The sequence below is a fragment of the Vigna unguiculata genome, chromosome 5 (assembly GCF_037176805.1).
Source record: "Vigna unguiculata cultivar grain cowpea cultivar isolate G323 ecotype 2 chromosome 5, ASM3717680v1, whole genome shotgun sequence".
Classification (NCBI taxonomy): Eukaryota; Viridiplantae; Streptophyta; class Magnoliopsida; order Fabales; family Fabaceae; genus Vigna; species Vigna unguiculata.
The window spans coordinates 16,490,987-16,563,075 of NC_140796.1; the positions used below are offsets into that span (position 1 = coordinate 16,490,987).

Below are 72,089 nucleotides of genomic sequence, written 5' to 3' on the forward strand. Positions count from 1 at the left end.
CACCATAAAAACAATAATAATAATCATCGTCATAATAAATAAAAATAATAAGACGAAGATGAGAATTGATAAAGTCAAAGAATTCTTATCATAAGAGAAAGAATATAAGGTAAAATTGAAAATAGAGAAAGGATTAGGAAAAGTCTAGATTGAGACACGCAAAGCACTATCGTTAGAGAGAAAAAGCTTCCACTAGTCCTTAGAGTCCTCAGTTGGTTGGAGCATCGTGCTGATAACATGTTATAAAATAAAGCTAATAATAAAGGAGAGAAGAAAAGAGAATAGAAGGAAGAATAAATAATGAGAGAATAGGGAGCAACTTTTCTGTGTATTATTAGTAATAGGAAGAGTCCTTTTTATAGATACATGTAATCCATAAAGGAAACAAATTAACTAATTAATACAAATATTTTCATAAAAAGCAATGAATCATATGAGTATCGGTCATATCAATCATACGAGTAGATTTATCAAATCAATGGACAATCATTAATTCATAACATTTGATAAATAATTAGAGAATGATTTTATAATATCTAACAAATATAGATATACCTAGAGCATAAAAAAGCCACATATAAGAGAAAAACATATTGTTTCAGAAAAAGAAAGAGTAAATATGAACTTACTGAAAAGAAAAAATTATTTAGTCCAAAATATTTCTTAACTCCTCAATTTTGTCATTGTAGTGCAATTTATTTTTAAAAATAATAAGAGATTGATGATGAAAATTGAGATAAAAAGAAGAGAAGAGTAGGATATGGAGGCACAGAAGAAAGAGAAATCAAATAAAAAAGTAAAAATAGTACAAAAGAGAAGAAAAATATGATTTTTAAATTTAAAAAAAAAGATTAAACTAAATTACTATAAATAATATAATAATATAAAAACATATTTTTTAAAACATATATAAAAAATAAAAAATAAATAAATAAACGTTGGGAGAACCGTGAAAAAACAAAGGTGGTGGTGTCTTTGATGTGTCAAGAAAACACCTGATAGAGAAAAGGGACTATGCTAAACAAATTCTTAAGGCAGCCATGGCAATAAACAACAATGTTCTTGCAGAAATAGATATCCCAGAAAACATATATAGATAATATTCCCAAGGTTGGTCCTCATTGGTAATTATGAGACCCATTTTCTTTTTACACCTTGTTCTGTAAGGGGGTTGGGCCTAGCCTTTTCGAGGGCCCAAGGATCAGCCCACTTTGGACCCCCAAGACCCCTCTCACAGCCACTTACTCTTCATTCTGTCACCTTTACAGAAAAATAGTTCCCTCTTCTCCCTCCAACTCTTGAGTAGCAGCTCTGCTAGGGCTTGCACAAGTTCCTCGATTCTAACAGTTGAAGCCTCCTACTACCACGTAAGTTGATCCCTCCTTTTCTTTCCTTTCTTTTTCAGCTCCTAAACTTTGGTCCTACCATAATCTCTATCAAAGTCTTAGTTCTTTTTTGCGCTCATACGTTTGTTTTCAACTCATTAAGATGTTCCTGGTCCTGGTTCTCCTCCACCAAGAGTCCCTTAAATACATTTAGCTCCATTCGAGGTAAGGGAAGCCAGGGTTTAAAGTTTTTTTATGATTATTGCATGTTTTCCTAGTTTTAAATCATGTTTATGATGTTTGCTCGTTGTTGGGGTTATCTAGAAAGGGTTGAAATGTTGTTTGGTACTCCTATTTTGGTTTGCATGCGTGAGCAGGGGAGAGCTTTGTTGTTTTCGCCCAAGCGAGCAACCCTCGCCTAAGTGAAATTAACAAGAAGTTTACCCCTAGGTTCTGCTCGAGTCGCTCAGGCGACGAGCTCTAGTTTTGAGCGAGACTAATCTCGCTCAAGCGAGAACTCGCGAACCTTCATAATGCCTTTGATTTCAATCTCGCCTAAGCGAGAGGCTCCTATCGCCTGAGCGAGAGCTCTTTAGCTTGAACAAGATTGACAACAAAGTTGTTTGAATGCTTGTATGCTCCCATGATTGATTTGGTTATCCTTTTAAAGCATGAAGTATGATGTCAATGTTTTATACAATGTGTTTGTGCTTTCTTTAGTTTTTGTTGTTTGGGATTTTGTGTTTTTGCACGTTGAAACCAGTGAAAATCTATCAGTTTAGCTTAAGCGAGAAATTTTAGCTTAAGCGAGAATAGCAGAATTTTCACTTTGCTTTCTATTCGAATTTTAGCTTAAGCGAGACCAGTCTAGCTTAAGCAAGAATTTCTAGCTTAAGCGAGATCAGTCTAGCTTAAGCGAGATTTGCTGCAAAATTTTAATTCCTTACTTTTACTTGAACTTGTGGATTGATTCAATTACTCTTAAAAGCATGAATTTGTGATTATGTATGTTTCATGTAATATTGACTTGCTTGGTATGAAATGAAATAAGAATGGGGTGGTTGGTTGTGGTGCATTGGCATGAGATTATGATGCTTGAGATAACATGTGGAATGTTGTTGGTAAAGGAGTTTCATGGGAAACTTTTGGTGATGGTGTGGTCAGTATATACCTTGATATAGGAGATGTCTAGATAAAGGAAGGTATCATGAACTCTAATAATTATTCACACTCACATAGAGTAGAATAATTTATGTGGTGAGAGTGGTAGGAGGTCCTAGTCTTGGGACATATTGGGCCCAAGACATTAGAGGATTAACCATGTGTGTGGTTGGGTGATAAACCCTTGCGTCTAAACTCTGCAGAGTTTGGAAGCCAGCACAGGCGCATACTTCCTTTAGAATTCTATATCAAGAGTATGATCTGGATATTGAGTCATAGAGTCTTGAAATTGTTTACTTTCACATGATTTGAGTGCCTACTACTTTGACTGTGCATAATATGATCTGAATATTGATTTGCTTTATAACATGATTAAAACAATTTTTGCTCTAGCTTACCCTTTTGCTTGTGCCTGTCTATTTTGTGTGGTTTTCCTTTTTGCAATGATCACCAATGCTATTGGTGTGAGCAAATGTGGAAACCTCTGGAGGTTCTCAGGGTGGTGACAATGCTGCGATGTAGGGTGGTTTCCTTGGTTTGGGTTGTGGCTCACTGTTGAGCTCCTTTTGAAGAACTCTTAGTTTATTATAAACTCATTGCTCTATGAGCAATCTTTTGGAAAATAATAGTACTCTTGTGCTATGTTTTTATGGCATCGTGGTGTGCCTAAACTTTTAATTAAAGTATACTATGGATAATTGTAATAGTTATTACATGTATGCTTTATATCATTCGCTCTTTTATATTATAATTATGTGATGCAAAATTTTAGTAGGTTACTCTATTAGAAATGGGATGTCACAATAATTCCCATTGTTTTAAGATTAAAAACTTGTTTATATGAAGATCTGAAAGTTGAAATCTTAAAAATGATCTTGTTGTGAAACATGATTGAGAAGAAATAGGTAAAAGAAAAATAGAATTTACTGTTTGATTGAATGAGTAAATTTACATATTGAAACTTCTAGACTAGTTTTCAATAAAATATTAAAACTTCCATTTGAGAGTCTGCATATTAATTTTAATCTTATAAATATTTTCTAAACTTTTAATTATTAGTTAATATTTTTAATTAAATAAAATAAAATAATTATTACTTTTACATATTAAATTATTTATTATAATTAATAATCAAAATTAATTTGTAAGTATTAATAATTTAAATTATAATATAATTATATAGTTGCATTATAATATAATATAAAAATAGTTAACCTTTTAAATTATTTTATTTTAATCTTTAATTTAAAAAAGTATATATATAACAAATTTATCTTGACTTTGCTAGTTTGATGAACTAAACAGGACAAGTTAAAATTTTTAACCTAATCGCAAGTCAATAGAGTGCTGTAACTCATTTTACTATCCTTACTCCTATTCTAACTTTGTCCCCTAATAAATATTATTTTCTTGAAATAGTTAATTATGTATTTAAAGAAACTAAAATGGTGAACAATAATATTATACTAAAATTAGTTTTTATTAAATATAATTGTCTTAGATTAATTACTATGAATGAGAAAACCTTCAAGATAATCAATTCGAAATAAAGGATTAAGGTAACTAGTCTCCAATCATAGCAGCTGACTCTTGTAGAAAACGGGATGATCTAGTTTCAGTTAAGGTACCAATAGCAATCAAATCCAATTAGAAACCACAACTTGGTTTCATGCTAAGCTCTATCATTTAATAGAATATAGACATTGATGATTGTGTATTCAATTGTATATATATGAGTCATAGTTGCTAAATGTACTACAGACAGAAGGCAGTTTTCGCATTCTTTAAGCGTAATTTTTAGCAGTTCAACCGAACAAAATCCTAAAACTGAGGCTATAGTGAATAACATCAATGACCATATAAATTACTTTTCACAACACATTTATCACACCTTATCACATCACTTAAGGATGGTGCATTACCAAACTACTACACCAAATTGTTGATCAAAACTAAATTTAATTTTTATTAAGATAAAAGCATTTTCATAAGTGAGAAATTAAAAGGAAACAAGTTATCTTTTAGACTAAAAAAAACTGATATTTGCATGGACTAAACGAATTTATCCCCCTATTGGTAAAATTTGGTGGACTTGCAAGTAAATAGAATGCTGCATTTTCCAGATGAAAGCACATATATTTTCATATTCTGAAATATTTAAAAAGAAAAAATGAACACGTGCACTGGTGTGTGCCTATGTCCCCGGAAGATACAGGCAGTTTACACATTGAGACATGAATTAGAACAGAACAACTACAGACCACCTGAGATATATTATCAAATAAATTGGGAAAGTTGAAACAATGATCCTATATTTACAATAAACCACTGAACTGTGTGTCTGAAAGTGCACTAGTCCAGGGTGGGGTGATGAACAGGTTAGTAGTCAACCAGGCCAGAACCAACACGATGATGAGCTTCACTTTTCTTTAACGAAGAACACGTCCCTTCACCTGTTTCTCAAATTCATGTCCCCTCAACCTCCCTTCCACACGGGAACGGCGAGCACAGACAGGCATCTTCATGCCTGACTGCCATCAAAAATAGACGATGAAATAACTAATACACCTGCTGAGGGGTTTGCATACATGAAGCCAAAAAAATAATCTTGTTAATCAACTATCCTCATCCACAGCGCCAACATATGTAAGGTCTGTTCGCCGCACTCTCACTGCCCCTTTAAGCCAGCTGGCAGCGCGAATATTGACCCGATCACCACTACCGATATTAGTATTATTTGCCGACGGGCAAGATCCAGCCCCATCTTCTAAAAGCATCCAAGGGTCAATGTCCAAATCATTGTCCTGCTGCTTTGACTTCCCTGATGCTGTAGACCTTGATGATGGAACAGGGTTCCTCTGAGGGACAGTTGAAGTGCTGGGGTTAAACCCAGAATTTGTAGTGTTGGGTTGAAGAGATGCAAGAGCAGAAGTTGGAACCGTCGGCAGCTGGCATGAGAAAGTGCAGCGTGTAGTGGGAGGAAGTACAGGCATTGCAGCTTGGATACGCCACCGGATAGTGTCTGGCAGTTGCATGTTATCAAGGTGATTCTGTTTTTAGATAATAGACCATAAGAAAAGTGAGAAGCCTGCATGCTTTCATTCTAATCACCATCACCCAGATGACAATATCAAGAATAAAACGCATTCCTAAAAATAATAACAGGATCAGTCACAGAAACTAAGTTTTGCACATTAATAGGCTGAAAGATCATACCTGCAATGCCTCCAAGGGCTCGCGATCAAACCCAGAAAATTCCCTTGCAGGTTCATTAGCTGTCTTTGCAACAGGTTTCGACCTAAGCCAACATGGAAGGGAACTACTCAACAATCCATGCAAGATCAACAACAGACGATCAAACAGGCATTCAACAGAAGAATCCACAAAAGCAGCCTCAGCAGGTGATTCCGCCTCCTTTCTCAATGGAGAATATTGCATGGCATTCACCATTGCATCCTCGTGCACAACCCGGCTGCCAAGGAGACGAAGAAGTACTGATGCAAGTGTGTATCTCATACTCCGTACAGAAGACTCCCTGCAAAATCGAACATCTTAACTAAACTACCTCTGAACAGCCTACATTTGATACTCTAATAAGGCATACATTAAAACAAGCATATGCCTTCATATTATCACCAAAATCCATATTTCACTTCTGGAAAGATCAGAAGGAAATTGACTTACAACAACCACAAACATCAATGCAAGTATTATCAATGCAAATTGATAAAACAACGGACAGTAACTGTATTGGTGAAAATGTTCATATTGCAATTATCTATCTCCACTTTGATGAATTTCAACAAAACCATAAATGGTAGACTTCCCCCCCCCCCCCCCACAATATATAAACATGTTTCCAGAAAACATCATACCACTTAATCCCATGAAAAGAGACACTGCAGCAACAATCCAGAAGGAGAAAGCGTTTCAGGAAAGCACAGAAAACAATTTAAATATTAGAAGAAATACAGTCTTAATTACCCGTCTGTGCAGATAATAGGAAGAAATCTCATAAGCAGCTGCACACGTAAAGATATTGATGCTCGCAAAGCAGCAGGAGAAAGTGGAGAAGAATCCGGAGTAGGTGTTGGTCTTCTGGCTAAACCAGGGCTGCCACTTCTTATATTTTTGCGGCTATTTACTTTGTTTGTCTGACCTTCAGTTGCAGGAGTACTTACTGGCTTAGTTGGTCCTCGGGTAACTACAGCTATCTGTTGCTCAATATAATTTAATTGTTTGATCAAATCACTTGCAAAGGAATTTCTAGATTCGTCAGAACTTTGATCTATGCATGGAAGAATTAACTCAAGAAGAGCCCTCTCAGTCCCATGCTGCTGCTTACTGGTAGATCTTTCAGGGTCAAACACTAGAGAGAACCCTTTTGTGGACCTTTTCACATCCATTCCCTCTTCAACAACTTCTCCTTCTTCAAGAGGAATAGAATCAACTTTCTTTTTATCCCCCTTGAGAGTAACTGGATCTTTACGTGGGGTGCACCAACCCCAGGGTTCAGAAAACTGTGTCTTAATGGAAAATCTTTTAGACTCTGCAATGTTAATCAGTCGTTGCCTAATAGTCTTCCGACCAAAGAGGACATCTTGTCCCGCAAGGAACCATTTAGCCTGTAACAACATTGAATCCTCTAGAGACTTCCCAAAAAGATGAACCACCTCCGAGAAAAGGGGTGCAGCATCAGGTCTAACCAGCAACCTTGTCAGAATTATTTCAATGAAATTGTTCTCATTCTCAGAAGCACCACTCTTCTCTAAACTAGGTGAGGACAACTGTATAGCGTCAGCTAGAGATATATCATGCATCTTCATTTTCTCAATGAGGGCCTGTTCATTTAAAAGCAGCCTGAGTTCAACCCATTGCCAATGAAACTTGGCAGGCTGCAAAGCATCTAACACATCCACAAGCTTATCCTGTAGTGTAGATTCACTATCAGTAAAATCAACTTTAGATTCACCATGTCCAGAATTCCTGCTTCCTTCATCCTTTGTATAAATAGATTGAGGCATCTTACAATCAATCATGGCATTTAGAAAATGTCTAGCACGGAGGGGAATAAATGCCACAGATTTTGAATGAATATCAGAGCCATTCAACTCTAGCAGGGTTGCAAACTCTGCATCAGTCATGTTTGCAGCCATAAGATCATAAAGACCCTGACAATCTCTTAAGCACACATCTCGGAACGGCAAATGTTTTATTGCATCGCTTATGGCCATTGTTAAAGACTGATAAAGTTGATTCATATCTTCACGGAATGCTACATTGGCATTCATAACAAAAGGCCGCCACATAACAAACGAAAATATTGAATAGGCAGGTGGAAAGACCAATGATAGAGAAAGCATCCGCTGCATCCTTGAAAGAGCAACAATGGACGGTTCATCCAAGAGATCAACCACTAAGCCTTCACAGATGGTTCTACAGTTCCCAACAAGCAATCTAAACCAATGGACATGAACTTCAACTGAACTATCCACCTTAAAAGCCCCAACTGAACGTACACTCCCATTTGAATTGGATCTTGTGCTTCTTACAAATTGTACAACATCCAGGCCCTCCTTTAATCTGAGAATGGTTACTATTCTTTCCAGGCTCACCACACCAGATATGATTGCACCAACAACAAGTGAAGAAACAGCAGCACTAATTTTTGTTGTTCTTGCAACCACAATTTTGCTACTGTTGTTTGAAACATCACTTGGAATAGTACCAGTATCATGGGTTTCAGGTGACATTTGAAACTGGGCCCGAGAAGCTTTACTTGGAGCAAAAACTCCAGCAAGAGCAGTAGAAGCTTCCATTGCAAGAGCAATCTCAAATACACGGCTTTGGCGTTCTCCCAAGGCCTCCTTAAGCAAGCACAAACAGGTTATATGCATTCGCAAAATGCATTTAGCATAGTTCAAAGAGCTTGTAGCCAATGACATATTTGAATGGTTACTTCCAGCTGAAAAATCTGGCAATTTTGCCAAAGTTGGACCAACACTGCCAACAATGGCAGAAACAGCAGAAGTAACCAAAGATGGATCCCCTTCTTGAGCAGCACCACCAGTCTGCCGTATGCAATCTATCAGACCCACAACTATTTGTTGAGCAATTTGATACCCATTATCCCATTTTTCAAAAGCAGGACCTTTGGGTGTACCCGCAGCAAATAGCTTCCTGTCTTTTCCGAAAAGATATTGAAATGCTTCTTCCACATTACGCTGTACAACATCTCTCATTCCTGAACCTACTCTGGATGGCAACCGGCCACCACTTATCTTTTGACGGAAAAAGTCATCAGGGTCCTCAACTCCAGCAGGAACGCCAAATGGAAGCCCCAACTCTCCATCAACTGACCGTCCAGACTCAATTTCAAAAGCCAGTCTCTTATCACATGTACTCTTGAAATTTTTCTCCCACTCACTGACACTAACCACATTGCCATACTTTTTTAACAAGTGGCGAGCAAAAGCTAGAGCACCTGAACCTGAAACCCTTCCGTTAGATGCCATAATAGCGGCAGCACGCTGCATTATAGATGACAGAGTTTCAGGAATAAGATCAGCTGCAGCAAGAATGTTCTCATACCTACATCAAATACAATGGGACAGACAGACCAAACAAAATTAAATTGTATGTAAAATCCAATAAAAAAAGTTTAAACAAAAAATCCAAGTTAGCATAAAGATGAAAAGCCGACTTGCTCAGATTAAAAAATATTGAGGGAGATAGTTGGGAGATCATATGAAGTCCGAGTAAAATTACTTAATTAAACCTATAAGACAAACAAGAGAGCACAAGTAGCACCGACTTGGAAATGTTTAACAAGCATTTGTTAAAAAAAATCAAATAAACACATCTCATGGCACATTAAGAGCCACAGTTACTTAAAACACAGCGAACACCACAAGGATTAGAACTGATAAAAGAAACAAAATAACAAATTATGGCAGAATAGACCCACAAAAATACAAAATTAAGTTGAATACAACCTTCTTAACGATGATAACAGAAAAGCCTCACTAACATCACAAGCTTGGTTCTCCACATTCCTTGGTAGCATTAAAACATTCCTCCCACTATGAATAGTAGAATTAGGGCTACTATAAACCTTTGGCAGCAACCATAAGAGGAATTTGACAGCTGAGACTAAATCATCTGACACATCCATCAGGTAAAGTAAAGCAGAAAGATCATCCTCACCAAGTTTCCACCGGATTGAACTTTTATCATCCACAGTGGCAAAAGGCCTCCCAAACTGGCTAACTTTACCAACAACTTTTTCAGACTCTTCAATAAGCTGCCTAATTACAGTCATCAACCAAAGTGTTATTTCCTTTCTTTCAACAAAGCGCAGCTGTTTCACAGCCTTTCCAATTGAGACAATATCTTCACATTCACTTAATTGAATTCCATCAACAGATCTTGCAGTATCTCCATTCATAGTAGTTCTATGGTGAGGGCAGCTAACCTTATTGTCACACATATGACTGGTTGATGCCCCTTGGCTACCCTCAATTCTAGAAGCTGCCAGTTGAGCAAGACTCTGGGTTTTACGGACAGTCTTCTGCCGAGTCTTAGTAACCTGCTTGATAGGCTTAAGAGGTTGATCAACTTTGAGAGGCTCTGAGGATTTTAGACCCTTCTTTGCCCACCATGTATCTTCATCATCAGACAGTACAGGAGAAGGAACTTGAATAAACAAACTTCTTTCCTCACTCAATTTTTGTCTCTTTGCTTTTCTACATTCTTCACACCCAGGTGTGGTCTCCACTAGATCAATCTTGTTTTGAGACCCAATAGGTTTCCTGACACTGCCCTGAGATTCATCCAATCCAGTAGAGCCCAAATTAGAAAAACTTTTTGGTAGCTGTAACAGGGCTGAGATGAATGTCTTCAGATCTTCAACACCACTGTCATCCTTCCCACTTTTAGAGGATGTTTTATTCGAAGGAGCACTTTTCCATTGATCAATTGACACTGTAGAAACTTTGTCTTTTGTTGAAGATATACACTGTTTTTGCTTGAGAGATGATGTACTCACATTACTGCCATTACCATGGTTCTCCCACAAGGAACAACGTAGTATGAGACGGCGTTCATTCATGTAAATTTGTAATGCTTCAGTAAGCTGTGGCCCTTCACTAATCCCTGATTCTACCAAAGCATCACGCACAAACTTCTTAGGAAGTTGCTTCAAGATTCGGCAGTGTCTCTTCTGTCTCTCCAAGTCAACCACATTCATATCCATGATCCCACTCACTATCAGCTGGCGTACATATGCCAATGGATAAAAGATGCCTGCCTGTATGAGTTCCACTACAAGTAGATGTACACGTTTGAGTCCTTCCCCTTTATGCACCATATGTTGATCAATCCAACAAACAATAATATCATGGAGAGGACCTGGGCTTTCAAATATAGCTGAAGAGCAGATATTCTGATCCATACTTCTTGAACTAGATTTTGTTCTGGATGCATTCTTCACAAAATTCCGATTACTCTGGTGACCTGAACATTTTACTAAATAACTGACCCCATGACCACGAGTATTTCCACTCTTTTGTCTTGTAGAAATCTGCATATCCCTCAGCTTCATCTTTAAAAGTCTAATGGCAATATGCACTTGGGAAAAATCTTTCCTGCCAGTGAACTTTACATCACAGGGAGCAGTCCGAAAATCCCTAAAATCACATGTTGCCCACTCACACAGGAAAAACACTGAATAAATAAATGATGTATTTACAGTCCGAAACCACTTCAGAGATAACCTTAAGCAATGGCTAACTTTCGCAACCCAACCTTCAGATACAGTTTCATCACAAAGATCTTCAAAAAGATATTTGTATGCTCCATGTAGATCCCCAAGTACAAGGGATTTATCCAAGGCTAGTGCAGCTTTAGCTAGATATTGACCTGGATAGCCTGGCTTTACAGCCTTTGTGAGATCTTGTACTCGTTCTTGAATGCATGAAATAACGTGATCAAATGCCAATGATTGGTATTGTGTATCAAATCCTTTACTTTTAAATAAACACACATCTTCCGAACTATTTTTTATCTTTCCTGCAGCTTCAGTTGCTTTAAGTATAAAATTTCCCTCATTTATTGTATATGAAACAACAGAGGATGGCAAAGGAAAGCAATCCAAAGCAACAAAAGTTTCTGGAGCCGCAAGTATTAAAAACCGGAGCATCTCAATCAGAGCAGAAGTCGTATATGCTCTTCGGGAATTGTCTACTAGATCTGATCCACCAGGAGCAGGATCACGAATAACACGAAGAGCTACACCAGCAAGAGTGCGAACATACGTTTGAGATAGCACCACAATTTCTAAAAAACCATATACAATTGGCAATAGCAGCTGCCAAATCTCAAGCAATTGTTTTTCCTGAAAGGGGAAAAAGTGTGAAACATCAATACCACAAGTCTAAATATTGAAATCAGCAAGGCATATAAAAAGCTCAGTTTAATTTCCATGAATACACCAGACTTGTTACATGCAATCACCTGTAATTGCCGCAAAACCCAGTCAATGATAAGAGATGGAATAAGAAGCCCTTCAGCGTGATGCCATTGCAAAAGCCGAACAATATACCACCATTTAAAATGTAAAGATGGTTCTTCACCATCAGAAACAGATAACTGATCACTTCTGTGCTGAAGTGATGCAGTATAAGGTAATTGGGGTGATCGATCTCGATTATGAGTAAAATGAGAACTATTTTTTGAAAAAAATTCATCAAGAAGAGTTTGCAAGTATTCAATGACATCTTTGGTCCAAAGCTCAGAACAAGTCTGCTGAGTTTTGTCACCAATTCCAGAAGGAATACTAGCAGAACCTGGCCGAACCTGCAAAATTCAACCATAATTCATCTTAAATATTTAGAAAAAAGGGAGGGGAACTTCAGGGTATAATAAATAGGTAAATCACATTAGATTGATGCATCCATACCACATTAAGGTAAGTAACCTTAATAAACCAGGTAGCCCTCAGCAATGGAACATTATTCCTAATAAGAACCTCTAAAAGTGATTTCCTTCTAACATGAGGGACAAGATCCGCTAAAGACCGTAATCTCTTGTGCTGCTGAGATAACCCCTATAAAAAAATAATTGAATTAAAAAAAACAGTAGCAAAAAAATTCCAAGAAAGAAACTCAGTTTTAACAAAGTATTAAAGACCTAAGCAATATCATAAAGGAACGTATTTAACAATCACCCTCCTAAATTCATGAACAGGTATAATAGCATGTACAGAAGTAGCTAGTGTATAAACAACTTTTGTATCCATATTTTCACACTCCCTCCAGCTACTTATAACCATGATCAACCCAAACATACAAATGAGTGAAACCTCACGCTTCCTAAATATAGATTCAGCAAAAAAAAACTTACAAAAACTGTTAAAATACCAAGGTTATTAGTCTTCATGAACCTGGGCTTATACTAGCAGTACTACTACTTGAGTTATTAATATATATATATATATATATATATGAGAATTAGAGTATGTGTAACATCTAATATCAATCTCCATTGTAATAGCTGTCTTTCTCTCTTTTACATACTTTTTTACCTCAACCATACTATTTTAACATGCTATAACTATGTGGTTTGGGTGAAAGTGATAAAAATGACCAAAGTAAGCTGAATATTGATAAATGCGTAGCACAATATCTAATGCTCTAAATAATTTATACCATGCCTAACACCAGTACTAATACGAGGATATAAGCCCAACCAAGTTACTAACAACAAACCAATAACCCTAACATTCTAACAGAAACAGATCACCAGTAATAGTTATACAAGTTGTAAAGAGTAAAACTACAAGTGCAAGATTTTTATTAATACCTCAATCCATTTCTTCTTGAAGTCTTCGGGACATGGCCTTTGTTCAGGGAAAACACCAGGCTTAGCAAGTTGTGACCCTGAAAGAGCCACTCCGTATACCTGACCAGCCTGTCAAAATAAGCACTACAATGTAGATCAAATACCTTCATAATAAGTAGGGCCCACTATACCAAAGAAAATCCAAAACATAAATATGGAATACTTTAGAGGCATACACAATGTTCAGCAAGCGTAATGAAAAAACAGAATAAAGATAATTTGTTATCACCTTCCGCTTCTGAACACGAGATTCATTGATTGCCCTCAGACGTTTTCTGATGGCCTGGAGAGAAGACAAAAGATCAATGAATTAACCTACACGCACTTCCAGTGAATAGAAAAAAAAAACACGGAGAATGTCCAATATAGTCAAGGCATAGGCTATATTTCAGCCAAACTAACTAATAAGTTAGCTTAAAGCATATAAACCAGTTTAAGACTTATAAGTTAGTTTATTGAATTAAGAGTACAATTAAATCAGTTATTGAAGTAGCTGATGAATGAAAAATGACAAAACAGAACATATTTAATTAATTTTTATATAAATGATATTAACGTTTTTGTAGACAAAAAAACAATTTTTAAGTAATTATAGTTTTCTACTGTTAATTTCACATTCTTATTAATAATAGATTTTAAAAGATCAAATATTTCATTAAATTAAAATAAGGGAAGACATTTAAATAGTAAGGATATAAATGGAAGAAAAAAAAATCATCTACAAATCATCTAGGGAGTCACCTCTTTGCAGTTAAGTACAACTCCCTTGTTAAAATTTGGAACCTGAGTCAGGGAAATTTCTCTCGATTCCTGAAGACATAAAAGTAATACCAGTTATAATAACAACAATCAGTTTTAGAAAGCACAAGTTGATTTTCAGCAATTCATCGGGAAGCCCATCCTCTAGAATATAGAATCCCCTAAACCATAGTTTCAAACATCATGAAACAGTAGGGGATACATATATGAAATTTGAAAGAAGAAATCAAACTGTATTCAAATTGACTGAAACCAGCACAGATAGAAACACAAATTCAAATACAGCTATGACATAAGTTCATCCGGCTGCCGAGAATGAAGGAGCATCAAACCAGATCTCTATTCATCGGAAGTATTACATTGTAATCATTTTAAATAGCTAAATAGCTACTTTACATTATCCATTTGATATAAAGAAGTGTACCTCAAGACCTTCAACTGTGTCCCTGTATCCAGATTGCAAATATTCTCTGGTCAGAGTCTCTTCAGGGCAATTTGGTGTTTGAGGGTGAAAGTCAGGGGGACCAAGCCTGAGATTAAATAGAGACATTTACAATTTGCACAACTAAACAATAAGGAAATATAAGGAAAAAGGTAAACATTAATCCCCCCAGGATTAAAACATTGCAATCTTAATACCATTGATTGAATGAAACCTAGCCAAAAAAGACACTTATGATCAAGGTAATTGAGATAGTATATCAATAATATTTATGGATATTAACAGTGTACATGCAAATTTCCTCCACAAAAACTTATCATGTTTCTTATACATGAACTAACAAAAGTGAGCTACAATTTGAAAACATGTTCTGTTACAAGCAGGAACTACCTAGAGTTCAGAGGTTCTTTATCACACTTCAACTTGTATGGGGCTAATAGTGGTTGTCGCCTGCAAAACCATAAACATTGTGTTTAAAATTATTAACAGCATAAAATAACTGATTTATCATAATAAAATAAAAATATACCATTATATTTTGAAGTATCAAGAGAATATATGACTACAATTGCAAACGGCTCTATCATTTCATCTGTATATTTAAAGCTGTTGTAAATTATAGACAATAATAATATAGACTTAATAATCTTTTGAATAAAACTACTGATTCTTTTTGTACACCTAACTATGTAATTCCTGTGACATTCATTGGGGATAGGTAGATTCAATACAGATTAACATATATAACTATTGTTTGTTAAAAGTACATTTCTTTTAAATTATGACCATACTCCACTACTATAATCATTTATCAATGGGAAATTTCTAAATATTTGTTATGTACATAATAAAGTATTTTAAGAAAATAATTCATGGAATGTATCATGGAATGGCTGAAATTTATAAGAATTTTGCATATCCTCGTCTTCAAGTTACATCATACCTGTGCCATCCCAAGACTTCCAAAGGAAATGGGTTACAAAAACTTTAAAGAATTAGACTACATCTTCAATTGTTTAAAAAGTAATTTCAAAAATAGCTTCTCCACATAACACGTGTAACATATCTTGGTAGCAATGATGCCATGGTTTAGCAACATCGGCACCAAAATAATGTGATAAACGGTTTTTTATTATTTAAAAGGTAAAAGAACAGATAAATCTTGATACAAAACATGAGTAAAAGAAAACACAGAAAGATCATACCAACTTCTGCATATTTACTGTTATCATTCTCTAATTTTATATGAAATTATATGGTTATTACTCCTCCTGATTAAAAGGTTCAACAACTTTTGTGTATTTCAGTCTTAAAACTATAAAAAAAATTAAAAATAAAAAACATTACATAGTTCAGTTGTGTGCTTTAGCCGGTAGTGAGTGGCCATTTTGAGTTTTTTTTTATCCTGATAAAACAGTAAGCAGCCATCTAGCTTATGTGATGATAGTAACTTTACGTTCCCAACCTCGATGCTTTTTGGAAGCCAGGCTCAAAGATTTAGAGATGTCCCTATAATATAAAATAATCGCTTGAAGAAATATTTACCAAAATTTCAGTATAAACAACAAAGAAAACTAAATTTCATGGGTGGAAAAAATCCCTAAAACATTTACTTCACTTATTTGAACAGTTTCTACGAATTACAGTGTAACAATCTCTAGTGAATAGGTATGCCGTTTCGAAATATATTAGGATAGGAAATCAAAAGAGACTTCAAACATAAACCACACAATCAAGAAATAGAAATGTTTTTCAACCTTGCATATACCAATTTTCTTATAACAAATACTATGGCCCTCTTCAGTGGCTCATTCATACTGAGCATATGAAAACTAATAATTCTCGCTCATCTGACCACCCAACAGAAGTATCAGAAGTAGTTATATTATAGTAATAGAAAAGAACATAAATGGACAAAATATGTTTAGTTCCTTATAACAGATGAAACACCTTGCATTCCTCAAGCATTTAAATGCATAAGAACAGAAATGAAGACCAAAAACTATAATATTATGATTCCTCAAGCGTCAAAAAGATAAATGAACACTAAGTAGTTTGCCAAGTTTCAAATGACATAGAGTAAAATCAATGACTGTTGCAATAAAGAAATTTTTTACCTAGCTAACAGGGACTGAAGCAACAGAAGGTGTATTACAACCAAAATTATTTGGAATATATAGTAATATTTTGATCACAAGTGCTACAGTAACACCATAGAAGAAAAAATAGGTAAGAATATTTTGAGCAAAGAAATAAAGGCAGAAAGCAGGTTTACCTTGAACTCAAAGGAAAGTTAGCTGGCAAGGAAGATGAATCGGTCCTTCCAATGTCCCTAGTGGATTGCCCACCAACTGCAGTGTTATTAACTGCACTAGTGCAGCTGCCAGCATGATACCTTTGCATCTCCCCCAATTATAACCAGCATACTGCCCTCAGCATCAAACCACTACAAGTAGCTCTAATAGCTAAACTGCATCAGTCAAAACGAGAAAATGACCTCAAGCATCAAATCAAAGCTATGTGTTGCAGAACTGTCTTCAACCCAGGCCGTGGCGGAGCCGCCCCTAGCCTCGACGGGGCCTCCGTAGCAGCAAGGTTCAGCGTAAATGTGTCCCCTGTGCCCTCATTTGGTGCTTCTCTCTCTGACACATCTCTTCTGACCCTCTCCGGTGGTGTGTTTGTGAGGACGCGGCAGCTGGATGGTTGATGTGAGAAAGTGGCTAGGGTTTTTGCGTTTCTAAAGTCAGAGAGGGTGTTTTGGATTCACAATTCCGCGAAACTAGGGTTTTTTACTACAATTCCGCGAATCAGAACAAAAGGGGTTTCCTAAAATTAGAGGCAATAACAATAATAATAATGGGGAAATTGCGAGATAGTTGAGATTAATGGTAAGAGGAAGGTAGAGGCATACCTGAGAAGAAAAAATTGCAAACTTTGACGGAATGAGTGAGAAAGTGGGAGAAAGTAAGAGAGAGAAACGAAGAACAAGAAGACGGGTCTGAAGTGTGGTCGAGGGTTTGAATTTTTGTTTTTTATTTTTTTATTAATTTTTTTGGTAGTGACAATGATGATTGTGTTGTTGGTGCTGTTTTCTTTGAATCGCAATGAAGAATAGTGGAGATGAAGTAGCTGGTTATAATGATTTGGTAATGAAATAACGCCTCTTTTAAATTTTATTTATGCAAAAATTCATAATTATTAAATACTTTATTTCTCACACTTTTATACTTTATTGGTTTAAAAAATAGTAGAATTTAATTAGAAAGTGTGGGAAAAAATTAATAAATATTTAAATTGTCTGAATAAGTAAATAACAGTCCAAAAATATTAATTTCATTCAAATTTGAAATTTTGACCTCTTTATATTGGAAAGTAAGAATTTTACCATGTGTAAGGTCTAATAAATAAGTAATTTGTGTTAACATTTGTTAATAAATTTTATTTCAATATATTTATAAGAAATAAGTAATTATAACAGCCGAATATTATTTTATATCACAATATAAAATTGCTTATAAAAAAATTAAAACACAGTATATGATTAAATATTTATTTTTATAAATTTGTTCACTTTTTAATTTGTCTTTTGATTTTCTTGATTTTTTATTTTAGTTCTTTATTTAATTACGTGTAAGTTCTAAGTTATATATATTATTCAAATAAATTCTTAGACCAAAAATCAATCACTCTCTTCTTCTCTTCTATAAGCTCATTGAATCTACGAATTTCTTTTTTTTTTTCCGTGTAACTAGGATTAAGGGTGGAAAAATATCTAATTTTGAGATCCAATCTATAATAACTAAAATTCATTATGCTTTCAATCCATTTAAATGGATTTATTATATGTCCAAATCCATATTTTTGGATTCCAAATCCAATCCACTTAATTGGATTTGAATTGGATTTATATTGGATCATATTTTGGATTTTGAAAAACCAAAATCAAGATGCGTCTAGTTCAAGTCAAGGAAACTGAGGACTAAATTGAATCAAGTTGGCTTAGGTCCAATGTTGGTCTAGAGTGAATGTTGAGTTGAGTCGGCCTAAGGCGAAGGTTGTGCCAAATTGGCTTAGGTAGAGTCAAGTCTACCCAAGCAAAAGCTTCAACTGAGTTGGTTTGGGCTACATAATCAAACAAGGCTAGACTGGTTTGAAGGGTCAAGTTGAGTTGACTTAGGCCAAAGGTCAAGACATGTTTGACTAGGCCGACGATCGAGACAAATTAGTCCAAGTTAAAATTAAGATGAGTTGACCTAAGCTAAAGGTCGAGTCAAATCGACCTAGGTCAGATGACCAAATTGACCTAAGTCGAATGTTGACTAGAGTCGACCCAACCAACTAAAGGTCGTTTGAGTCCACCAAGCAAAGGTCGACTAAGTCGACAAGTTGAAGGCTGACCAAGTTGGCTAGCCAAAGGTTAACCAAGTCGACGCCGATCGAATGTCAACCGAGTCAACAGTGGTTGAATGTTAATCGAGTCATCGTTGGTCGAGTTGAAGTTGACCAAAGGTTGACCGAGTTGACGTTGGTTAATGAGCAGATAAAATATAGGTGTATTTATGCATTAGTTTAGGCCATTTTTATTCATTTATGCATTATTGGACTAATTTCATCATGCATTGTCTTGTTTCGGATCAAACATTTAGGTTTGTGCATTGTTTGTGTAAACAAGCTTAAAGGGAGGTAGTTAGATTCAAAACAGCATGTTCCACAAGTACTTGGTGGTTTTTTTACGACTTGTGGATTTAGCTTCAAAAGTGCAGGATTTAAAAGAACGTGTTCCACAAGTGCCTAGTGGATTTTTTCCACGACTTGTGGATTTTTGATTCAAAAAATCAAGTGCAAAACAACAAGTTCCAAGGATGGCCTATGGATTTCTCCATAACTTGTGGATTTTTCAGCGAGAAATCTAAATATGACGTGGATTGACAAGGATTTGAAGGAAAAAGAAAATAAAAGAAAGAGAAAGAGGGGGAACAATTAAAGGAGAGAGAATCACACCTCAACAAAGGGAGAGAATGTGGAAAAGATAAAAGGCGGCGGATTGTTCACGAAAGGCTTCTTCATCTTCATCATTCTTTTTTTTTTTCGTCAGTTTTAGTTTTTTTTTCATTATGCAGAACTAATTTTCTTTTTGTTGGAGGATTGATGTAAGATTCTGGATTTTAGTTTCTACTATTTACAATTGATGTATTGTTAATGTTATTTATTTCAGTGCTCTATTTATGGTTATATTGTTTATTCTATGAACAATTTCACAATTAGGAAATTGGAGATTTTTTTATTATAAATAAAACACGTTAGGTTATGTCACAATTGGGAAATTGGGCATATCTAATTAGTTTGCAATGGAGATTATTATTGATTTTTCATAATTCTATTAAATTTTTGTAAACTGACCTAAGGAATTGGGGGTTCGAATTCAATAAATAGATTTTACCTACTAAGAAATTAGGAGTAAAACAGCTTTGAGTAAACTCTAGTGGATGATTACATTGTTTGCATCAATTGAAAAGGAGTAGAATTCTATAAGAAAAGGTACGAAATCAATCTTCTAACATCTCTTATTTTGATTGAAGTTTTTATTATAATTGTATGCTTGCAAATCTATTGAATCTCATTTGCTCAAAATTACGTAAATTAGGAATTTAGTATTCAACGAGTCAATCCCAGAGGACGGTATTTTATTACTACGTTAACAATTGGTTCACTTGCCAAACATTTATCAAGTTTTTGGCGCCGTTGTCGGGGATTGATTTTTTGTTGTTGTTGATATTAGTGATGTAATTTGCTTATGATTTGAGTTTTAATTTTTTGTAGGTAATCAAAAATTGTTTGTGTTTTTAGTTTATTATTTTTTTTGTTTTCATGTTGTTAATTTGTTTTCATGTGATTTTTGTTATTAGAATCTTGTGTCTATAAGTTGTTTATGCGAGGTACAGTTGCAAAAAAATCCTTCTTTTTGACCCAAAAATTGAATGTACTGCTAGACATAATAGGATTAACGTAAGGAAGAAGAAACAAGAAAGAACAATAGAGCCATTAATTAATAATAAAGAGCATATATCAACAGTAGTATATCAAGATCCACCTGTGAGGAGGACTCTTCGTGATTATTCGATGCTCAATACAAATAATTACCAAGGGAGCATTGTGAGACCTCCTATTCAAGCCAACAATTTTGAGATCAAGCATGCACTATTACAAGTTATCCAGCATAATCAATTTGGAGGTGCAGTTTCAGAGGATCACAATTCTCATATGGAGAATTTTCTGGTAATTTGTGACACTTTAAAGATTAATGGAGTTTCAGATGATGCAATCCGCTTTAGGCTTTTTCCTTTCTCATTACGTGATAAAGCTAAAAGCTGGCTTCAAACACAACCTCAAGGCAATAGTATTTCTACATGGGAAGATATGGCTACAAAATTTGTAACCAAATACTTTCCTCCTTCCAAGTCAGTGAGAATGAGAAATGAAATCACTACTTTTGTGCAACAAGAAACTGAGTTTCTATACGAGGCTTGGAAAATGTACATTGAGCTATTGAGGAAATGCCCACATCATGCTTTATCAGATTGGTTACCAGTCCATATATTCTATAATAGTCTTACACCCTCTTTTAAAGCAATTATGGATGCAACAAGTGGATGATCATTTAATTTGAAAATACTAAAGGAAACTTTTGAGACTCTTCAGCTAATGGCAAATAATATCGTGAATATGCAATTTGACCATCAAAATAGGAAAGGTGGAGTGTTAGAGGTTAATACTTTGGATGTTATCCTAGCCTAAAACAAGTTATTAACACAACAAACGACCGAATTGACTCAAAAGTTGGGTAACATGCAAGCAAAAACGGCTAACACAATGTCTCTACTATGTGATTTTTGTGGAGGAATGCGTCAAAATGGTGAATGTCAAGTCATTCATCGAGAGGCGCAGGTAAATGTAGTCTGTAGTGGCGGAACTTGGACAAAAAATTTGGGGGTGCCAAATTATATTATATTATATATATATATATATATATATATATATATTATTTTAAAAAAAAAGCTCTTCATTTTATCTCTTCATTTATTCTACTTAAAACAAGCACACATAATAGTAGAATTCAGAAAAATATGACTATCATTCGTTATTATATCATGATACCAAACCATGATACCATTTTAGATAAGCCCTTCATACCTCATCAATTTGATTTGGTGAGTATTGTGAAATTCCTGGATCGCGTTCTAATGAATTTTTAAATTCATTATATGTGACTCTAGGAACTTTAGAGATTTGTTTTTCATTGTCTTTAATTCTTGGTTCTCATGAAATTTCTCAAGTTTAGTTAACGTAGATGCAATTTTTGTTCATCTTTATCACAAACTTTCCTCCTTCAAAAAAAAGAATTAATTCTTTTACTCTTTATCATTACATTATAAATCAATGTTTACATTACATTTTTTATTTTATTTTTTATTATTATTTTCCATAATATAAACTTAATAAATAATATATAATTATAATTTAAAAATATATATAAAAAAATCCAAAAAATTTTAGGGGAGCCATGGCTCCCTCCTGTCCCTTTGATGTTCGGCTGGTGGTAGTGGGCCAACAACAAAATTAGCTTGCTAACAATTGTAATACAAATTGGAGGAGTTCACCAAACACACCTTATAGTCATTTGCATCAATCTAATCAACCAAAGCCTCCTTATCAATATCAAGTACAACCTAGAAACCAAGGAAGCAAGATGTCTACTTGGGAGAGTGCTCTGGAGAAGCTAACGGTTCAAACCTCAACATTTGTGGAGCAGACTTCTAATTTCATGAATGAGACAAGGACTAATTTCAAGAACCAGGAAGCTTCAATCCGGAAGTTGGAGAATCAAATTGGTCAACTTTCACGATAAATCTCAGAGAGATCTTCTAGAACATTCCCCAGTGACACCATTCCCAACCCAAAGGAACAATGTAAGGCAATTCAATTGAGGAGTGGGAGGTTGGTAAAAATGAGAAAAGAAAGTGATATGGGTAGTGGGAAAAATAAATGAAAAGATGAGATTGTGAAAGACAGTGAAAAAAATGAGCAAAAAAATTGTGAGGGGAAGAATGAGGGAGATAAAAGTCAAGAGAGTGAAAAGGGTAAAATGAGAGAATATGTTCCTACTATTCCATTTCCTTAAAGGTTGAAGAAGAAAGATCGGGAGAAACAATTTACAAAATTTCTTAATGTCTTTAAGAAGCTACACATTAATATCCCATTTGTGGAAGCATTGGAGAAAATGCCAAGCTATGCTAGATTTATGAAGGACTTGTTGTTTAGGAAAAGGAAGCTTCAACAAGATGAAACCATAATGTTCACAATGGAGTGTAGTGCATTAATTAAGCAAAATTTACCTCCTAAGTTGAAGGATCTAGGAAGCTTTGTGATTCCATGTGAGATTGGAAATATAGTGGTAAGCAAGGCATTGTGTGATCTTGGAGCAAGCATCAATTTGATGCCTTTGTCCATTTTTAAAAGGTTGGTATTGGAGAAATGAAGCCTACTATGATAACTCTCCAATTAGTAGATCATTCAATGACTTATCCTTATGGAGTAGTGGAGGATGTCTTAGTAAATGTTGATAAATTTATCTTTCTAGTGGATTTTGTTGTCCTTGACATAGAAGAAGATGCTAAAGTACCAATTATATTGGGAAGACTATTTTTAGCCACGGGAAGAGCATTGATAGATGTACAACAACGTGAATTGATGTTAAGAGTAGTTGATGCCAAAGTCACCTTCTCCATAAATGAAGCAATAAAGCACAAGGTATGCATAAAGGATTGTTTTCGGGCTGAAATAATTGAGTCTTCTATGTTAGAGAAAATGGATAATCATGTGAGGAAAAGTCCAAAAGAGCGAACTTTGTTATCCATAATCCAAGCAAAGGAGTTGAGTGAAGAAGTGAGTGATGAAGAGGTGGTACAGTGTACACATCAACTAGAAGTTCTCAAGCCATTATTCAATTCTACAAGAATAATAAAAGACCTTAACAAGAGTGAAAGTGGAAGTGAAGAGACATCCAAGGATGTCAAGCCATGATTAATCCATTGGATTCTCTTAATGCAAGAGTTTAACATGGAAATCCGAGATAAACAAGGGAAGCAACATTTGATAACCGACCACCTTTCAAAATTGACGTTTAATGAGGATGACCATAATGTTCAACCTATTTTAGCGATTTTTCTAGATGTGAAATTGCTAGTCATTAATACTTTGTTATGGGTTTCAGACTTTGCCTTTTAAAGCAGCAACATTGTCACTTCACAAGCAAAGCTACTTTCAATGTCGACAACAATGCACCGATTCCACCACCGATAATTTTATGAGTTTTATCCCTTTTATTCTTAGTTATTTTGTTTATTTTGAGGACAACATAAACATTTAAGCCTAGGAGGGTCAATTGCTTGTCATTTTGTTTGCATGTCATTTTGTTGTTGCATTTGTATAGCATACACATCATCTTGACTCAAGTCTAAGTTTATTCAATTATATTTTGTGAAGCACATTGAATAATTGTTGGAAAACTCACACACTACACAAGAAGTCTTGACACTTGGCACTTAAGGAAGATAAATTTTGAGTGATATACTTAAAAGTTCTTTTTAGGTTTCTAAGGTGACACTCACTAATTTGGTTAGTGGAGAAATGTCTGTCAATTTCAGAAAAAAAAGGAGAATAATAGTAATAATAAGAATAAGTGAAAGGGACATCCCTTTGAGATTGTGTGTTACTGGGAAAAGATGCACTCCTTTGAAACCGGGTGTGGTAAGGGCAAAGCATTTGAGTGGAGGATCCATGCTTAGTTAACATGTAAGTGTTTTCTAGGCTAGAAATCTAAGAAGAAATCTTTTGTTAAGATAACTTAAAAAATCAAAGATTATCCTCCTTAATGTCTCGTGCCTTTGTACATTTAAGAAATTGCACTTAGGGACCCAACAAATGTGGAATGTGTGCGTCTAAAATATCATTAGGTGAATTTGGATTTAAGATTAGATTCTAACTCATTATTCTGGTTGCATTTCAATTCTTTTTCATTACATTTTCTTTGCTAGGGGACAAGCAAAACTCTAAGCTTCGGAGAAATTTATGAGCAAATAAAATATATATGTATTTATGCATTAGTTTAGGTCATTTTTATTCATTTGTGCATTATTAGACTAATTTCATCATGCATTATATTGTTTCAGATTATACATTTGGGGTTTGTGCATTGTTTGTGTAAACAGGCTTGAAAGGAGTTAGCTAGATTCAAAACAACATGTTCCACAAGTGCCTAGTGGATTTTTCCACGACCTATGGATTTGGCTTCAAAAGGGCAAGATTCAAAACAGCGTGTTCCACAAGTGTCTGGTGGATTTTTCCATGACTTTGTGGATTTTGCTTCAAAAGATCAAGTGCAAAACAACAAGTTCTACCGGTGGCCTATGAATTTTTCCACAACCTATGGATTTTTCAGCGAGAAATCTAAATATGACGTGGACTAACAAGAATTTAAAGGAAAAAGAAAATAACAGAAAGAGAAAAAGGGGGAAATAGTTAGAGGAGAGAGAAACCCACCTCAACCAAGGGAGAGAACACGAAAAAGATAAAAGGGGGAGGATCGTTCACGAAAGGCTTCTTCTTCATCTTCATCATTTGTTTTTTTCATCAATTTTTTTCATTATGCAAAACTAATTTTCTTTTTGTTTAAGGATTAATGTAAGACTCTGAATTTTAGTTTCTACTCTTTACAATTGATGTTTTGTTAATGTTATTTATCTCAGTGTTTTGTTTATGATTTTATTGTTTATTCTATGAACAATGTCACAATTAGGAAATTGTGGATTGTTTACGATTATAAACAAGACAGATTGGGTAATGTCACAATTGGGAAATTGGGCATATCTAATTAGTTTGCAATAGAGATTATAATTGATTTTTCATGATTGTATTGAATTTTCGTAAACTGACCTAAGGAATTAGGGGTTTGAATTCAATAAATAGATTTTACCTACTAAGGGATTAGGTGTAAAACAGCTATGAGTAAACTCAAGTGGATGATTACATTGCTTGCATCAATTGAAAATGAGTAGAATTCTATAAAAAAGGGTACGAAATCAATCCTCTAACAATTCTTATTTTGATCAAAGCTTTTACTATAATTCGATGCTTGCAAATCTATTGAATCTCATTTGCTCAAAATTACGTAAATTAGGAATCTAGTATTCAATGAGTCAAACCCGTAGGACAATATTTTATTACTACGTTAACAAATGGTTCACTTGCCAAACATTTATCATTGGTCGAAGGTCAGCTAAGTAAGTCTCGACTGAATGCTGGCTGTGTTGGCCTGATCGAATATTGATTTTATTGGCCCGACCAAATGTTGATCAAAGGTTGGCTGAGTCGATGTTGGTTGAAGGTCGACTTAGTTAGTGTCAATCGAATTAGTGTTGACCAAAGGTCGGCCCAAGTGTGTCTAAGCTCAAGGTCGACTTGAGTCAGCCTCAATTAATATACCTATTAGTCAATTATATTATATCGACCTCGTTGGATTTAATCTTATTCATAAAATGGATTTAAACTAAATTGAATCCAATTTAAATTTGCTAGAAAAAAAATCAAAATTTAGTTGATTTATTTAAAATGGATCTAGATTATAAATCCAATCCATTTCATTATATATAAATTGGATGTAGATTGGATTTTGAAAAATCCAATCCATGCCCACTATTATCTAGGATTTTTATTACCAAATCCAAATAATAAATATTATGGCGGAATCGAACAAGTCAACAAGTTTATCATAATTTTGAATACCTAATTTCAACATCCTCTTAATCTATGAGGTTATTGTCTTTAGAAACAAACTTGAAGTAGCACTACAACAAAATTGCTAATTTGCGAGGGAAATTAGCTAGGAAAAATATTTCTCACTAATTTCTCGCTATTTAGCGAGTGATCAATGATAGAAGCATTCCGTAGCTAATTTGCAAGGGATTAGCGACCAAAAAAGTTTCATAGCTAATTTGCAAGGGAAATTAGCTAGGACAATTATTTCTCACTAATGTCTCGCTATTTAGTGAATGATTAGCAACCAAAAAAGTTCTGCAGCTAATTTGCAAGAAAAATTAACTAGAAAAATGATTTCTCACTAATGTCTCGCTATTTAGCGAGAGATCATCGACAAAAAGTTTTGTAGCTAATTTGCAAGAAAAATAGGTAGGAAAAATATTTCTCTCTATTTAGCGTGTGATTAGCATCAAAACATAATCGTAGCTATTTTGAAACTAACTATCTATTCTTTGAGAGGGGTATGTCATTTTATCAGTATTCTTTCAAAAAATTCAAATTTATTTAATCATACAAATTTTTTTCACAAATCCGTAACTAATGAAAAAATTATTATTAGTAAGGAAATAATATCCAAACTATTCTCACTCTAATTTATTCATCACTGTTTAAATTAAAATAAATAAATTTATTATGCAAATTTTATAAACTATCAATATTTTAATAAATTATTAAAAAATATTTTATTATTATGTAAATTATAACTTTATTATATCTTTATATGTTAATTTATTTTAAATAAAAATATTAATTAATTTATATTACTATATATTATTACAAGAATATCAAATTTTAAAAAATTATCTATAAAAAATATTTGCAAATTTTATTATAAAATATTTTTCATAAAAAATATCTATATATATATATATATAATATACACAAAAAATATTATGTGTATTTGCTACCCGAGTTTTTTTCTTCAAAAGTAATGTAATTTGTTGTACAAGAATTGACAAACAAAGAGTGCACCAATTTGCAGCTACTGTTCTGACATGTAAGCCACCTGAAGTTTACAAAGACAAGGGCATAATGTATGTTGATGAAGTTATCATGAAAAAACAAGGAAAGAAGTGCAAATAGTCATATATCTTAGGTGATTTCATGAAGTCTACATTGGCTACACTCTACCTGCACAAATCATAATGATTAACTATGTAAGACCCGAGAAATTTAAATAATTAAATTAATAATTATTTAATAAATGTGGGTAGTAGAAGCCTTAATGACATTTAATGTTAATTATTCTAATATGGAAAAGTACTAGCTCAAGTGGTTGAGTGTATTTTGATTGTGTGAGAGGACTTGGGTTCGAGTCCTATATATGCCTTTGTGTGTTATTTAAATTTATGCATTATTTCGTTAATATATTTGAATGCTGGACGTGATAATATAACCCTAAAATTTTAGAAATTTTCACAAATGTGAATTGGTTGAATTGGTTGTGCATTTGACTTAATAATTGATGGGTTGTGGGTTCAAACCTTGATGAGAACAATTTAATCTCTTTATTTTTGCTATAATACTTGTGGTCTGAATGTGAAAGGGTGGGAAGAACTAGAGTGAGAAAGGATCACAAATTTTGAGTAGAAAAGTGAATTTGGGGTTTGAGAGCAAAGTTGTAATTGATTGGGAGGGCAAAGGATATCACAAAGTGGTTAGGGGAGCTCTTTTGCACACTTTTCATGAATTGTTAAAGATTCTTGTGTAATCTGTAATATGCAATGAATTATGTACCTTTACCGCAAGATTTTTGTGCCAACATGCTGTGAATTGGGGTGTGTGATTGTTTTGTTGTATATGACTAAACCCTTGTGTGAATATAAGAAAATACTAGAGTTCTTGGTACTGTATGGGATTAGGGGTAATTGCATTGTTTCGGAGTCAAATTTTGGGGTATAAAATAGGTTCGTAATATTGGAACAAGGAAAGGGATTGGTTATCATGTTTGTATAAGGTTTTGGTATGGTGTGCGTGTTTTGTGTGCGCGTAACAGTGAGACAATCTGATAGTCTTGTTCGGGCGAGCCAGGCTCGCCTAGGCGAGAGTTGTAGAGTCAGGATTGTGTTTTTGCACGAGCTACTCGCTTAGGCGGAATGCCAGGTTTTGGGAGACCTGTTGCTTCGCTCAGGCGAGAACATCTCGCCTAAGCGAGAAAACGAGGATATGAGACTGTGTTTTGGTGTGCCTCGCACAGGCGAGGGGATCAGGGTTTTGGGTGACAAGGCGTCTCGCCCAGGCGAGAGGTTCTCGCTTAAGCGAGACCACTTGTTAAATTTTGTGTTTTGCTTAACTCGCCGCCTAGGCGAGAGTTTGAGTGTTAGGCGAAGTGTGAGCTCGCCCAGGCGAGGAGGGACTCGCCTAAGCGAGATTTCGCAGGTCAATTAGTTCAGCACGCTCGCTCAGGCGAGGAAGCTTAGCCTAAGCGAGACAGGCCTGGTTGCGTAAGCTAAGGCTTCTAGCCCAAGCGAGTTTAGTGCAGTTTATGTGTATTGTTTGTACGTTTTGATGAAACGTGGATCAGGAGATGTTGTGCCATGAGCGGGTAGGTTCATGGATAGTGGATAACATGTGATGGTATGAGCGAGGAGGTTCATACTCGATTACTCTCCTGTGTGGATACGAGCGAGGTAGGTTTGTATGTTTCGTGCTCACAGTTGAGAGATGCTGCGTGCGGGGAGGTACGTAGCTTATGGATCACATGTGTTGGACTACGGGTGGGTAGGTCCGTAGAGTAAGACTACGAGCGGGGAGGTTCGTAGAGGCAGGACCACAAGCGGGCAGGTTCGTGTGAGGATCATGAATCCTGAGTCCATGGCTAACCTTGTTGTATATTAGAGGTTGAAAAGCCTTGGGGTGTGTTGAGAATGTAACCAAAGTCTATTTATGATAATAAGATTGGGTGTTTTATATTATTTAATTTATGTGATTTCTTATATTGTCGAGCTCACCCATTCTGTTTGTGCTTGGCGATGATCGTGTAATTTTACAGGGAGCAGTTAAAGATACATGTAATGCTGCTAACACTCGAGATGGAGAGAGGGACTAGCTGGGAATTAGAGTTAGGGATTTACTATGTTTTAAAGTTTTATTTGGGACTTGTAATAACCTTTGGAATTTTTTTTATTGAATGATTGTCGCATTGAACATCAAATTTTGTTTTATCCCCGCGGCGGGAATTAATAAAGTTGTGACGTTCAAGCTTCTTTTTATATCTTTAAATATTTAATTAAGTAATATCATTTAGGGATGTTACAAACTCTAATTTTCAAACACTTTTAGTATTGGAATCCTTAAACATAGCATTATGGTAATAATTTATTTGCTTTGAAATAACAAGAGGAAACATTGTAGTACTAGACTTTGGAATTATTTGATTGCTTCCTTATGTAATCTATTTTGTAGCAAGACATGTGAACATGTACATCTCTTCATTCACTTTGTCTAAATCAAATTAGCTTTGCAATACAAAATTTGGACATACAAATATAGTAGCATCAAATACTATAGTCAATGAGCAAAGCTAAAAGAAGATACTATTAATAAACTCGTGTTTTGCTTTCGGTAATGTTTAGTTGCTTTATGTCACTGATTCCATAGAGTTGTCCCTAATTTTTGTGTGTTGTTTCAATTTAAATTGTAAAATGTGTATCTAGTATCTCAATTTGTGTTTTGTGGTGTTCTTTAATTGTTATTAGATCATTGGCAATTGTTCTACAGTGTATGCTTCTAGCTGTTCCTGGTTTTACTCGTGCCCGATTTCTTTTTCATTGTTCCTGTGTTGTTTCTACCATTCATGTGCCTGCCAATGATTGTTCTGGCCAAACTGTAATGTTTCCACTACTTTCATGATATATCTGATTCTATTCAGATTGTTTCAGTGGAACTCAAGTTGGTTTTGGTCCACACATAGGTTGCGTCTTTGCTCCTTTAATTGTTTTGTTGTTGTTTGAACTCCATCCATCTATTCTGGTACAATATATTTTTCTGATTAGATCGCCAAGCTTGCTGATTGCATGAATGGATTCCCGTTTGAATTTGAACTCACTCAGCCTTGGTCGTGTCTTTTGGATTTGAACTGGTTTTGTATCCTTAGTTCTTCCAGTACTAGTGTCCAATCCTTAATCTCTGAATATGTTGATGGCCATGGTATCTGTGTTGTTTTTTCTACTTGGTCAGTTACGTTACAATTGGTGCAGTTTGGATAATATTTCATAGTGTTTGCATATTGCTATTTCACACTTTTGTTTCCTGTGGCTGGCCTATGGTTTGATGTTTTTAACTTGTTTCCTTTTGTTGTTTGCCTCATTCGTTCTGTCACCGCATCAATTTTCTGCTTTGGAAACATTTTCTTTTGTTGATGTCTGTCTGACCTAATTTGTTGCTGTTTAAGTTTGGTTTTTTTGAGAATTGTGCAGAGTCTTATTTTGTTACTTTTTATGCGCCAATTCATTTGTCCTACTGAAAGCATCAATGTGTAGTTCTCTGTTCTATGATATTCAACTCCCTTGAGTGCTGCTCGTCTATTATGTGTTACAGACTCTAAATTCTAAAGTGTATGCCAGTCAGCTTGTGTTTGATGCAGTAATCTTGGTCTTGATACTTCCAGTTCTGCTGTTGCTTGTTTGGGCTATGTTTATTGGCTAAACTGAACTGCACTTTGTTTCTTCCGTGTTGGTTTAGTTTCTCCTTATTTCTAACCATCTACATATGTTTACTTGGCCATGTGTACTTGCTTTTGCTGGAACTTGTATTGTCTAGATTGATATCTCATCATTGATGAATGGTTGCATATCAGTTTTACTTTTGCTATATACCACTGTAACTGTTTCATTATCAATTTGTGGCACGTTGTTGTGGTGCTCTGCACTGGCCAAGCAGTTTTGTGATTGAGCTTCCTTTGTTTCTTTGTTTGTCTTTCAAAAATTTTTAGTTGGATCACTTGTCTTTGTCATATGCGTTGATTACTGAATTGGAAGTAGCCTTTTCAAACTGTTGTGCGCTGTTGATTAAGATATTTGAGAATTAAAATCCAAAGAAAGAAGTCCAGTGAAATTGAAATATGACGAAAAATACATGAAAAGTACTTTTGGTCTGCAAAGTGCATGTTTGAACCTCTGATTTGAGTAAAACACGTGCACCAGAGTCCCATATTTGCTATTGTCCTCTTAAATTTAAATTTGCATATGTTCTTGATTTAACTTATTTTAAGTCTTTGATTGATTTTAGTTTTGTTCATCTTGTTCTAGACACTTTCTTTAGGTTCCTTTTTGTGTGCGATCCTTTCCTTCTTTGCCTTTTTCTTGATTGTCTTTGTTGGCCATCCTTTCAGTTTGTCATTTAATCTTTCACTTGATGTTGTCCATTTCTTCCATTTGAGCTTTTATTGCTTTTCTGCTTTGTTATTAGGCTGCCCACGGGTCCAGTGTATCACAAGGCTGATAGGGTTTCTTCATCTTTCACGCGTGCCAACCTCAGCATCTTGTTAGAGATTTTCTTTGCGTCAACCCGCGTTGCACCATTTCTCTGCTAGCTTTCCAAAACACGCGTCTCACACCTTAGGCCAGGGTTCTATAACGCCGTCAATACCCGAATCTTAGCCTAGGGTTCTTCGTTCTTCTCTCTCGCCATTAGGAACTTGTTAGACGATGTTCCTTTCTTCTTTTATGTTTTCTCCGGTTGCCTCTCCTCTATAAAGGGGCAAGTCATTGTTTATAAACAGGAAGCTGAGATGAATGATAAAATATGGTTGAGAACACTTCCCTTTCGTCTTTGCTCAAACCCTAAACCCTAGATTAGGTTTTAGCCTCATTAGGGTTACCAATCCAGTGAGAAGCCGAAAAGAACTGAGAGTAAAAACCATAACGAGAGTCTTCCGCTGCATTACAGTTGATTCCACCGAAGGAATCAACGTCAGGAGGTCGTATCGACGACTCACCGTCGATTGGAGCAGTTTTCCGCCGATTAACGACACCGATGGCCTCATCAAAAGGAATAACCCCTTTTAGGGTTTTTCTGATCTGAAAAAAGTGGGTGTTGATTTGGTGTTGAGCTCAGCCCATTTTTGCTTCGCGCACCCCCATTTTTTAATCTCTACACCTGCATTCATTTGTGTTGTTTCTGTTGTGTATTTTTCTACGCACCCTGGATATTTGCTAATCATGCATCCGTACACACACCTTACATTACTTAGTTTTGTTTGTTTGATTTGGGCCTCCTTTTGTTTTTCTTCTCGCTGCACCCTTCATATTCCCATGTACACCACATATCTTATTTGTGGGTTAAGTCATGTATATATTTCCTGCACCACGTTTTTTATATGTTGCACCCTTATATTTTGATTTTCCATTTTTACCCCTACTTCTAATTGCATTCCCTTTTCACGCATTTACTTCTTTTTATAAAAAATAGGAAAAATCTAAAAAATAAAAAAATGTTCTCTTTTATTTTATTGTATCTGTCTGATCGCCCGTACCATGTGACACTCATTTTTAAAAATATCAAAGATAGTTTTCTTTATCTTTTAGTCTCTGTCCGACCGCTCACGTCGTGTGACACATATTTTCAAGTAATTTAAAAACACCAAAAAATACATTTTTTTTCAAAATATAAAAATATCAACATTTTTAAGCAAAAAATCTTTCTTAAGAACTACGTTATCCTTGATTCTCCGCTGCGAGATACGTAGGAGCAAGGCCAATCCTTGTTAGGCTCACTTCCAAAAAAATCAAATCATTTTCTCAATAGTTTTCCAAATATCTTTTTAAGAACTATGTAACCCTGATTTCTCATTTTGAATGAGAATACGTAGGACCAAGGTCAATCCTTGTTGGGCCCAAAAACAAAAAAAAAATTGTTTCTTTCATATATTTTTGTCTTATTATTTTTGGGGAAAATTAACATTTTAAAAACCACATCAACTTTACATGTTTAATTAAGGGTACCGCCTTTGGGCGAGCACTGTAGGGTGTTAACACCTTCCTTACGCGTAACTGACTCCCGAATCCAAAAATATGTTTTTTCGCAGACTTTCTTTATTTTATGGTTTTCCATAGTTTTCACGAAATAACTATGGTGGTGACTCCAAATCTCTTTTCAAACTCATTTTCTTTTTATGGTTTGTCGTCCCATCGCGATTTCAGCGTCGACATATTACAACAACTAATAAATATTGATTTAATTGTCCATTTATTTAACTATTTTGTAATATTGAATAAATAATGATTTAATAGTTTATTTGACTCACTATATTTTTGTATTACTTTAACAATGTTCGAAATAAATTGGTGATTTAATGCATTAATAATTTGTTTAGAAGTTATATATGTGGTCTAAAGTAACACACTAAAAAAATATATAAATATAGTTAGGATTTATTATTTGAGGTTATGATAACCCTGGTAGAAGATATACATAGAAGAGGTTTCATAAATCCCCATTAAATATAAGGGGTTCTTAAAGAAACCCTAGTAAAATTTTGTAATTTTTTAAAATTTTAATTTGGTTAGGCTTGTAAAACTCTTTCACGAAGAAGGTGTCTCTCACTCGGTCGCTTATGAAACTCTTTCACCTATAAAGAAGGTACCGTCAATAGGAAGAAGAAGCAAGCTTGTGCCTCTCGTTCGCTCAAGGTAAATTGTGTATCTTTCATTCCATCATTCTCGTCTCTTTCGATTTCATTTTCATTTTTGATTCGGTGGCTTTCGATTTCATTTTCATCTCCATGGCTTTCAATTTCATCTTCGTCTCTCTGATTTCATCTATTTCAATTTCAATTTCGTCTTCTTCCCTATTTTTCTATTTTTCTTCCATCAATTCCCTCTTATTCTTTTCTAAAGCCTCAAATTGTTTGTTCGAGTTGCGTTTACTGTAACACCCCAAATTTTTGGGTGTCACGAAAAGTTATAAAATTAACACTTTTAGCGGAAACAAATTATCGATAAAACGTACCTATGTAAAACCTAGAATTTAATTTATTAAATATCTTAATTCAAAACATCGATTGTCACAAGTTTTCAAAACTTCAAAACACAACCTCTGATACCATCCTATTAAATAGGAAGTTCACAACCAATTTATTTCTAAAAACCACTTGTCAAATTGTCCTTAGAATAAAACTTTATTATCCAAACTAAAACATCATTAAAATTCAAACTAGTTCGGTATAAGTCGTCAAGAAAACTTATTACAAATCTTTCCAAATGGAAATAACTCTCAAAATAAACAACTATTACACCATAGTCTTTCCCTGAGGTTCTCATAGCTACGCATCTCTATTAGTATCTGCATCAACATCTGCTCTCGTATAATACAGACATTATACGATCATCGCATAAACACAATAACACACAAAAAGCAAACAGATAGGGGTAAGCTAACCATAAATATATATAAATGAAATTTAGCAAAATAAGATATTGTAAATAAAGATTAACATCCTCTTTAAGTAAAATACTTAAGCATTATAATCACAATCACATCATGGAAAAAAAAAATTCATAAAGCAAATTCCTCCAAACGTATATACAACACTATTAATAAATATAGTGAGCTAATTGAACATGTCATTCCTAAACCATAATGAGAACCCCTTCCAATCGTGTAAAATTGAGTTCATACACCATTTAACACGTTAAACATGCATCCGTCGTAATAAATAGCCCACTCAAAAATTAAAAAGATATAACTGTGACTATGATTCAAATGTTAAAAGGCCCGTACACAACATAATAATTAAACAAACTAAAAAGAATGTATGCCAAAAGGGTTAGGATATGGGTCCCACCAAAGTTAAATAACTTTTAAAGGACCCATTTACATGAGTCATGCATTTACATAACATGCACTCCAAAAATATAAAGAACGTGGGCCCACATCCAAAAACAAAAGAGAGAAACCAATAATATATAACATCCATTGTTAAAGAGATAAACATATGGTAAATAATAGACAAAAGTGCCCAACTAATTCAAAGAGCCAAAAACCCTCTCACATAAAGTGAAAAAAAAAATATGTAACCCCACCACACCCATAAAAGTGTTCTATCAATAAAAAAAAGTGGACTAAAAACCCTTGCCCTTTACATAGTTTTCATTCTACCAAAAGAATAAAAGCAACATGTATGTGACCCCTTGGTCTTCCACTAACCAATTAAACATGTGAAAAGAAACTACAAAGAGGCAAAAGGAACACTGCATCAACGTGATTATTAAGAGAAGAAAGGAAGGTCCCACCTCAGTTCAATTAAAAGGCCTTATGCTTGCATTAAAGAGCAAAAGTGAAACAAAAACTAATAGTCGAAAACCATTCACAAAATTGGAGATAAAGTGGCTAGAGCACAAGTGTCCCATCAAGCTAAAAATTGTCTTAAAACACACAAAGAAAGGAAAAGTAACTGGTCCATGAAAACTTGTGACTTCACTACAGCAAACATAAACCAATTTACGCATGACCTTTTTTTTACATCTAGCAAACTTAATGCAAAGGCCCTACGTGACCTAAATACCACGCCCCAAAACCACAATGTGATCCTCATTAAAATACTATGCATAGTCAACTAACATGTTTTCAGGAAAGGTTGGGAAACTTTAAACCCCATGTAATGGTTACAACCCCACTATAACACAAAGAGATAACTAAACCAAAACATTCTTGTGGCTGCCCTTTAAACATCAATACCACGAACGCAATATCTCATTAATGGCCATAATCCTCCTAAAATATTCATGCATGCAATAGAACCAATGTTACAACAGTAAAAGAAGTGAAAGGAGTTAAACCCCATCAACCACAAGTTTCCTTTCGAAAACACATTAATGATTCATGTCCGAAACAAAATGCACGAGTCACACATTGTACCATAAAATACAAAGAGTAACTCTCTATGCATGCTATGAATTTTTAAATGCTCATGCAATAAAACTTCAAAGAAGAGTTGTAAAGATGACAAACCCCAAACGAACCCTGCTGCCTCCCAAAGTCATGAGAGAGGAAAACGAAGTCCCATGCACTACAACTAAACCACTTATGGCCCTATCATTCACCAACATCATGCTCACATAACATAAAACATGAGTTTGGGTTCATGCAAGGAGAACCCACCTCTACGTAATTTAGAGTGGATAGCCATCCACATTCTTGTTGCATATCGCAGCCCACCAATCACTAAGATGTGGAAAACGTAGGGAAGGAACCCACAATTTAAGAAACATGCATTTAAGTAACTATGATGAAAACTACAACCCGCTTGCACCTACATTGTCATGGTCACAAATTTATGCAGCGAATTCATGTAGAATATGGGAAATGAATACCACAGTGGTCCAACACCAATACCAGATTAAAACACAAATAAAGAGCAAAGGAACAGAACCCACAACAGGTACAATATTCATCACCAACTCGTTACCCATTTAGCATCCAGGAAACACTCAACAATACCACGCGTAGCAAAGAAACATGTAGCATTCTAGCATCTATGGCAAGCATAAAACACAAACAAAGATCAAGGTCAAGCTTCCCCCACCTGGTTATCTCCTCCCACAACGCGTCTACTTTGTAGCCCAACCTTCACTTATTAGTTCTCCTTGGTCTTTGCCTTGGACTCTTCACTCTCTTCTCTCTAGCATTTAGAAGCCACACATAACCTGGAATATTTTCTTTCGCACTCGTCACCACACTCTCCCATTAACCCTAACATTTAACTTATATATCGGCAACCGTTTCTACCCTCTCCCCTTAACACCCTTAACCTAATTTTTCTTTCTTTTTCTTTTAGTGGGTACCAATATTACTCATTATAAATATGGCAACTTAAAGTCATTTTTATTTACAATAATATGTGGCAGTAGAAAAAGAAAAAGGAGAAGTGTGATAAGAAAAATATGTTGCAACATGCAAGAGAGAGAAAATAAAAAAAATTACGTGGTCCCCACAATAAAGGAAGAGAGAGAAAATAAAGTACCAAACAAACAAATATACCAAATAGTTGACCATCCAAATTCGAACACAAGCCTATACACCCCATAACATATATTTCAACCATTCAACTACATGATTTCTCATGATTTTTATGCGCTCCACAAATTTATAACAATATAAATACCATATTAAATATAATATTACGAATTAAAATAAATAAAACAATAACTTAGATCACTCAAATAATTATTCCATATTTGATAATTTAATAAAATAATTAATTTAAATAAATCAACAATTTTAATCAAGACATTACTTTTTTTCCAAGTATTTTTCTTTATTCTATTTTTTTTCCGAGTCTTACATTCACTCCTTTCTTCGAGTGTCTCTGCCTCTGTTCCATTCATATTGTTTGCGCTTCACACTTTGATTCACACATGTATTCGTTAATCTTTGTCGTCGACCTCCATGTGTTTATCGCCGACTTCCATATCATTAATCTCTTTCGCTCTTTGTATTTAAATCTCCAGAACTGATTGCTTTCTTAAACAGGGTTTCAATAAGAACTGAATCGCCGAACTTCATGATGATCAAAGGTTAGTTTATTACATTATGTAATTTAGGGTTTTTGCTTTGTTTTGGTTAATTTGTTTGAAAATCTAATTATATCGTCTTATTCCATTATTCTTCCTTTTTTGATTTGTGTTTATAATCTAGGGTCTGTTTTCTATTTTTTTGCCTTAGTTTCCATCAATGCTAGCACTGAAACCAATGAGTGGTCAATTCTAGAAGCTTTTATTATTCTTCTTTAGTGAAAGTGGTTTAAAAGGTGGACGCCGATGTTTGATGGAACAAAGGATATTTAAATTTGTAATGTTGATGGAAATGAGTGAAAATTTTATCTGTTCTAGTAAGGTTCTAATGTATTTTATCTCTCCTTCAAAGGTGTTGTTGTACGATGAACACTCTGCCACCACGAGCTGTGTTCCGTGTAAAAGAGTTTTATTGTGCAATTCAACCTGCAAGTTTCATTATGCAACTCAAACTGCAAGTTTTATTATGCAGCTTAAACTGCAAGTAAGTATCCATTTCTTGCGTAATTTATATGTTTGTATGGTTTTTGGAATAAGACAATTTAGAATTCCACCAATTTTAGTGGACTTATTGTTTGTGGTGGTGAACAAGCTTATAAGATTCTAATCACATCATGATGAGATTGTAGTATATTCCTTTTTTTATTTGTTCTTAATAATCAATGTTTATTGACTCTGGCTTCCTCAAAGCTTATGGAAATTCACATATGGTTTGAGATTTTAGACTTCATTTTTTTTAAAAATGTGTTCATTTGTTGATTAATTGTTCTAATGAGTTCATGAGCTTTTACTTACAGTACCTTCCATATCTTATACATCTTTCAATTATCATATCTTCTAGGACCTCAACAACAAGATTTTTGTCAATGTAGTGAAAGGTAAGATATAATTTACATCTCTATTGTAATTGAATTTGGTAGGGATCCAATTTTTTCATGTAAGATATAATTTTTGGATCAAATGCTCTTGCTGTAAAATCTAACCTTAAGTATGACTACTTTGTTTTAAAGGTAGCAATTGATAACAAGGCCCATTTTTTTTTATTTCTTAAAGTTTGCTTCTTTGGACAAGGTATAATTTTCAATAAGATAGGCTTTTGACAGAGTATAGTTTTCAATAAGTTAGACATTGTAATTATCAACAAGGGAACATAAATAGAATAGGTACCAATAGGATTATCATACACCTTTATCTTTACATTTTATATTGCCTATAAAGCTAACCTACTCACCATCATTTTTCTGTCAACCAAAATATATAAAATAAAGAAGTGTGTTGGTTCCTAAAAAAGAATTGGATCAACACATTTCATGGTGATTCCTCACCACAAAGAAAAATTCAAAGGTAAGTTTATTCGCTTTAGTTAATTGGAACTCTTTCTCTCTACCTGCCACACAAAATGATGAACAAAATGTTAGATTTCACCTTTTTTCCCTTAAATGTTTGAATATTAGCACACAGACTATGTAGCATGCTTCGAAGTTTCTAAGACTACTATAATATGCATCTATCACTAAAAAAATATGGTTAACCAAAATGGTGGAAGCTTTCTCTAGTTGGATCTGTAAGTAAATTTTTCTTTGGTGCCTTCTTTGGTAAATCACTTATTATTGTTGCCTCCTAAACATTTGGTGCTTTCTTTGATAAATTCTTGGTTCACTTTTTTGCTTTGTGGTTCTGTTTTTTAGAAATTCCAAGTGTTTTGTATCATTTTACTATTTTACTTGTAGCATCTAACAAGTACATGTGGTGATGCAGGGTTGAGCAAAGGATTAGTGGCCGAACACCTACTTTCTACCATGCAAGAAAGGGAATGTACCTTAATTTTGTTCTGTGCATGGGAGAAAAGCAAATAGTTTGTTAAGGTGGTGATATGGTGATGGTGAGAGGTATTATTATCACTATTATTGTTGTTATTGTGCTTGGTTTACTTTGTCAAAGAGAATGTAGGCTCAATTTTTTTTGCTCTTAATCTTAATATATATATATATATATATATATATATATATATATATATATATATACACACACACACACACACAACACTCACAATGCCATTGCTCATTATTTTTTCCTCATGATGCTTTTATGTTTTTAATGATGTTCGAAATTATGATATTGGCTTTGACGTTCTCTGAGGTATGTTTAATATTCTGCATATTGGTGGTTTGTCTGACGCAAAAAATAGAGACGTAGAACTTGCTCAGTTTCGCCTTACTTCAACTAAAAAGGTACGTCACCAATAGTTTGAGCGTGCAAGCAGATTATTTCTCCACATTACTTTTCCACTCTCAACAGAATTCATCACTCAATAATGCAAGCCTTGTTCAAAGAGTTATCTTTCTCTTCGACCAAGCACTTCGAGAGGACTAAGAAGAACGACACGAAGGGATTAATAGTTTTATCTTTGTATGAGTAGTTTTAAAATATAAACTCAAAGAGTTTATCCATATGGTATGTGCATCAATTTTTGAATATAATGTGATTTTAAATCTTGATTATTGTTGGACAATTTTGGTTACACTTTCTATTGTTTATATCTGCATCAAATATGAGATTAATTTACAGTCAAATTTTATGTCTCTTAAGAATCTTGAACGCTTCCTATACTTTTTGTTTTGATTATTATAATTGTTTGATATCATTGATAATTGAGCATTTATATGGGTGTTATATTACTTGTGATAAGGTTTTGAGAAACCCTATGCCATTAAGCAAAGGGGGATTGTTTCTTTCCACAAGGGGATTGATGTAATCTAGCAAGCACAATCTTGAACTGGAAAAGATGCTACATTTTGCCCTGGAGTTTTGCAACAACTTGATTACAACTTAGTTGAGTGCCATGTAAACATGTCGTAACTGAAATTAATCATGCAATTGGAGTTGAAGGAGTTCTAAGCGTAGGATATAAGGAAGTTCTTTCTGGAGGCTGATGTATCCATACACACTTGAATTTTATTTAGGGTCACTTATTATTTCGTTAAGACTTAATTGTATTCAATCATGATTATGAATAAAATGTGCACCTTTAATTCTTACATACTTGAAATTTATCTTAGCTCATATTGCGTTATTGATGCAAAATTGGTTTGATAAAATCTTATTATGAAATGTTTAGACAATCTAAAATAATACAATATGAATCATGTGAAGGCAAATAGTTATGGTTTCAAAAACCCTAGGCAGTAATGGGGGTTTCAAAAACCTCAGGCAGTAGCAGCAGTTTCAAAAAATCCCAAGCAGTAGTGGAGGTTTCAAAAACCCCAGGTAAATTGCACTTTTCCAAGAGTTGTTTCAAACCCCTGGTAAAGCCATTAGTGAGGGTTAAAACCCCATAAAAGCCAAATATAATCCCACTAAAAACAATTATTTTTATAGTGACAAATCACATTTTAAAATTATTGAAAATGTTATTTAAGATGCAATTTCCAAAAAAAATAAACTAAATTTCTCACAGTGTTGTTTAAATAATCATGACAAAGACAACGATTAAAATATGTCGTCTAAAAGTACGAACTAAAGTGTTATTTAAAGATTGATGAAAATCTTGATAATTGTATCAATATAATCCAAGACAACAATTTTTAAAACATTATGATTTTAGAAAAAAATTCATTGTCTAAACTTAAGACTATGATTTATTTATTTTAGACAACATTTTAAAGTTTTTTCTAAACTTAAAAATCTATAATGATAATGTTTATATAAATTATTGTCTAATTAACAATATGTTTATTGCACATTTGTAAATAATATTTCTGAAGTACATATTGAATAACTAAAATTTGGTAAATTTTATTTTTGTCAAAATTTTGAAAAATTTTTAGAAAAAATATTTGAATGTAAACTTAAATCTATACCTTAATCTTCTTCACATAAAAAAATTTCAATCTAAAGTTATATTTTTAAACATTGATAAATAAAAAAAAATGAAACAAAAGTAAAGTAATATTTTGAATCAAACTTTCAATTTCTTTCTTTTCCATCAAACATATCATCATTTTAACATTCATTTATTTTTCTTTTCTTTCCTTCTATTTCATTTCAAACAAGAAAATTTCTTTGTATCACTTCACTTTCTTTGTTATTTGTCTTCTTCTCTATTGTTTTGAAACATTCAAACAAAGGGGTGAGGCCGGCCAAAACACAAAGAATATAACACACTAGCCTACATGGGCATGAATCTATGACTTGTCCCAACAGAATTAACAAGAAAACTACGTTATATTATATATTCTTTTAAATAAAAGAATTCGCCATGAAGAAATTCTAACCGTTGATCCCATCGCGCATGATGCACACTTTTCATGTGTAAACGAGTGCAAACATTCCACTTGCCAATAGAACTCTCTAGAACCTCTCTCTCAGTAGCAAGACTAGAACTCCACTCTCTTCCTCGGCGTTGGTGAAAGCGATGGAAGAAGATTTCGACATTCCCGGCGGCGAGGAAATGGATCTCGGCGAAGTCAAGGTCGGCGAGGAGAGGGAGATCGGCTCCAACGGCCTCAAGAAGAAACTCCTTAAGGAAGGTCAAGGCTGGGAAACCCCCGAAGTCGGCGACGAAGTTAAAGGTAACCCTAATCACATCAATTCTTCTGTTGTATTCACCTTTCTGTTTTTTTTTTTCTCATTTGTTTTAATTTGCAGTTCATTACACGGGGACTTTGCTCGACGGAACGAAGTTCGATTCAAGCCGCGACAGGGATTCTCCCTTCAGCTTCACGCTCGGGCAAGGTCTGCGATCTCGCTAGCGTTATTGTGAATTTACTGTGTTTTTAATTTGCTTGCTGAACTTTGGAAAATGACAGTGGGATTCTCGTGCTTGCGACTGTGTATGCTTATTTCTTTTTGTTTTTTACTTATTTAAGCAGTCTTTTGTTTTGTTCTTTGTTGAATTTTAATTTTTAAATGAAGCGGGTTTTTGTGTTATGTCGGACTGGTTTGAGCTTCTGGTGCCAGTTGTTGCTTTAACTGAGGGATTAATTTAGGCCTGTTGGGATTGAGATAACTGTTTCTATGTTTTTTCTCCCGTTTTTGACAAATAATTAAAGAAGGTATTGCCTTGCTTCTGATTTATTTTCGGAAATGCAGTCCGGAAAATGTTGGATTGTGTTTTCATCATTTGTTGTACGATGCTTTGAAAGCAGCAAATTAAGTTAAAACTATGTGGTATTTTCGTTTTTTTTTTTTTTAAATAGGAACTAGTAAAAATAGAAAAGGTGGTCTCACACCCAATGGGTCCGTACTGATCTGGCCTTTACGTCATAACTTTGATGAGTGGTGCATTTCCAAATCATGTGAAACTGTGTCTGATAATATTTTTGTTCTGTTATGGTAGGATTGGGTGTATTCTGTATTGTTAGCAGCCGTTGTATTACTGTTTTAGAATAGAAATTAAGAATACATTGATTGCTAGTGTTATATTGATCTTTTAACGTGTTTCACTTTTACACCTATACTTATATCCAACAAGTATGTGAAATAAATATCAGTAGACATATATTTAAGTGACATCTTGGTTGGAACTGCAGGGCAGGTAATTAAAGGATGGGATGAAGGTATTAAAACAATGAAGAAAGGTGAAAATGCTATTTTTACCATCCCTCCTGAGCTAGCATATGGTGAATCTGGTTCCCCTCCAACAATACCTCCTAATGCTACACTCCAATTTGATGTTGAGCTACTTTCATGGACTAGTGTAAAGGACATATGCAAGGATGGTGGTATATTTAAAAAGATACTTACTGAGGGAGAGAAATGGGAGAACCCTAAGGATCCTGATGAAGTATTGGGTATATATGTCTAATTTAATTGAGTTTATGTGATGCCTTTGTTAATTACTTTAGTGTTAACTAATTGTTGTGCTTGTTGGTTATGCAGTTAAGTATGAAGCTCGTCTGGAAGATGGAAAACTGGTAGGAAAGTCTGATGGAGTGGAGTTCACAGTCAGAGAAGGTCAGTGCCTTCAATCTTTCTTAGCAGATTATTGTTTTATTTTACTGAGTATCTGAAGTGAATGTTTATACTTGATAGGTCATTATTGTCCTGCATTGTCAAAGGCTGTTAAAACCATGAAGAAGGGAGAGAAAGTGGTTTTGACAGTTAAGCCACAATGTAAGTTATCTAAACTCTACTGAATATTTTGGTAATTAGTTATGACTGACATTCTTCGTGATATTTTCTGTCTCTTTCCTAATTTGAAGTTTTCATTTCTTTGACGGGTCATAGATGGATTTGGTGAGAAGGGGAAGCCAGCTCAAGCTGAAGAAGGTGCTGTTCCACCAAATGCATCATTAGAGATTACTCTTGAATTAGTTTCATGGAAAACTGTTACGGAAGTAACTGATGACAAGAAGGTCATAAAGAAGATTCTCAAGGAAGGGGAAGGATATGAGCGTCCAAATGAGGGGGCCAGTGTGAAAGGTAGTACTTATTTATTTTGAATAATGACTATTACTGCTATATTTATTTATGCATTTAATACATTGTTGCTGACTGTATCTTTGTCATTTTCTGTCTTAGTGAAACTAATTGGTAAGCTTCAAGATGGTACTACCTTTTTGAGTAAGGGCCATGATGAAGAAGAGAAGCTGTTTGAATTCAAAACAGACGAGGGTAACTTGAAATCTGCTAGTGTCCTCAGTTGTCTTCATCCGCGACATATATTTTTTTTGGTCAGTAAAGTCATTGTTTGATCTGTTCAACAGAACAAGTTGTTGATGGACTTGATAGAGCTGTATTGACTATGAAGAATGGTGAGGTTGCATTGTTGACCATTGCACCTGAGTATGCTTTTGGTTCATCAGAGTCTCAGCAGGAGTTGGCAGTGGTTCCTCCTAACTCAACTGTGTATTTTGAAGTTGAGCTAGTTTCATTTGAGAAAGTAAGTTAGTAACAGTGTTGAATTGGTACTGACTTTGATTTCTATTAATGTTTTAATTTTGATAAAAAGAAATTCTGATTATAATTAAAAAGCAACTATACACCCTTAACTGCAATGTAATAAAGAACCGGTCAAGACTGGATAGAAAGCTTGATACTCTACATTTTAGTGTTTTACCCAAAATCAGAACATTTTAATAGCCCTTTTCTTTCTGTACCTGATTTTTTGAATCCAAGCCAACCGTTTTCCCTATCCAATCTGAGCATTGGGAATTCATTTCTGTACCTTCATTTATTCATATTCGTTCATTGCAAATCACACATAACTGGACAATCTTTCAAGACCAGTTGTGTCGTGCAATGGTTCACTGCATGCTCTATGACCTCAATTAAGAATCAGTTCAGCTAGGTTGATCAGAGCTGTTACCTAAGTATTTCCTTTAACTTCCTTATGACATTGAGTATATGTTATTCTACAAAATTGAGTTTCTTTGCTCTCTGAAATAAGAGTTTTGATCTGGAAGTCAGAATCTTATGATCTGTTGACACTCCTTTTTACATTTGCACACTTGTTCATTTTCGTACTCTGCATTATATATTTGAACAGTTTTTTCGCTAGTAATCTAGATCTTTTTTCTCCCTACAGGAGAAAGAGTCCTGGGATCTGAATACTGAAGAGAAACTTGAAGCTGCCAATAAGAAGAAAGAAGAAGGAAATGTGTTGTTTAAAGCTGGTAAATACGCAAGAGCATCCAAAAGATATGAAAAGGTAATCTAAGATTGATTATATGTTTCTAAACCTTCTACATATTGATGCACTTTGTGATGGTACCGAAAACTTATTGCAGGCTGTGAAGTACATAGAATATGATTCCGCCTTTGGTGAGGAGGAGAAAAAGCTGGCGAAGACCTTGAAGGTTGCCTGCAATCTGAACAATGCAGCTTGCAAGTTGAAATTAAAGGACTATAAAGAAGCAGAAAAGTTGTCTACCAAGGTACATTATTCTTTCTTCTCTCCTTTGGAATCACTAACGTAGTCTTTTGTGTAAAAATAATAACTTGTGGCATGGATTGGTAGGTGTTAGACCTTGAGAGTACAAACGTGAAAGCCCTCTATAGAAGGGCCCAAGCATATATGCAGCTGAGTGACTTGGATTTGGCTGAACTTGACATTAAGAAAGCTCTTGAAATTGACCCTAACAACAGGTATATGCTTTGAATAAGCTACTCTTTTGACCTTCATGCATTATTTGAGATTTACTGAGATCAGTTACTTTGTAGATGGACAATTTATTTTTTTATTTTGCCTTGCAATCTAATTGTTCTCTACGCGTGAACCAGGGATCTCAAATTGGAGTACAGGACTCTGAGGGAAAAGGTGAAAGAGAATAATCGAAAGGAGGCGAAATTTTATGGAAATATGATCAACAAGTTGACAAAGATTGGTTCCTGATAGCAATGTAAGTATTTCATCATGGTTTTTATGGTATATTGCATGTCTTTTGGATCAATTACAAAATTAATCAAGCCTTTTCTTCTTGATGTGATAAGTGGCATTGTGGGGAGCTATAAATATATAAGTTTTGTCCTTTGGTGATATACTATTGTTGGCATGCAGAAACCAGCTACCAATAATGGTATTCAATCCGTGGGTATGGTGAATGGCATCCAAAATGGAACGAGATGTTTAGCCCCTCGTTTTCTGGGTTTGCTCTTCGTGGTATGGTGATATGGTATGTGCCTACGGAGATTTGATGGTTATTTATTTTGGATTTATTATCGAAGTTGACATAATTGACTTACACAATTAATGATTTGTACGAGAACTACAGCTAGAAATGTAATTGATTGTATTGTGTTTACGCTAGACCAAAAAGAATTAATTTTTAACATAATTAAAGAAACAATTTTTTAATAATCATATTACAAATGACTTTGGATGACGGATATAAAAATCATATAGCCATTATCCGAAGTCATTTGTAACATAAAAGTGGTGCACATCTCCCCGACAATGTTGAATAATAATGAGGCTGCCTTGAGAAGACAATAATAAAGAGTCTGATAATTTTGGAAGACTCTCCCACTGTTATATCATCAAGTGGACCATCCCTTAAAACTCGAAATCTAATTATTACAGTCCAAACTAGCTTCTCCCTTTAAATCTTTCCTGCTGTATTGTTTCCTAGCCAGCCAAAACTATCCCATATAGAAAAGAAGGAACATGACCTCCTTAATTTAAAATCTCGTTACATCATTATTTAACAATAGAATTTAATTAAACGTGAGTAGCACAATAGAAAAATTTACAAGATACAAAGATCAGTCAAATACGTTTTGTAATATTAAAGACATACATTTATATAATATTTGAAAACAAAACCTTACCTAGAAGCACGAATAAAATTTAAAACTATTTCTGTTTTTGGAAAAGTAAAATTATCACATTGGAGTTTATAATTGGTTACTTTTATATATATAACTTGAATACTAGTATAAGAATTTGAAAAATCTGATACCAAAACACAACTTGAAAACTGAGATTTTAATCTTTTGTATTTTTTTCTAACCTGACGTTTTTGATAATTTTTTTTATTTACACATTATTTATAGAATTAGCTAAAATTCTGCTTAAATTTACATATTTCTTTATCTTTAAATTGAATAACATTCAAGCAATAAAAATGAAATTGTAAGTATAAAAATTTCCCCTGAAAAAAAAATTTGAAAACTTAAATTGTTTATTGTAATCTAAAACATATTTATACATGAGGGTGGGGGTTTTGCCTTCCCTATCTTTTCTTTTTTTGTAATTTTACACTTAAACAATCAAATACAATCCACTTATCATAGAGTACGAATATAACTCACTAATTTACAACCAGTTTTATCATGCAATTAATTCATTTTGTTCCAATCTCAATCCAATTTGAATATAACTCACTAAGTTACAACCAGTTTTATAATGCAACTAAGCATTGCATACATTCGTAAATCTATGACTGAGAGTTATATTGATTAAGTATTAACACAATCCAACCCATAAGTATTAACACAATCCAACCCAGAACATTATATCCAATCTGATTATTAAGCATAAATAGAACAAAGCAATGCAGAATGAAATTGCTAAGAAACTAAGTCAAAAACGAGAATAATCAAACCCTAAGTTGAGTGTTGTTCAAAATAAAGAAAAAGTCCAAAATAGTGGTTGCCTTCGATGGCTCTTAAGGATCTCCAAAAACGCATAAAAGAAGACTCCAAACGTAAAATGAGGGTTTTGCCCACTAAAACCCTAAACCCCAACTTGTCAAATCATCACACATGTGTAGAATTAAAAAAAAATGTCATTCGCAAAATTACAAAATTATCATTATGATGAAATAAAGGCTGGCCATCACTAATACTGACATGAAAAAAGAGTTGATGTGGAAAAATGGCTGATTTGACATAGATGATGTGGTAAGAAAGGGTTGATTTGGCATAGACAATGTAGTACAGACGTGACACTCCTCTCTTCAACCTAATATTTATGTCCAAGCTTAAAATTTGAAAATAATTAAAATACGAGTGTAGACCAAAAAAATTTAAATTAGTAAAGATTTAAATTATTGGTCCAACGAAGTCCAATAAATGAAAATACAATAATGGTGGATAATTAAACATTAAACATCTATCAAGATGTGTACGAAAAGGTAAGAAAATAGAAAAAAATAATAACTTAACAGAGGACATTACGAGAGTCTGACAAAAGAAGACTCACACAATGCTCAAGAAATTCTACTCTCAAAATCTTCTTGTTCAAATAATAAGACATTTTTATTATAAAATATAGTAAGTAATTTTACATCTACGATGTAATGAAAGGATCTCATGTGCATTCGCCTATATTTCTCATTAATAAAATCTTCTATACTTTTTCGTATGAGTTTATTTAAACATTCCATTAACATGAAATTATATCAAGTAAAGAAGTAGTACATAATTATTATGTTGATGACTACTAACATATATTACAAGAGTCATACCAAACTGTTCATGCAAGCCGATGGATTCCCTAGTGTGCAAACTCTCACCTTTTTCGAATGTATGATTTTTCTTAGATATATCACATTTTCATCAATACAAAGATATGTTCCAATTTTCTAAGAGATTGTTCTATAAATTAATTTCGATCTATTTATACTTCTTTTTTTCTTTTTTATCTTTCTTAAACATCTTTGAAAGTTTGTGAAAAATCTTGGAGTGAAGACTTTATTTATCCTCGTCCATGTCACTTTCCTATGTAAGATATGATGAATGATTGTTGATCATTCTCAATATAACCAAATGTTGTCTAAATAAATAGAGTAAGTATATTTCAAATGTACAAGTAACTAAAATAGAAATAATGGCGTCAAAAATAAGTATTTATGCACACAAAAAAGTCATAGATGTTAAATATTTTGAATTTGTTAAATATGTTGCAAGGTGGTGCTTATGGTTCCATATTTTCACAGAACTCTCTAGCGATTATCCAAGTTCATCTTTCTTTTTGTGATTTTTGGTTTGCACAACATGAATGTTTAGGTTATGGTGTATATCCATATATAGTTACCTTCTGATGTCTCTCACTTATATCGATGCCAATGTGCATAAAAGCAATTATTTTAACAGGACCAAAATTTAGTTTTATTAGATACATGAAATACATTTTACCATTTGTTTTAGGCAGAAACAATGATGTTTTATTGACATTGATGAAGTTTGTATGAACTGCATGTGAAATTGAAAGAAGGAAGCATTTTCTTGCCTAGGTGTTGGATTGCATATGGAATATGCTTATAGCCTTTTATATATTGATTCAAATTTTTGTCCAAATGGTTTTCAAAAGAAACATAATTATGACATTCTATACTTTGCATGGATTTCAAGTTCAGGTTTTAAGATTTTCCTTTTCCTAAGTTTTCTTTTATATCAAATTGGTCTTGTTTTCGGTCTACAATAGTGTCTTTTCTAGTTATTTTTTGTTATTTTTATGTCAATTAATAAGCAGCTAATTAGCAACATAACATGCTTGTGAAACTTTAGCATAAATGGTTTTGTAACTTGAGCAAGCTATATATTTTTGTCATCTGATTTAGTCATATGATATAATTTGATTATGTATATGCTTTAAACTAATACATTTATACATTTGTTATCTGAAAGTGAATAAAGTAAGCAAAGTGGCTTTTGAGCACTTGAAATTATACCAGGAATTCATAGTTTTTCACTAAAGTCAACTTTCACACCATTGATGAAAATTGTGGTTTTGAAAAGAAATGCAGCTATTATGTTGAATTTAGATAATCATACTCAATGGTAATCCCTTTGATAGGAGTGATTACTGAACTAACAATTTGGAACAAATGTAGATCTAAAGAAAATGTCACTGAAATTATAAGGTAGACAATATAAATATACCCAATCAATTTGGCTTTATCTTTCCAAGAAGTAGAGTAAATATATATGGATCTATAGATTCTTTTTAAAACTATATAATCTTGTTTTTTTATTTAAAATGGAGATATAGAAAAAATGTCAATTATTTTATAAGGTCAAAATAAATATTTTTTATAATAACCTTTCTGTTAAAAAGGAACTCTACATAGCATTGATATATGTACAGTGAATGTATTATCATACTTAATGAAATATTTTCATATAACAATTCTTTAAGTGAATCAATTGCGTCATCTTTATTTCCATTTTGAATAAAGCATAGATACTAAAAAATGATACCAATATTATACTGATTAAAGGAGGTATACAAATATTTTAAAACTAAAATACATTAATTTTTTATATTTAATTAAAAATAATTAATGGATTTGTGATTGGGAAGTGACATCATGGATCAGAAGCTCTGGTGAATAGAGTTGTCAAAATGGGTAATCCAGTCTGATCCGACTCGATCTGCCATGGATTGATGATTTAGTGAGTCAACCCAATTTGGCTTACTTTTTAACGAGCCAAAAAATTCGAATTCGGTCCGGCCCACCACGGGTTGGCAGGTTAAACGGGTTGGCTCACATATTCACTTAATTAAAAAAGTTATTATTTTTTTAATTTTTTTTTCAGTCAAAACTAAATTGTAATTCTAATTAAAATCTAAATAAACTTTAATACAATCCAAATATAAACCAAAATAAAAAAAAATACAAATTATTTATGTGTTGGATAAAAAAATAACTTAATATGACCCAAATGTAAAGTCCAACTTAATAAAAATAAATAAAAACACTTGTGTGACCCTTTTATCACTAATCCGACTCATCATGGGTTCAATCCGGATGTGCCGGGTTCTAAATGAGTCGGGTAAAAAATAAACCTGTATTGAAATTTGTAAAAATATTTCAACCCAACCCGGTCTGAATCCGTGGTGCCGAGTTGGCTCGCGGGTTTCAACCCATTTTGATAGCTCTACCAGTAACGTGTGGTGGTGTTCGGTAAGGGAAAAAGTGGAGGAGTGTCGATTCTTTGTGAGTGTGATTAACTAATAAATACAGAATATAATTAGAAAGTATTTAAAGAGGATAAGATTTTCATTAATGACACTTGTTAATTAGTTTACAACGTAGATTTCTTTCGTAGTATGTAAAAAAGTGTAAATAGTTTATATGCTATGCTGCATATATTATATATGTGTCCTTTTAAATAAAGTTTACAAATTATAAAGAAAAAAATAGAATGAGAGGAAAATAAGTTTAAAATTGTAAACGTATGTAATTACATAAACAAGTACGTTTTTACAAGTAAAATATTAAATTCATATAAAACTATATGAGTAAGTTTAAGTCAAAAACTATTATCCTATATTTCGTTTATATCTAGTCACCAAAACATAAAGATAGGATTTTTTGTAGTTACTTTTTAGAAGTCATAGAAGAAAAATAGTAAAACATAAGTATAACATAACTTATTATTATGATACTTATTAATATAATTGTATAGGTAGGTAGGTCGACATTATCCTGACCCAACCAACTTTGGAAGAGACCGACCATATCTCGGCTCCATGGAGGTGGAAGGAAACATTTCTAATCAAGCATGTGTAGGAAGATGTTAGTATTATGGTACTTGATTTAGTTTCACATCACTTATAATTGTGAGATGTGATTCTCTATTTTACTATATAAAAGACTCTATGTAAAACTTTGAGATACACAAGAAATAAAACATACTTCCTCGTAGGCATACACAATGTATGCCGAACCACGTTAAAATTCTTTGTGTCTATTTTCCTCTCCTTTATTCTTTCTTTTATTGCCTTGTTCCTAACAATTGGTATCAAGAGCCATTTTTCTTAGTATGCCTTGTGGTTGCAGCATTGTCTGATCTTCCACATAAGAAAAGATTTGGTTTCTATTTTCTTCTTGGGAATCTCAGTTTAGAGAAGTAGTGGGAGCTTTGGTCAAAAGTCGCAGCAGGAGCTTTGGTCAAAGGCAACAAAAACTTTGGTCAAATGTAGCAGGAGCTTTGGTCAAAGGCAACAAGAGCTTTCGTCAAAAGCAACAAGAGCAATGGCATTGGAAGAAGGGAAGGTGAGGATTGAGAAGTTTGATGGTAGTGACTTTGGGTTCTGGAAGATGCAAATAGAGGACTACCTGTATTAGAAGAAGTTGTATCTACCCTTAACAGGCCAGAAGCCAACCGACATGGAGCAGACAAAATGGGATTTGTTAGATCGGCAAACACTCGGTGTGATCCGGTTGACATTAGCCAAGAATGTTGCGTTCAACATCATGAACGAGAACACAACCATAGATTTGATGAAGGCATTATCAAATATGTATGAGAAGCCATCTACAGCCAATAAAGTGTATTTGATTCACAAGCTAGTCAACCTAAAAATGGGTGAAGGTAACTCGATTACTAATCATATTAGTGAATTTAATACAATTATTGCGCAATTGACATCAGTGCAGATAACATTTGATGATGAGGTGAAAGCATTAATTTTATTATCATCTCTTCCGGAAAGTTGGAGTGCAACTGTTACTGTAGTTAGTAATTCTGCAAGTAATAGTAAGTTGAAGTTTGATAACATCCGTGACTTGATCTTAAGCAAAGATGTTTGTAGGAAAATTTCAGGGGAATCTTTCAGTTCTAGTTCTGGTTCAACATTGAGTATTGAAACTAGAGGAAGAAGTAGCCAAAAAGGTCGTAATCAAGGCCGAGGCAGATCAAAGTCTAGAGAGAAATCAAAACCAAAATTTCAAAATGATATCACTTGTTGGAATTGTCAGAAAAAGGGGTCACTTTACAAATAGGGCTCCAAGGAAGAACAACCACAACAAGAGGCAAGATGATGATCAATCAACAAATGCAACAACTGATGAAATTAAAGATGCACTATTATGTAGTCTAGATAGTTCTATTGAATCATGGATTATGGACTCAAGTGCGTTATTTCATACTACACCTTCCTTATAATTATTATCTAACAATATTCCAGAAAAGTTTGGGAAGGTCTACCTTGCAGATGGAAAATCTCTTGATATTATAGGACGAGGTGATATCAATATCAAAACCTCTAATGGAAGTGTGTGGACTTTGAATAATGTCAGACATATTCCTTCCTTAAAGAGAAACTTAATATCTATAGGGCAGTTGGATGATGAGGGGCATTACACCACCTTTGGAGATGGACACTGGAAGGTAATGAAAGGTAATCTTGTTGTTGCTTGTGGAAAGAAGCAAGGATCTCGTTACATGTAAATGAGGATATGATATTAGTTGCAGAAGTTGGCAACAGTTCTTCTTTGTGGCATCAGAGGCTTGGGCATATGAATGAGAAAGGAATGAAGCTCATGGTCTCGAAAGGTAAAATACCTAACTTGAAGCATGTTGACGTTGGACCTTGCGAACATTGTATCTTTGGAAAGCAGAAAAAGGTTAGCTTCTCCAAAACAAGTAAGTCGTCTAAAGTTGAAAGATTAACACTAGTGCATACAGATGTTTGGAGGCCAGCTCCAATGAAATCTCTTGGATGTTCACAATATTATGTAACCTTCATTGATGACCATACAAGAAAGGTATGGGTTTATTTTCTTAAAAATAAATCTAATGTGTTTTCTGTGTTTCCTTTAGGCTATCAGTTACCTGAAGAAGTATGGTCTGGAAATGAGGTAAATCTTTCAGATCTGAAAGTTTTTGGTTGTGCTTTATATATTTTGTTGAACTCTAATAGTAGAGATAAATTGTACCCTAAGGCAAAGTGATGCTATTTCATTGGTTATGGATCTGACATGTATGGCTACAGGTTTTGGGATGACCAAAACAAGAAAATTATCAGAAGTAGAAATGTTACTTTTAATGAAAACATGTTCTATAAGGACAGGACTGCGGAATTTGCAAATGCAAATAAACAGCCAGAGCAGGTATCATTAGAAGAAAATTCAGAAAGTGATGTAGTCAACAAAAGGCAGAATACAAAAGTAGAGCTTGAGTCAGAGCCTGAGTCAGAGTTTGGGTTAGAACTTGAACAAATAGTAGAGTCGGTAACTCCTGAATTACCGACTAGAAGGTCTAGCAGAACAATTGTAGCACCACAAAGGTATTCTCCTTTATTGCATTACTTGTTGTGGACTGATGCTGGTGAGCTAGAGCATTTTGCTGAGGCTATGCAGGGAGATGAATCTATTAAGTGGGAGCTAGCAATGGAAGATGAGATAAAGTCTCTTCAGAAGAATAAGACATGGTCTTTAACCAAGCTTCCAGAAGGAAAGAAGGTTTTGCAAAACAGGTGGGTCTATCGGTTAAAAGAAGAACTAGATGACAACAAACGATATAAGGCTAGACTCGTAGTGAAAGGGTTCCAACAGAGACAATCACAAAAATTTTCTCTCCTGTTGTTAAGATGACTACCATCAGAGTTATCTTGAGTATAATAGCTGCAGAAAATCTTCATTTGGAGCAGTTAGATGTGAAAACTGCATTCCTACATAGAGATCTTGAAGAAGAAATCTTTATGGCACAACCAAAAGGTTTTGAAGTACAATGCAAAGAGAATCTTGTATGCAAGCTTCATAAAAGTTTGTATGGATTGAAACAAACACCGAGACAGTGGTACAAGAAGTTTAATGAGTTTATGAGAAACTCAGGATTTCACAGATGTGAAGAAGATCATTGTTGTTACATGAAGAAATATGCTAACAGCTATATCATTCTTGTCTTGTATGTTGACGACATGTTGATTGCTGGTGTTAATATGACAGAAATTGACAAGTTGAAGAAACAATTGTCAGAAAAATTTGAAATGAAGGATCTTGGTCCAGCCAAGCAAATTCTTGGTATGAGAATTTCTAGGGATAGATCTGAAGATATTATGAACTTATCTTAAGAAAAATATATAGAAAAATTGCTTAGCAGGTTCGATGTTGGAAATGCTAAAACCAGGAATACACCTTTGGGAACTCACTTAAATTTCTCAAAAAGGCAATCTTCTCAGATAGAGGAAGAAGAAAGTCACATGTCTAAAGTGCCATATGCATCTGCAATAGAGAGCTTGATGTATGCTATGGTTTGTACCAGACCTGATATAGCACATGTAGTGGGAGTTGTGAGCAAATTTCTATCAAATCCCGGAAAGGAGCATTGGGAAGGCGTGAAGTGGATATTGAGATATTTGAAGGGCATATCAAAGACGCATTTGTCTTTTTTAAGAAGTAATCTCACTCTACAAGGGTTTTCTGATACAAATTTGGGAGGTGATTTGGATGGTAGAAAGAGCACAACAGGTTACATTTTTACGTTGGGTGGTACAACTATCAGTTAGAAGTCTAAACTTCAAGGAAGAGTTTCCCTTTCAACCACTGAAGCTGAATATATAGCTATCTCAAAAGCAGCAAAAGAGATGATATGGTTGAAGAATCTTCTAAAAGAATTAGGAAAAGAGCAAGATGAATCTCCGTTGTTTAGTGACAGTCAAATTGCCATTTGTCTTGCTAAAAATCCAATTCTTCATTCCAGATGCAAACACATTGAATTGAAGTATCATTTTATCAGAAACTTGATAAATAATGGAGATTTGATTTTGTTGAAGATTCCAGATGCAGAGAATCCAGTTGTTATGTTGACCAAGACTATCACAACAACTAAATTGAGGCTTTGCATTGCCTCAACTAGCCTTCGAGAAAATTGATGATGAAGGCACTACACTAACTGGTAATGTAAATCAAACTCCAAGTGGGAAACTTGTTAGTATTATGGTGCTTGATTTAGTTCCACATCGCTTAGAATTGTGAGATGTAGTTCTCTATTTTACTATATAAAGACTCTATGTAAAGCTTTCAGATACACCAGAAATAAAACATACTTCCTAGTGTAGTCGTGGACGTAGGCATACACATTGTACGCCGAACCACGTTAAAATTCTCTGTGTCTATTTTCCTCTCCTTTATTCTTTCCTTTATTGCCTTGTTCCTAACAGAAGAGATGGGTTGATGACACAACGGTCGAGTATATCTCGGCCCATTTTGGGCGTGTATATTTCGGTCTAATGATGGACAGGTGGGCAAGAGAACTGTCATACAAGTGTGTAGGCAAGGGGTGCGTAATCTAGACAAAAAGGAATCAAACGATTCTTGACAGATATGGTATGGGTTAATGGAGCATATCAAAAATTGATGAAGAGAATAAGAACGGTCTACGAATAATAATGACAAGATTAGGAAACAAGTAATATAAATCATCACTTTCTTACATACGCCCCACATCTAATCACTATTTAGCGTCAGAGTTAGGGATGTCAACAGGACGGGTAGGGTACGGGTAGTAGCTCCCACGTACCTTAACATGCGGATATTAAAAATACCCGTACCTGTTACTTGTGGGTATCCATTTACAATATTTATTTCTTACCCATTGTGGGTTTTATCTGCAGATACCCGCAGGTATGGATTTTTTTGACATCCCTAGTCGGAGTTCCTGTAGGTACCCCACTTTTGGATTTTGCACCGAAAGTAGTCCCAAAGAAAGTCTCGAGGAGAACAGGAGGAAAGCAGTTCTAAGAGAGTCCAAAGAAAAGTAGGAGGAAGATCGATCGATGGTTCTTGAGATTGTTTGGTTCTATACAAGAACAATAATATTATTAATTATTTTAAATGTATGAATATATTAAAAGAGCTATAGAACAATATTATTAACTTTTGGTATAAAAATTATGAAGACTTTTAAAATCCTTATTTAGAAAGACATTATAAAAAATATTTTTTTTTACTGTAAATGTTATCTAACTTATTTTCAAATATTAAGGGTGTGTTTGTTTCAGGATAAGTGCTATTTGTATAAGTAAGGAAAAATACGGATGAACCTCGTTTGCTTTTACAATTTGGAGTAAATTACAAGCGTGGATTTATGGGAGGGAGGGTGAGAACAATCCTCTCTGAATTGAGAAGATTTGAGGGGATGACGACTGAAATTACAAAACACTCAATATGTTTTTTTTTTGTTCCATGTGCTTGTGCCAGAATGGGAGGTGAAAATCAATTGTGGATGTGTTTGGAAGAGGTGTTGGTGGTTGTAGTTGGTTTAGTCACTAGTGTTGTGGGGTTGTAGTGCGTGGACATTGGTGGTGAGGTGCCCTGATGATGCGTTTGTGGTCGGTGGCAAATCTAAGACCCTAAGTCATGGGGTCAATTAGAAATTATTTGGAACTCAATCTAGCAACCTTTTAAAAAGTAAAAGTAAAGAATTAGGAGGGGCAAAATATTTTTTTTCCAAATATTTGGTAATAATTTTAACAAAACTAGAAAGTACGCTTACATACTCTCATGTACACGTAGATCTGTCCACTATGTGGTGAAGCTGTCAAGGTGGTGCGCTGTTTTGTAGGCTGAATGATGGGAAGAAGATGAAGAGAAAGAAGTAACCACTTATGATGAGAAGAAGTTGTTCCTTATTAATAATAATAATAATAATATAATAATAATAACAAAAACATCAATAATTTTAATAATTCAAATTAATAATAATATAATTAACATTATATCTTAATAATTCAAAAATTAAAAATATTAAAAATAATAATTATAATAATAATATTATTAATTATAACTAAACATCATAATAGTAAAATAAACAATAATACTAAAATAAATAATAATAAAAATAATATTGATTTTAATAATAATAATATCAATAATAATAATAACAATAATATTTTCTATTTAAATTTATACTACATTTATTCTTAACGGTAAAATGGTAATTACATAATTTTGTAACGTCCCATTTAATTTATAAACGCAATTAAAGGAAACGCCACACATAAGATAGCATAACAACGCAGTCCTGGGGTTCCCAACATCACCCCTACAAAACTAGGCACACCACGATGCCAACAAAAGTAGGATAGCTGTTTAACTAAAAGTTACAATCTAAAAACCACCAATACAGGAGCCATAGCCCTAAAGAAAACACGAAAGAAAGAAGTGTGAGATCCAGCCCAGATGGCTAAGTAGCGGAGTCACCATTCCCTTGTTGCCCATGAGAACCTCGCCCATCTGCTCCCATCAACCAAGTTGATGATCATCGCAAAAGAGAACAGCCACATACATCACAACCATGCAACAAAACGGGTAAGCTAGAGCCAACAACATATTCATCATGCAGTCAAATATATTTTCCTCATCTCATATCCACATAGCAACCAAACATGTTATGACTCTTCATTCAATACACTACGACTCGACTCGACTCATCCGGATACGTATAACTTGGTCGGATTCAGCGGATGCTTGCACTTGTGGTGAATACCCCTGCTCGACTCTGAGCTGCTCATCTCCGAGCTATGTGTTACAAGTGTTACGATGAATCAAATCTCCCTCACCACAAGGTTAGCCCTTAATGAATTTCAGGCCTCCTACTACTCTCACCACAGGAGTCAGTCTGCTCTAAGTGAGACTAACTGGCCCCTTAGAGTGTCAGGATGCAGTCCTTACCTTGAATCCTTACCTAGTTATACAGATGGGGCACCACCATGGGCACCCACTAACAGGGGCCATGGAATTACGTCCCGACCACTGAAGCGCGACCCCAGAGGTCTCACCTAGAGACCCCAAGGAATTTACACGCTGACACGGACTAACAGTCATAATTCAGCAATAAGAGAATATTAACACCATATTTACATTTCCTTACCAACCCCCTGAGATTAATTCCTCATGCGCATCATATTTCGAATCCCTACCTCTGATTATCACCACCCCATGAATCTAGGGCCTCATCTCATATTAATCACGTGTTCCTTTGGTTCCACACCACTCATTCATTTCATGAATCATGCCAAACATACTTCATGTTCCATTATATGCATATCACTCATCATACAATCATACTCAACCAAAACAGATCGTTCAGGAACAAACAGGCATCCAAAAACAGTACGGTCTCGCCCATCATCTCGCTCAGGCTGAGGAGTCTCGCTTAGGCGAGATGTGCTCGCTCAGGCGAGCCTCCCCCTCGCCTAGGCGAGAGCACAAAAAAATAAGGGCATGAGCAACACGGGATCTCGCTTAAGCGAGATCCCTCTCGCCTGGGCGAGTTGCCTGCTCGCTCAAAAGTTGAGCGAGTTGCCTGGGCGACCTTTCGTGCCAAAAACTTAGGCGAGCTCCCTGTTTCATCTCGCCTAGGCGAGATGGACTCGCTTGGGCGAGATTAACAGGTCTCGCCACTGTCCTTCACTACAACAGCCATGAAAATCGAACCAACAAAGCATACAAAACAGTTAATCACACCAAAACGAATGATTTATCCATGCATTCAGTGATTCGCTCACAAACAGCCAAGACAACACCAAAGGACGGAGACTCTAACTTCCCGTACTTGGAAAAACTTAGCAAAGACCTCTACTACGTGACCACGAGCACGGCAGCTCCAAGGATGCACTACAGGGATGGAGTAGAGAATAGCTTCGAGCTAGCTTGAAGATGACACAACCTAACCCTAGCAGAGCTTTTCGTGAGAGGGAGAAAGGGTTGACGGCTGGTTTCTGAAAGAGTGAGTGTGAGATGGGATTAGGGCAACATAGCAGGGTTTATATACATTGGGCCAACCTTTAGGCCCACTTACAAGGGCAGCCCACCAACTCTAGGGCAGAAAAGAAATGGGGCCTTACAAATTTCATCCATTAAAACATCATTTTTAATCTTTCACACTCATCACATCATACACAAACTTTAATCTTAAATCTATTAAAATCATACCATCTTTTCCTTAATCCAAACAACACAATCAGAGCGGTCAAAACGGGTAACTTGACCCGACCTGACCTAGCCCACCACGAGTTGGTGGGTTTAATAAGTTTGCTCACTGATTCACTAAATTAAAAAACAAATACAACTTTTCTCGATCTAAAAAAACTAAATTATAATTCTGATTAAAATCTAAATAAACTTCAATAGAACCCAAATACAATCCAAAAGAATGTTAAACTCCAAATACAAACCAAAATCACAAAAATACAAATTAACAATGTGTTGACTAAAATAATGACCAATTTTAAATTCTTTTCACTATAAGAAAATTCTTGAATAATGACTAATTTTAGTAGAAAAAAAATAGTCACTATAGTAACTAATTTAGATATCAATTTATAAACAAAAAATTATTGGTAACTAAAATAATTTAAAAAAATTATAATTTGTTTCTAAATTATTTATTAACATTAATTACTAAAGTGTTTGCTATCAAAGAAATTAATTTTTAAATTGATCTCTAATTAGAAAATTAATCTTTAAAATAGTCTTTAAACATATTTTTGTCAGTAAAATTGATTATTATTTAAGAGCTTTATTTTAGTATTTCTTTTATAACCTTTTAATTCTAATACATAATACTAATTCAACTTTTTTTTTAATTTTTAAAAAAGTGAATAATACATCTGTTTTCACCTGTGTCTTTAAAGAGAATAGTTTTTCGTTGAGGAAATTTTACGGATATAAATCAAACTAAAATAGGTTTGAGTAAAGGAACTAATAAAATATTTCAATATCCAAATAAATTTGAAAGGCAAACATTTCTCCTTGTCAAGCATAATTTCATCTATTGAATGAGTATTCTATATTTTGTACAACTTTATTGTGCCTGGTTATCATATTGTTGTTTTTTCTTCTATCTTTCATTAATCTTGAATACACTTTTTGGGATGTGAAAATACACTTGAGAAAATCTACTCAATGTGAAAAGTAATTTCGAGGTTAGAAAGTTGGAGTTAATACGAAATTCTTTAAAATAAAACAGATATCAAAAGGTTTAATTAATCATAAGGTACCCAGTTTGGTACTAGAGTGTCAAATTGGTACCCGCTTTTAAAAAAGTGTCAATTGCATCCCAACTTTTGAAAATTGCTTCAATTAGGTCCCTTTCAGACAGAGTTGACTAACGCCGTTAGTCAACGTGCCACGTGTCAATCTGTGGTTTTTTTGATTTTTTAAAAAAAAAAATTATTTTTTTTAATTTTAAATTTTTTTTAATTTTTTTTTTTAAAAATTAAAAATGCCATGTGTCAAGTCCCTGTGTGTGACACGTGGCATTGTCAGTGCCACGTGGCATTGTAATGCCACGTGTCAGTGTCACTATTAGATGTCATTGTGTTGATTTCGATCTGGTCCCCACATATGTCTTTTTGTTTCAATTTAGTACCTAAGTATGTGTATCTGATTCAATTTTGTCCCAATTTTTTTTTTAATAATTAAAATATTTTTGTAATCCATTTTTTATAAGATTAAAAATAATTAAGTATAAATATTTTTACAAAATTAAGTACTAATATTTATAATGTTTCTCTCAATTTCAGACCAAATTTATTATTTGTATGAATGTTATGCTATTTATAAGTACTAAAATGACTTTTACCACTAAATTTTAATATAAATATCAAATACTTAATTTTTTTTAAACTTTTATACTTAATTACTTTTAATTTTATTAAAAAATATTTTAATTATTAAAAATTATTAGGTCAAAATTGAATCAAATACACATAAGTAGGTACTAAATTGAAACGAAAAAACATAAATGGGAACTAAATCGAAATCATCACAATGACATATGATAGTGACACTGACACGTGGCATTACAATGCCACGTGGCATTGACAATGCCACGTGTCACACACAGGGACTTGACACGTGGCATTTTAAAATTTTTTTTAAAAAAAATTTTAAAAAAAAATTTTAAAAATAATTTTTAAAAAAAAATTTAAAATTAAAAAAAAATAATTTTTTTTTAAAAAAAAATCAAAAAAATCACAGATTGACACGTAGCACGTTGACTAACGGCGTTAGTCAACTCTGTCTGAAAGGGACCTAATTGAAGCAATTTTCAAAAGTTGGAATGCAATTGACACTTTTTTAAAAGCGGGTACCAATTTGACACTCTAGTACCAAACTGGGTACCTTACGATTAATTAAACCGATATCAAAACTAACAATTTTCTTTTCAACTATTATAAAATTGTTGAACACCTTTCATTTATTTTGAAATGAACTTTTTCAAATATAAAATTACATTCCCGTAAATCCATTTGAAAATAAAGGGTTAAATATATTTTTGATCCTTCAACTTTTAGTGAAGATTGAAATTAGTCCCTTTTAAAAATCTTAAACGAATTTAACCCTATAAATGCGTGAATTTAGTATTTTTAATCAAATTTTATTAAGTTTATTTGACATTTCAAACACATTTCATTATAGTGTTTTAGTTTGTTTACACCATTTAACATATTTTCTCTTCAATGTTATTTGAGAAACACATATGAAACATCAAATAAACTTACAACAATTTGGTTTAAAGGACTAAATTCACACATTTATAAAGATGAGAAACTAAATTAATTCAAAATTTTTAAGAAAAATTAATTTCACTTTTCTCTTAAAGTTGAAGGACAAAAAATATATTTAACCCAAAAATAAATATAGATTGTTTAAAAAATTTATTTTATGATGCGTAAAAAAAGTTGCCCTTAAACTTATATAGTCGGGCCCAACTAAAGCTGGTCAGAGAGATTCTATACATAACACCTTTTTTTACTCTTGACACTCTTCTTTTATATTTTTTGCACCATAATTACTCTTTACCAAAACAAAATTTGTAGGTATGAAAGGATTTGTTTAAATTATAGCATATAATTAGAATGTCCATAAACGCGATCTAGATATATGTGAATAGTGTGATAGAAATTCAATAAAAAATAAGACAATAAATCTAAATATTTTCTACATTTGTCGTTAAGATTGAAAGAAATTCGGCTGCATAACTTTCATTTTCCTATATATAATCATTGATTTAACGATAAAAAATTTAGTTGCTAAGACAATGATATGTTATTTAAATTGATATACAAATTATAAGCACTAAAAATTTATTTCATCACTATTTCTGTCAGTATGATAAATATTATTTGATGACTATTTTGATAATAGATTGCAACCTACTTATTTTCTCGTTAAATAAATTATGTTTTTTTATTATATATCAACGTAAAACATATATATTTATTAAATAATTTATAATTTTGATGACTAACTCTATGACATATAACATTTAAAATTGCATATTAACTCTCTGACATATACCTTTTAAAATTGCATACACAATTAATTGATTGAATTGATGACATTGAAATCCAAGAAACTTAGAATATATATCATTGATATTTTTAGGGACCGAAATATATAATTCAAATCTAATACTCTGTTTGAATGCCAAATTTTTAAGCTTAATAGATAGTCAATGACTTAAACAAAGGATAAAAGTTATTGTCTTTCAACATGAATAACAAGTAGATGAAGATGATATAAATATAAAGAGTTAATCGGTTATAATAAAATTTTGTTAACAGAAAAAACTTTTATTATCATTGTTACTAATTTTAAACACAAACTCTATATATTTATTTGCACGCTTTCTTCTCCAACATCAAATTTCTTTTCCATTCAAAGTCAAAATGTCTAGAATACCTTCACGTTTTGTCTTTCTCCTCCTTGTAGTCATCTCTACGTCACATTCCAATGCATACCCTTTATCTACGCACAATAGATGGATCATAGATGAAGCCACAGGACAACGTGCCAAGTTGGTATGTGCCAATTGGGCTGGTCACCTTCAACCAATGATCCCTGAGGGTCTTGACAAAAAGTCATTGAAGGACATTATTGGTGAACTTGTGAAGCACAAGTTTAATTGTGTGCGTCTCACCTATGCAATCTACATGTGGACACGTTATGGCCATGAGAATGTGAATGCCAACTTTGCCTCTTTGGATGTACCCGAAGTGGTCTCCAAGAACAATCCTTTTGTGTTGTCCATGACACATCTCCAAGCCTTTGATGCTGTTGTTCATGAACTTGGAGTTCAAAATGTGAAAGTTTTGCTTGATAACCATGTTAGTGAGCCAATGTGGTGTTGCGATGACAATGATGAGAATGGCTTCTTCCATGACAGACATTTCAATCCTCAAGAATGGGTGCATGGCCTTACTTTGGCTGCCAAACACTTCAGTGGAAACCATGTTGTATGTATTTTTCTTTCTCATTTTTTGGCTCAACTGTGCTCTTAGATCTCTACTATTGTTTCTACTTTCTTAGTTTTAATTCCTATAAAAAAGAAGTAGAGGTTTTAGTCTTTGCACCATTTCTTATAACTTTATCTCTGTTAGAAAGTTTCTATACTTGTTGGCAAAGTTTTGTAGGCAAGTTTTATATTTAGAGACTAAAAGTTCGTAGTTTTCTAGTATAAGACTAAACTTAGAGATAATAGTTTAACTTTTTACCCTCTCTTTGACTAAAATTGAAAACAAGACAACTTTGTTATTACTTTGGGTTTATTAACAGGTTGTGGCAATGAGTTTGAGGAATGAGTTGCATGGTCCTCGCCAGAATTTGAAGGATTGGTACATATACATGAGCCAGGGAGCAATAACTATTCATAAGACAAATCCAAATGTGCTTGTGCATATCTCAGGTTTGAACTATGACACTGAGTTGCAGTTCTTAAGGAGAAAACCATTGAATATAGACTTGGGTAACAAAATGGTGTTTGAGACACATTTGTATTCATGGTCTGGAATTGGGACACTTAAATTGAAAGAGATATGGACAAAGCAACCATTGAATAGAATATGTGCGAACAACATTAAAGCGATAGACTATAGAGCTGGATTCCTTACAATTGGAAAGAATGCAACTCCTTTTATTTTTACAAAGTTTGGGTTTAACGAGGAAGGTTCTGCAGTGGAAGACAATAGGTTCTTGACATGCCTTCAAACCTATCTTCTTGGAAAGGATTTGGACTGGGGATTTTGGGCTTTCCAAGGTACCTACTATGTAAAGAAAGATCAGGTCCAAGTTGATGAGTCATTTGGTGTAATGGATGAAACATGGCATCACCTTAGATATCCCAACTTCACCGACAAGTTCCAACTTTTGCAAAGGAAGAATCTTGGTAAGCCTTTTGAGTTAAACAAATAAGTGTAGTTATATCATGCACTCTTAGATTGATATCATTCATAAGGTGATTTTGAAATAGCATAATTATCATAAAATTTCAAGAACTTATGATATCAATGATCTTTTTTCAAACACATAATATCTTATCTTATATCTAAGGTTCATGTTTTTCATGCAGAACCTATCTCTAAGGCCCCCATTGTAAATATCTTGTACCACCCACTATCTGGTCAATGTGCTCAAGTGAATGAAAAGAATGAAGTTGAACTTGGAAGTTGTGAGACCAAAAATAGATGGGTTCATGGAGAGAATGCGACTAAAATCCTTTTACAAGGCATTAAGAAGTGCCTAACAGCCGCGGGTGAAGGGCTTCCGATTATAGTTTCTGATTGTGAAAGAAAGAATAGTTTTTGAAAATTGGCATCTCTGTCTAAACTTCACTTGGCAACTATGAATCAACACAAGGAACAACTTTGCTTGCAGAAGGATTCTAACTCATCCACCATTATCACTTCAAAGTGTATCTGCATAAAAGATGATTCTGAATGTCTTGATGATCCTCAAAATCAGTGGTTCCAGCTTGTTCAAACCAATGTGTAGCTTAGGTTAATCGACTTAAGAATTTAAGAACAGAAGAATCTTTTTTATTTTTTATATTTGGTTTTATTATTTTTCGTTTTACATAGTTCAATTCAGCATTTTAGTAATATGTTTGGGTGTAGTATGTTTAAGATAAGTTAAATCTCAAATAAAATAAGTATTTATTTATTTTTAGTTGGTTCAAGGTTATTTTACAACTATTTTTGTTTTCAAAATGATACATTACTAAAGAGAGAATAAATATATTACATTTAAAAAGGAGTATCTACAATCTCACCATGAAGCATTTCTGGATTGGCCGAGGAGGGAATACCACGACCAATACTTCAGCATTGGTCGATATGCCATCTAGCATTTATATTGGCTATATTATCTTAAAAGGTATGACCTAGCTCATGTAATAAGGAATTAAGATAATTAATCATGCATAGAAAATCTTAAAAAGGGACAAGCCTATAAATCCGAAGTTCATGAAGGACATGGTCCATGCAAGTATTATAAATAATCACTATTGATGAGTAGATTATCATTTATTGCATCATTTATTACTTGTATCACACAAGTGACTTAAGCATCAGAATATCTTTGTAGACTCCCCAACCGATGGCTCCCACAACCAAAGCGGAAAAACATACATAGGTAAGTGCTATTAGAAACACATCACTTAAGGACCAGAAGGACAGGAACAAAACAAAAGTAAATACGTGTGAGACACAAGTACATTTTGGTCCACCAAAATATCATTTAAGAGTTATTATTATTTTAAGAATGTCATACTTATTCCTATTACAAAACAAAATACTTATTGTAAATTTAAAATGTAATTTATAGTTTAAATTGATTATTTATTATAAAATTAATATAAAATGCTTGATACAATGTTATTATTAATTTGAAGTATTTATCAATTTTATTTTATTTTTATATTTAAACTTGTTTTTGTTAATAAATATTACGTGTATCGTTCAAATTTACCCGTAACATTATAATACACTTAATTTGGTTTTTATATGTACTTTAAATGTTAAAATTTACATAAATACATAACATTTTCAATTTTGAGTGTGAAATTTATTTTTCAATCTTATTATATATATATATAATATATATATATATCATAATTATTATTGGTTATTTTATTAATTTTAATTATTAATAATATTATCAATTATTGGTTATATATTATATCATGTTAATTATTATTGGTTCTTTTACGAATGTTTAACTATGTTAGCAACAAACAAATGATCAATTTTTGAAACATTGATTTTAACCTTGGGCTTTTTAAACATTGATATTAGTACTAGTAGTTATTTTTAGGGTTAAATATTCTTTTGTTCCTTAACTTTCAGTGAATTTTAGAATTAGTTTATTTCGAAACTTTGAACCAGTTTAGTCTTTCATCTTTTAAAATACGTGGATTTAGTCATTTTAATCAATTTTTTTTAGGTTTATTTGATGTTTCATACGCATTTCAAGATTGTATTTGAGTTGTTTATACAGTTTGACACATTTTTGCTTTAATGTTAAGTCAAATACTATTATGAAACACACTTGAAATGTCAAATAAACCTAACAAAATTTGATTAAAAGGACTAAATTCACGTATTTTGAAAAAATGAAGGACTAAATTGGTCTAAAGTTTTGAAATAGACTAATTTCAAAATTCATTGAAAGTTAAGGGACTAAAAACATATTTAACCATTATTTTTATAAAATGTGACTTTTTGTTCTATAGAATCTTTACTTGTACATATGAAGTGGTTCATCTCTTTTCTGTACATATCTTGTTTTTTAATTGTATTTCTTATATACATAATAGATAAAGGCTATTTATAATAATAATAATAATAACTAGTGAAAATACATGTGTTACTACCAATTTTTCTTTTTTTAATTTTAAAAATAAAAAAAAAAAATTAATTTATTATAAATATTTTTTTTATTTTGTAGATAATTTTTTTATTAGAGATACTTATTTTAGTTTTAAAATGATTAATTTATAATAAAAATTAAATGAATGAAATAATTAAATCTAATAAAGTGTTACTTAAAAGGTAAAAATGGTAAAACAATTATTTTAATTTAAAAAACATTTATTTATTAAAAGGTAAAGTTGAGAATAGAAATGTAGACACCAAAATGGGGTATCCCCTTTATATCTCACACTAGCGAAAACACATATATTGTCGCGCTCCACATTTTTTAAATGTTAAGGAAAGATATTGAAAGTAACAGTAAGTAATACTCGAATATTAACATAGAAAACTAAAAATATAACGAAAAACAAAAAAGGAAAAATATTATAAAATAAAGTTAATAATAGAGGAGAGAAGAAAAGGAAGAATAGAGATCGAGAGAATGGTGAATAATTTTTCTGTGCTATTTTGTGTGTCTTATTATTGATACACAAAGTCCTATTTATATATACAACATGAAACCCATAGAGGATATAAATCAAATAGTTAATACAAATATTTATATAAAGAGTAATGAATCATATGAGTATCAATCATATCAATCATACGAGTAAACGTAATCAAATTAATGGACGACCATTAATTCATAATATTCCCCATTGGGTGTCCATTGATAAAAGAATGTGCATCGTTAAAACATTACTAGGAAAAACCCTCTGGGATAAAAATCTAGTGAAGGGAAAATTAGTACATCATTTTGTATTCTTTAATACAATATTGTTCATCACATATTCTATTTCTCCCCCTCATGTAAACTTACATCATTAAAATGACAGAGTCCTAACTTGTGAATCATTTACGCAAAAGTTCTTCTTAGCAAAGACTTTATAAATAGGCCTGCTAGATTTTCACATGAATGAATCTTTTGGATATCTATATCATCCTTTCATTTGAACTATACATTATTATCTTCATATATGGTTGTTGATTCCATCTTTGTCGGAGATAACCATAAGTTTCTTGCACATGTTCACAACTTTCCTTATAATTCTGTATGATTAGACGATATTGCTGCTATTGTTTGTTTCACATATCGCCATGAAATCATTATGCTACCACATGTGAACAAATATCATGTTTGTGATCAACCATTATGACATTGTGAAGATATGTATAATAACATGCATATGCATAACTCATTAGGTCTAATTCTGAATCATTTGGATTGAATAGGCTCATATTTGTAGTACCCTTAAGGTAACAAAGTATATGTTTTACTCCAATCCATTTTCTACTTGTAGTTTAAGAACTATAGCTTACTTAACAAATTTACAACAAATGCAATATCAAGTTGCGTATAATTAGCAAGATAGATTAGTGTTTCTATGACACTAAGATATGGTACTTCTGGACCAAGAAGATCTTCATCATTTTCTTGAGGTCTAGGAAGAGTCTTGATCAACATCTAATGACCTCACAACTATTGGAGTGCATAATGAACATGACTTGTCCCTTTAGAACATTTTAAGCACCTTAATTATATAAGCATCTTCATGTATAAAAATACCTTTATTTAAATACTCAATTTATAATCTAAAAAAAAACTTTACCCTTCAAAGATCCTTCATCTCAAATTCTTTCTTTATGCAATCAATTGCCTTTGTGAGCTCATTGAGAGTTATAACGATGTTTATGTCATCTACATAAAAAATATTTATGACAAATTCATTTTCTAATACTTTCATATAAATACAAGGACAAATAAGATCATTTGTATATCTTTCTTTTAATAAGTACTCAATAAGACAGTTATACCACACACATCTTGATTGCTTTAATCAATAAAATGGCTTGTTCAATTTTATTGAATAACCCTCTTTAGAATTTGTCTTGTTGGACAAATTAAATCCTTCGGGAATTTTCATATAAATATCATTCTCAAGAGAATCGTACAAACAGGTTGTAACATCATCTATTAAATGTAAATGCAAACCTTGTTGTGCAACTATGATAATCAAATATTGCAATGTTGTTGCATCCAATACCAGTGAATATGTCTTTTCACAAATAAATATAAGGTTTTGTGAAAAACCTTTAGCAACCAACCGTGCTTTGTATCTAAAAATTTCATCAATCTTATTTTATTTTTTGTGCAAAAATCCATATGCATATTTTCATTTTGGCTAATAAATTCTTTGTCGACAATCTTCAATGATCATCAATTATTGATCCTTATTGTCACTCATAACATTCATCGTTATATTAAATGTAAAAGTTTTGTCAATGTTGACTTCATTTTGGTTTCATATTATATGATTCATGACATAATTTATTGAGATCTCATCATTTTCAACAATTTCAGGTACCTTAGGTTCTTCTAGAATCGAATCATTAATTATGTCAAATGAATATTTTTGGATTTCCCCTTTTGATCCAGTCATCTAGCATTTTAGCTCATTTTCTCAACGAGAGTTTTTATCTTTGGAACCCATAGGCCTACCACACTTCACGCATGTCTTTGGAACCAATAGACCTACCACACTTCAGGCGCGTTATGAATTAATATCAAATATATTTGGAGCATTAACAACTGGTATATATGATTTGGTTAGTCTTTCTATCACTAAGAATGTATAGTAATATATTGACTGAATTTCTAAATGAATTATCCTTTAAACTTTCAGTTCACAATATTTTGTAAGAGGATCAAGACAAGACAATGATAATTCAGTACAACCATTATCCTTTTCCAATTGTTTTCTTTCTCGCCCTAATGTTGGAAAAATTTATTCATCAAAATGACAGTTGAAAAATCAAACTGTAAATAAGTCTCTTGTTGTTAGTTCAAGATATTTTTTTTATTAAAGGAGAATTATATCCAACATATATTTTCATTCGTCTTTGAGGACCCATCATAATCCTTTTTGGTGGGGAAATTGAAACTTATACACCATACCCAAAAATTCTTAGAGGAGAAATAGTAGGTTACATATAAAAAAAAACAATTGCATAATAGAGTATTTGTGATAACTTATTGGCTTGATGTGAATCAATACTGCAACATGCAAATTGCATATCCCCAAGTAGTCATTATAAGCCTAGCTCTCATAAGTAATAGTCTTGCAACCAATTTTAGACGTTTTAGTAATGATTTAGTAAGTCTATTTTGAGTATGAACATGTTCTACTGGATTTTCAACTTCAATTCCATCTGATATAGAATACTCATGAAAAGCATGAGATGTAATTTCACCAGTATTATCAAAATAGATTTTTCTTAATCGGATAATCTAGGAAGTGAACTCTTAATTGTACCAATAACTTTGCAAATGTCAGATTGCATGTTGATAATAATCAAATATATGACCATTTAGTTGATGCATCAATTATAATCATGAAATATCTAAATGATCCACATGATGGGTGTATTGGACCACAAATATCACTCTATATTCGTTTTGAAAAGGAGATTCTCATTTCTATTTTTCTTGGTGATGGTCTTATTATCAATTTTCCTTTGTGAACATATAGTACATGAGAACTCATTGATATGAATTTTTTTTAATTCTTAAGTGGGTGTCCAACATGAGTTTTTCATCCTTTTTTTTGCATCATAATAGATCCAGAATGACTCAACTGATCATGTCATACAAGGAATTCATTTTGATTCGTAAACTTCTGGTTTATCGTGACATGCATTTTAATTGTACTAATATATATGTAGTACAAATAATCCAACTGATCATGCCAAACAAGGCATTCAATTTGATTCGTAAACTTCTGGTTTACCATGACATGCATTTCAATTGTACTAATATATGTGTAGTACAAACCATAAGAGAAGGTTGATAATTCTTTAATACATTTTCTTTTTCAACTCAATCGAAGAGATATAAAGCATGAAACATGAAACATGAAACAAATATAAAGCATTGTCTTAAAATTAAGAACATGATATGAGAAAATCTATTTTTTAACACTCCCATCACCAATGAGGTGATCAATGCTTCCATTTAATTTAGCAAAGAAAATAACAATATCAAGATTAGTAGCATCCATATGGCCATAATCAGAATCACCATCTTCATAATCAAAGTGTGTTTCTATGTTCTTCTCCTTATATTTTAAGATGCTTTGATGTACGACAAGTACAACTCAAATGACCTTTACCACCATAATGATAACTTATATTATCATCTTGCACCCACTTATATACCATGAAATTGCCTTATGTCTAGTCGA

General features: G+C 33.4%; 2 protein-coding genes, 1 non-coding gene and 1 pseudogene across 8 annotated transcripts; 2 read left to right on the forward strand and 2 right to left on the reverse strand.

The window, feature by feature from the left end:
* Positions 1-4,601: 4,601 nt before the first annotated feature.
* On the reverse strand, positions 4,602-17,698 carry LOC114184889 (mediator of RNA polymerase II transcription subunit 12-like). 5 transcript variants are annotated; one of them, XM_085674128.1, is made up of 14 exons: positions 17,498-17,697; positions 16,862-17,378; positions 15,934-16,095; positions 14,977-15,036; positions 14,569-14,674; positions 14,127-14,195; positions 13,615-13,668; positions 13,347-13,454; positions 12,445-12,591; positions 12,000-12,341; positions 9,482-11,880; positions 6,471-9,077; positions 5,703-6,021; positions 4,602-5,536 (listed from the first exon to the last, which is right to left on the reverse strand). In XM_085674128.1, coding segments are annotated over exons 3-14 (6,648 nt in total). In that variant the 5' UTR covers positions 15,936-16,095; positions 16,862-17,378; positions 17,498-17,697; the 3' UTR covers positions 4,602-5,101. The 5 variants fall into 5 exon arrangements, with proteins under 5 accessions (XP_085530254.1, XP_027928073.2, XP_027928074.2 ...); XM_028072272.2 differs by lacking the exon at positions 15,934-16,095; XM_028072273.2 differs by lacking the exon at positions 15,934-16,095 and having other exon boundaries at positions 16,862-17,412; positions 17,498-17,688.
* Positions 17,699-21,051: 3,353 nt separating this feature from the next.
* On the reverse strand, positions 21,052-21,158 carry LOC114186427 (small nucleolar RNA R71). The gene has a single exon (XR_003605085.1). It is a non-coding gene; the product is annotated as a small nucleolar RNA R71 (small nucleolar RNA).
* Positions 21,159-42,237: 21,079 nt separating this feature from the next.
* On the forward strand, positions 42,238-46,717 carry LOC114185702 (peptidyl-prolyl cis-trans isomerase FKBP62-like). 2 transcript variants are annotated; one of them, XM_028073576.2, is made up of 13 exons: positions 42,238-42,544; positions 42,621-42,707; positions 43,505-43,765; positions 43,854-43,928; positions 44,007-44,087; positions 44,202-44,396; positions 44,496-44,588; positions 44,681-44,856; positions 45,502-45,624; positions 45,704-45,850; positions 45,934-46,061; positions 46,197-46,315; positions 46,474-46,717. In XM_028073576.2, exons 1-12 carry the CDS (start codon positions 42,388-42,390, stop codon positions 46,306-46,308), a joined length of 1,635 nt encoding a protein of 544 aa, XP_027929377.2. In that variant the 5' UTR covers positions 42,238-42,387; the 3' UTR covers positions 46,309-46,315; positions 46,474-46,717. The 2 variants fall into 2 exon arrangements, with proteins under 2 accessions (XP_027929377.2, XP_085530096.1); XM_085673970.1 differs by having other exon boundaries at positions 46,407-46,654.
* A 17,111-nt stretch (positions 46,718-63,828) lies between these two features.
* LOC114184408 (glycosyl hydrolase 5 family protein pseudogene) lies at positions 63,829-65,929 on the forward strand (annotated as a pseudogene).
* The last annotated feature ends 6,160 nt before the right edge of the window (positions 65,930-72,089 follow it).

Coding starts and splice junctions, on each gene's coding strand:
- LOC114184889 (XM_028072272.2), bottom strand. CDS start 16,989: ATGCAAAGGTATCATGCTGGCAGCTGCACTAGTGCAGTTAATAACACT. Junction 13,669..14,126: donor TTGTACTTAACTGCAAAGAG/GTGACTCCCTAG, acceptor TCTTCTCTCCAG/GCCATCAGAAAACGTCTGAG. Junction 5,537..5,702: donor AGCCCTTGGAGGCATTGCAG/GTATGATCTTTC, acceptor ATCTAAAAACAG/AATCACCTTGATAACATGCA.
- LOC114185702 (XM_028073576.2), top strand. CDS start 42,388: ATGGAAGAAGATTTCGACATTCCCGGCGGCGAGGAAATGGATCTCGGC. Junction 44,088..44,201: donor TTTGACAGTTAAGCCACAAT/GTAAGTTATCTA, acceptor GACGGGTCATAG/ATGGATTTGGTGAGAAGGGG. Junction 44,857..45,501: donor AGCTAGTTTCATTTGAGAAA/GTAAGTTAGTAA, acceptor TTCTCCCTACAG/GAGAAAGAGTCCTGGGATCT.